General features: G+C 32.4%; 1 pseudogene; it reads right to left on the bottom strand.

Moving 5' to 3' along the window:
* Positions 1-39,347: 39,347 nt before the first annotated feature.
* On the bottom strand, positions 39,348-63,106 carry LOC123228768 (annotated as a pseudogene).
* Positions 63,107-72,089: the final 8,983 nt, after the last annotated feature.

The raw sequence follows: 72,089 nt of genomic DNA, 5'->3' as shown, positions 1-72,089 counted from the left end.
TTATTTCTTATTATCAATTAGGTTTGCATATCAATTAGGATTACCTTTGACACTTAACATTCACCTGTTCTTCCATGTAAGTTGTTACAAGTCTTATTATCGAGACATAGAAAAGCCTGCTAGAAACAAGCCATAAAAGTTCTATATCGTGTCACTATTGCATACAATAAAGATGTAGAGGCCATTCTCGTGTAACATCCATAGGTATGTCTCAAGGGCATAATAGTCTTTTTGCACGGCTATGATTGATGTATGCTCAATTGAATGTGAAATAAATGTCAAAGTATGGATTTTAAGTGACACATAATCGTGCATGGAGAGATCACACCCATGTGTTGATGCCACATTAGTAGGATAAGATGAACGTCTCGTAATGGTTGAATTAAATGGCACACAGTCAAGTGTGGTGAAACACAAGCCCTTGTATGGCGTTACATGAAAATAGTTTATATTTGGCATGTTAGCTGCATTTTAGGGATCATGATCTCAAAATTAAACATAAACGTTTTGCCAGAAAAAGAGAGAGCCCTTGAGGTTAAGTTTCAAGCTTTATGTTGGCAATTTTAGTGTGATTTTCCAACAAGGAAGACGAGGGTGATTGTAAAGAGAATAAGAGGTTCTAATCAACTTGATTCTTCAGTAAGCAAGCAGAGGTATGTCATGGAAATATGTATTTTGATCATCTTCATGCTTTTTGCACAAATTTTTACTTTTAATAATCAAATTAAAATGGTGTTGGCAATTCTAAATACAATATAATTCTCTAAAATTGTGTGAGACAAATCAACTACTATATTATTAACAGACTCTTTAACAAATCATACAATATTTCTTTTTCTACAATATTTCAAATAAACAAATAACAAGATGGTGATATAAATCAAAACTCTTATAATAAAATGGATGGATGATTCCACATTTCAATGTCTCTCTTCAATATTTTTAATTGGCTAAAAGACTTGTTCCCACCCAATGTATAGTGAAATTCCAAAGTGACTCCCTCCAACTATTGAAAACCCAAACATTTACTCATAAGCAGAATTCCGTTTAAAAAACTCAGTCAAAGTTGAGGGTAAAACCATCATTTAACAAAAACAATTTTAAAAACAAAAAATTCATTACATTTCCCCTAACTAACAACTTCACCCTTACTTAAAGTTTTCAAACTTTGAAAAGTAGCATTCCCCACTCCCCAATCTTAGGGTTTTCTTCCACCCTACTCTAGCCACTAGCGATGGCACTTTCAACCCTAATCCATAGAGAAAAGTCCAACCATCTCTCCCTAAGCCATAACATCATCTGGATTCATTTGGACGATGACACTTTCGTTGACTAGATGAAGTGTCGATGAGTGACTCTTTGTCTAGATGACTTTCATCTAGATTCTTAGAAAGAAATTGTCTAGATTTCCAGGTGATTGTCATTGATCTGTGTTCAAAGAAGAGAGAGAGAGATAAGGTGAGAGAAAGGATGACCGATGGTTAGAGACAACAAATCGTCGTTGAAGAAAAGAGGAAACTACCCTAAGAAAAAATTGTCACTTTTCAAACTTTGAAGGAAATTTTAAGGAGGGGGGAATTATGAGATTTTCAATTTGAGGGAGAGGAATGTGATAAAAATTTAGTTTTTTTTTAATTTTTTGTTAAATGATGGTTTTATCTCTAACCCTTACTGAGATTTTTAATAGAAATTACATCATGGGTAGGTATTTGGGTTTTTGAAAGTTAGAAGGTAACACTTTGAGATTTTATTATACCTTACATGGGAATAAGTCTTTTGGCCTTTTTAATTCTTTACAAAAACTTAAACAAGCAATATCACTATTAATAATTCCAAAATATATGTACTTTTGAAACTGTTTAACCAAATTATATAGCTTTTTGAAAACCTTTACCTCATTAATTTTGCAATTAAAGTTACTTTCCAGTGAAATTCAATTCGCTTCCTTCTTAAACATACCAAATGGAGATTTTTGAAATAATTGAACTCCATAGCCCTATAAAATCTAATTCGAACTATAAATATCTCAATAATCAACTACAATAGGCATTACAACCACACATTCTTCATTGTAATATTCTTATGCTATACTATAACACCAAAAAGTATGTTTAAGGGTATTCTAATGAGTCACTATCATGTATAGGGTTAATGAGATAATTCAATATAGAAATTATATTAAGTACTATAGAAAAAATGCAGGAAGGAATAACTATTCAACTTGGACAGAACAATAAATTTAATCATTGAAACATCTAATTATAACTAACTCATAAACGAAAAACATAGAAGGTGTCACCCTTTAGAAAAAAAAAAAACTATGCTTCCTTTGTTAATTGGATGTAAAAATATATCACTTTCGTCACTATTTAAATATCAAAATTAGGAGTAGTACAATCAACAACACGCTCATGATCTTTATCCATTTTGAAGACGGACGATTCTCACACCTAGATTCTCTAAACTGTAAGAGTCATTCTCAAGTAAATTAAAAACAAAGCAGAATTTATGATTTAATACTCGCTAGTGATGAAGCTGATGAACTTGGAAACGCATTCCTCAACGGTGTCCTTAGCGAACTGATTGATCACAAGTACTAGTAATCACAAGTAAATTAAAAACAGAAACAGAGTTTCTGGTTTCGAGTTGTATAAAGAAACGAAGAGAGGGAGAAGTGCTAGGAGAGATGAGTTAATTTTAAAGAAAGAATAAAAATCTAATTGATCTGATGATGCAGAAGAGAGAATCAGATGAGAAAATGACTGGGAAGGCGTTTTTTGTATTAGAGCCGTTGGTTGAGGAGGTCATCCCTCACGTTTCTTGTGACGGAGAGGGGAAAGAGGAGTTATGGTAAAACTGCTTAAGGAACTGAGTCACTCACCACTTCTTTTTATACTAACTGAGTCACTCACCACTGGCTCAGGGAATATGAAACTAAATCTCCCTAATATTGAGTACTAAATTTTATTTGACGAAATTCGAATTTTGTATCCTAAAATTATCATTCTAGAATGAAACTAAAATCGTCTCTAAATATTTTATTCTTAAAATTGAGTTGTAATCTTTGGTGAATAAAATTAAAATTTTGTTCTATAAAATTATCATTCAAGGATAAAAATAAATCCTACGTTTGAAAAGTAACGCTCTAGGATGAAATTAATTCGTCCTTAAAAATACATCTTAAGTTTATGGAAACAAAGTTAAGATTTCATTTCCAAGAATAATTATTTTAGGATAAAAATAAAATTGTCTCTAAAAATAATTATTTTGGGAGGAAATGAAAATTATCCCTAAAAATAAATCATATGTTTTTAGGGTAAAATTAAAATTTTATCCCCAAAAATAATCATTTTGGAAGTCATTTTGAGATCAAATTAAAATCATCCTTAAAAATAAATATTAAGTTTTTAACGACGAAATTAAGATTTTGTCACATAAAATAATCATTTTAGGACGAAATTTAAATTTCCCCAACATTATGGGACAAAATTAAAATCGTTCTTAAAAATAAATGTTAAGTTTTTAAGGACAAAATTAAGATTTTGTCATATAAAATAATCATTTTGAGATAAAATTAAAATTTCGTCAATAAAACTAACATTTTGGAATGAAATTAAGATTTTATCCCCTTAAAATAATTATTTTGGGACAAAATTAAAATTATCCTTAGAAGCAACAATCTAGGACAAAATTGAAATAGTCCATAAAAATAAATCTTATGTTTTTGGGACGAAATTCAGATTTTGCCCTCTAAAAATAACCATTTTGGGACAAAATCTTAATTTCATATCTAAAAGTAACATAATGGAACGAAGTTAAAATCATCCCTAAAAATAAATCCTATATTTTTAGGGATAAAATTAAATTTCATCCCCAAAATTATCATTCTGAGACAAAATAAAAAATGTCCTTAAAAATAAATCTTTAGTTTTAAAATTGTCATTCTTTGACAAAACTAAAATCATCCCTAATATTATTGTTATGGGATGATTTTGTCCCCTAAAATATTCAATTTAGGATGAAATTAAGTTTTCTTCTCTAAAAGTAACCTTTCAAAATGAAATTAAAATCACCCCTAAATATTTGTTATAGTGCTAAACATATAACTTAAGCAATCCCTTACCCTTTTCCAATCTTTGTCATTACTGAGAACTCTAATGGGTTTCTACTTGTATCAAGACATAAAAGCCTTGATAAGAGTTAAAAACATGGACCCACTTAAGGTTTGTTGTGATGAGAAAACTCTTCTAAGGTTTTGAAATAATAAAAATCACTCTGATTGTACTAACCATTTAAAATTATACTGTTAAAACTTATGCTATTAAAAGTTATAATATATTTATCATGTTGTCATGTTACTGTTTATTTTAACTTTTAAAATTATATAAAAAAGAAGTTGTGTTTTTTAAAGAAAAGCTTGGAAACTTGATAAACATACACTAATGTTAATGCGATTTCTCATTACCAACTGATATATGCATTAGAATTTGATAAGATTTAGATAAGTCTACCACGGGTATGTGAAAAGATGAGTTGAGACATTCAAATGAAATAGATATGACACATAAGTTAATACATGGTTCAATCTGATGATAAGAATGCCTACGTACATGGAGTTCACACTAGTTTGAGTATAATATAAGAATGATACAAGATGTTGTGTTTTGTGCATTGCCTTCTCCTTGTTCTCTGTCTCTATCCTTTCTTTCTTCGTTTTATATACAATTTTTCTGAAGGAAAGATACATTTGAAACTCTTTTAATTTAGGACCTTCATCCATTATTTGAATTTAAGTAAGATGGAGTTATGCCTTTTATTTATCAATGACATCTTGTTTATAGGCCAATTAACTTCTTATTGGGTGATCATTATAAAGGTGTCATGTCGTAGAATCTAGATGAGACCTTTCTTGATAACTACATGAGGACCTTCTTATTTATGATCTACAGAGTTGAAGTTTTCTTGTCATTACTCGTTTATCAAGATGTTTGGGTCTTGATCCATTGTGGGATTCAAGGTCGAAAGTTACTTAGTCGTTGTCCACTGGTCATTGTATCTAAATATATTTTAAAGGTTGACTTTAGGTGCTTAATTTGACCACATAACATTTCCTCCTAGTTCTTGGAGTGCGAGAAAACTTTAAAAACTTCAAGAATCTTCCACTATGTAAAGATCTCATGTACCTTTCTAGATTGCATAAGCCACTACTATCATGACCACGTATGTTTTGAGCGATGCATCCGTCTTATCACTTTATCTTTACTTTTAGAATACAATTAGACATGTGTTGCTTGCATCAACGAATGATCGACACATGTTTATCTTTACTTTTAGAATACAAATTTTCCATAAGGTTTTCCACTCTTCCTGAATGCTTTGGAAGTTGTCTTTAGCCATTTTCCTTTGAGTCTGATGAAGGAGGGAAATTTGATGTCTAAAGCTTCTATGGAAGAAGATGATGTAAAAAGTGGTTTTCATGATAATTTCTCTTTTTTTTGGTAGGTTTGTCATGTTTGTCTTCCCCTACATTTGTTGTTATTAGAGGTATTAGTGTATCAAACGGATTCGAGCTAACTCCAACGTGGCTCATCAGGCCTAAAGGATTACGGACCTTCGAGTCAAGCCAACCCAAAAAATCCTTCGGATCCAACCCATTAATTTAATGAAAAATAATTTTTTTATTAAATAATTTTTTTAAATTATGTTTTCTAATAAAAGAAAACAAGAAATTAAATTGTAAAAGAAAAAAAGACAAACTTATTTATAATAAGTGAGTTGAGTTCTCATGATCAACTCACTAATGTGGGATCTAAAACTTGAGTTTGATTAAATTTTTTAGTTTACTTAATCTTTATTTATAGTGGGTGAAAAGAGTAAGTGATTGTATTATTTTATATGTGAGACACTTTTGCACTTTGTAAAGAACCCCACATCTAAAGAAATAAAATCAGTTACTCCCTTGACCCACTATAAATAAATGTTCAATATCATGTTCTAACTAAACTAAAATTTTGGTTACTTCATACATGTGAGATTGATCCAAATAACTCAACTTAATTTTTTTGAAGTCTAAAATTTTCTTATCTTATAAATATTTATAATTTTTTATATTATAATTATTAATTAATCTTTTTAATTACTATGTGAATAGTATACAGGCTGACTCACAGGCTTGATGGCTAGGCCCATAGGCCTAGCCCAGATTACTACATTAGCAAGTTTTGCCTTTCTAGGGTATGGCATTGTTTGTGCTTCTAGCCAATCTAACTCAGCTTAATTGACATGTTTAGTTGTTATTATGCACCTACCTTAACATCCTTCCCTAGAAGTACTACCCACCGAAGGAGAAATGTTATAAATTAATATCCAGAGTATCTATTTTTTTCTTTTAAAATACTTTAAAATAAACACATCACTAAAAGTGTTTAAAAATTATTTTAAGAAAATTAAAAATCTGAAAGCGAACAAAAGATGTATATATCCCATATGAAAACTCATCTGACACATCTAAGATCATAGAGTAATCATATACATGCCCCTAGATACAACTATACAACTATTTGAATAGGGCCAAAAATCAATAGTATCATATGTATGTAACAAAAACTATAGGTAACCAGCCTTAGCCTAGGTCTATCTTTGCTGACCTGACCTTGCCTCGCAACTACCTCGATCACCCATACGTGCAATCATGAAAAAAAAGAAAGTGAGAGATAAAAACACTTAGTAAAGGGAAAGAATTAAGTAAACTATCTCATTTCTTGTTCTAACTCACTCTCGAGACTCAACCCTACATCATAACCTCCATAAGAAATCGAGAAAGTAATCTAGTTCATTCTTTACTATTTAAGTCATACTTTTCCCATTTGGGATCTATTTGATACTTCTTAGAAGTTGTCTATAGGGATTTGACACTTTTCTAAGCTCGAGCTCTCTTCCTTTCTCTAACTACACTATTTTTGAATTTGAATTGAGCTCTACTACTAGTATGTTTTATTGCAAGCGAACCCTACTAGGGGTCTATGTCATACTATAGATGTGTCCAACTGTGGATGTGCCTTACTGTAGGCAATGTAGTGTATAATACTCTCTCATAGTTCATAGCATGCATGCGTGCATTATATCTACTAATCTTGCTTCTATCTAAAACTATCCATAACTTACCAAACCATACTCTTGGGACAACCCTTGAATATTAAGCCCCAAATTCTTTTTCTTGTTTTTCTTCTTCTTTTCTTTTTCTCTCATTTCCTTCCTTTCCTTTCTTTCTTTCTTCTTTTCCTTTTTCTCCTTTTCTTTCTTTCCAAAAACTGTGAAATATTGTTCACAGGACTGTTCATGTGGTAGGGCATCCTTCTTTTTCATACAATTTAACAGTCCCAACTATCTCTAATTCATACAAGGTATATATTGTTGAAAATAGGATTCATAGAGCTTTCCAACAAGCTATAATAGCACTCATAATTATTAAATAAGACTGTCAAAATGTGAGATGAAATCAGTGGTAAAAAACTATCTTTACTATTTATTTGGTAAAACAATCCTTTTGGTTCATACAATATTTAATAATCCAAATGATCTCTAATTCATACAAGCTATATATCATTGGAAAGAGGATTCAAAGAGCTTTCCAACAAGCTATAATAAAACTCATGATTTATCAGATAAGACAACCAAAACATGAGATAAAATCAATGGTAAAACTGTAAATATTATCCAACTCTCTATCATGAACAAAATCACACACATAGATATCCCAAATGGCAAAACAATATGTCTTAACTTCAAAATCATCATTTATAACATAGATCCAAGGAACAAAAAACATAAAACATGAAACACATCAAAGATAATACCCCTTACCTTGTTTTAAGTCAAATCTTTACAAGTTGACTCCCTTCTATTTGTTTTACTTCCTTTATCACCAAAACCACTTTAAATCAACACCAAAACACACTAACATATTCACATAACATGCATATAAACATAGGTAAAGGGAAAAGAAGGAGATCTTGTGGTTACCAAGGCTTCCAAAGTGTTTCTTTGTTTTCTTTTCTTATTTTGTCTTTCAAAACCCCTTCAATTCCTTCCTTTGTCTTTACAAAACAAAATAAAATAGCATGAAGAAGTATGGCTGTTGGAATGGATGGGAGAAGATGATGGAAAAGGCTTGAAGTTTCTTGGTTTTGTCTTTTTTCTCTTGTATATATCCATACCTTTTTAATGTATACATATATATATATATATTTATATATTTATATATTCTTTATCTTTTTATCATTATATATATATATAGAAGCACACACATACATGTGAACATATATATTTAAAACTAGAAAATCTCGAAACAAGGTCAAAAGATATAAATACTCCTAGAACGTACTGAGGGTATTATAGGTGGCGGTGTCGTTTGTCATGATGGTTTTCCTTACATAGGCAAACCATCATTCCTCCATGAACCTTCACAATCATAAGGCGTCTTGTGATAATCTTCTTTTTTTTAATCTTATTACAATAACATCTTAACACATGATAATCCATTCTAACATCGCAATAATTCCAATCTATCAATCACAAGTATCATCATATCATAAAATCAACAGTTTCACCATCAATACAAACTTAAAATCATGTCTTGACTACAAAGATTATCATGTTCAACATCAGTTCAACAACATATTATTTGGTAAGTGATTCAACAATATTACATATGTATTTCATGCAACATCCATACTCTTATGCAAAGAGAGATCTTCTACTTACCTCCCTTTTGAGGATATCAATAATTCTTCAAGTTAGACACTTTAGATCCTCAAATCTAGAACATCTTGGTAAAATCTTGCTCTCAACTTTTTTTATGAACTAAAATGTTTAAAATGTGTAACATTCTTTTAGAAACGTGACTCTTTTATGTAGATTTTTGAAAATAACTATCAAAACATGTGTTCTCGCTTATCCAAAAGAACATTCAAGACAATTATCTCTACTAAGATCATGTGTCCCTATCTTTCAAAACCATGATTTAATCTTAAACACATCTATGATTGTTCATCCCTTTGAATGTAGATTGGTAATGATGTAAAAGAGAAAAAGAACAATATTTTAGCTTTTCCAAAACAATTATAGATTGGTTCTAATTGTAGATTGGTATAAATGTGGATTGGTAACGTACTTGTTTTCATATTTAAATAGTGACAAAATTAATATATTTTGACATCCAATTAACAAAGAAAGCACAGTTTTTTTTTAATCACTAATGGGTGACACCTTCTATATTTTTTGTTTATAAGTTAGTTCTAATTAGATGTTTTAATAATTACATTTATAGATTTACAATATTTTTCTAGTATTTAGTTATAAGTTGATTTGTAATAGTAACATATGATAAGATTAATATTTTTTAATTAGTTGAAAAGTTTGTTTTATATAAATGGTTGGATTACGTGGATTAATATAACTATTGATTTTAATTTATGATCGAAATTCTTACATCAAATTCACCACATAATAAGAACTAAAATTTTGGTCCTTAATTCCTTACATAATCAAATAACGAAAAATTTTGTCTCTGATTCACTATACAATCAATGACCAAAAATTTTATTCTAATTCATTGTACATTCAAGGATGAAAAAAAATTATCCCAAATTCAATGCATACTTAAGGATAAAAAATTTTGTCCACAATTCATTACACAATTAAGGATGTAAAAAATTTGTCCCTAAATTACTGTATAATTAAGGATGATAAATTTTGCCTCGCATTCACAACACAATCAATGACGAAAAATTTTGTCTCGCATTCATGATACAAACGAGTACGAAAAATTTTGTCCCAAATTCTTAGCCTAAACAAGGACGAAAAACTCTGTCTCTAAATGCAGTCTTTTTGGAACGAAATAAAGTTATTTAGGATAAAATCTAATTCATTTATGGATAAAAAATTCCGTTCCAAAATGTGTATCCTTTAGTGATGAAACATCATTTCGTAGACAATGACTAGTTATTAAGACGATTTATTTTTTTGTAGGCATTAGCCTTTGCTAACAATCATTTTTTTACGATTTGATTTTTCATCACAATTGACATTTTGGGACGAATTTTTGTTTTTTTGAGACAAAAAATTTCGTCACCTTTTATAAAATTTGTTGTCGTTAAGATTTGTTAAGTCTTTCATGTTGGAGGCTCTTGACAAGTCTCTTGTATAAGATTTGTTACTTTTTCATGTTAGACACTCTTAACAAGTATGTTGTAGAAAATTTGGTTAGTCTTTCGCGTTAAACACTCTTGACAAGTCTTTTGGATAAGATTTGTTAAATTTTTTTGTGTTGGACACTCTAGACATGTCTCTTGTAAAGTCTATTTCTAAGACACAACAAACCCATAACTATCTTTTAAATTTTTGTATTTATTTTTCCCAAGAGCAATCTATAATACAATCTTAAAAAATTTTGCCCATTTTTTATTGAAAGCTTTCTCTATATATATGTTATAATTTTTTTTTCAATATAAAACCTACCATTTAGTTATGATATACCTAATTATGCTTATCAAAGGAGTTAATAACATTTTCCCCTTAATGTATGAGTGAATAGCAAAAATTTTCCTGAGGTTTCTAAAATAACAAAATCTCACATAGTTAAATTTTAAGTGTTAAGATAAAGAGTTGAAGAGAAATTTGATAAATACTCAGTAACTTCTAATTGTTGTGTATGATTGAAGCACCAAACAAATATTTCCATTGAATTTAATAATAATGCAAAATGAAAGATCAATGTAGCAAATAAATAAACAGAGTAAAAATTGAAAAGTGAAGACAAACAAATCTTAAAAATTGATTCATTTAAAAAAACTAATCCTATGTGAAAAAGTCAACGTGGGATAGGAAAAATAGCCCAATTCCATTTTAACTAGGATTTTAACACTTTCTTATAGTGTTTAGTATAGCCAATCTCCTTGCACTTGGTTATGAATTCTCATGAAAAGAGAATCACTCAATCTATGAACACATTCAAATCTCCACATTAAAATAATTAAAAGTTTTAACAATTCATTAATGATTAGGTGTTAATGTTTTATTTTACCGAGTTTGAATATTAATCAGAGATTCGGATCGATTTTCAGTCAAGAATTGCACAAGAATCATATAATAAACCATACACAAATCAACACACCAAATTTACTTGGTTCGGGTTTAAAAGATTAGAACCCTACATCCAAGGCAGAGGAATCCTTCAGCAAATCCACTAACTAGTAAGAAAAATAGTACAACTTATAGATTCAGAAGCCAATCTAGCATTATAGACACAAATGAAAACGAATCTAGCCTTGCTGACTCGAATCCTTTCTAAGCCCGAGCATCATAGCGACCTTGTACACTGACTCAAGTGTTTAGACAACTAGATCTATGAAAATATAGTGGATTCATGCATTTTCTTTAAACCCTAGCAAAGAAAAATGGAGGAACCAGAGAGAAAATAATATTCACACCCAAAGGCAGCCTATTTTCTTTCTAAAGAAACAGCCAACGTAAATGCCTTTCTTTTTTCTCTTTCTGAAAACCAACTAATGGTTTATAACTATAGCCCAAACTTTACTCAAACTTTGCTTCTAATTTATAAGACTGCCATTAGTTTTATGTCACAGATTCACAAAACTCCACCTTAACAAAAAACTAACATATCTAAGGACTCATCTGTAGACCACAACACATTTACACTGAACAAATTTTGAGCAAATTCAGGGCATCTTTACACTTACTCAATGGCACAGGCTTTGTTAAGATGTCAGCTGGATTGACATCTGTTGATATTTTCTTCACATTAACTTTACCAGCAACCAACACATCTCTGATGAAATGCAACCTTACATCAATACGTTTAGTCCTCTCATGAAATGTAGAATTTTTGGATAAGTGAATAGCACTCTATGAATCATTGAAGACCTTTGGAATATCAATATTAAACCCCAACTCAAAAATAATTCCCTTAAGCCACAATGCTTCTTTAACTATTTCAGTTAATGCTATATATTCAGCCTCAGTTGTTGAAAGTGCCACAATGTGTTGCAAATTACACTTCCAACTTACAACATTTCTACCAAAGGTGAAAATATAACTAGTGAAGGATCTCCTTTTATCAAGATCAGCTACAAAATCTGAATCACAAAATCATTTCACAAAAAATAGGTTAGTAGCGTCAGCAATATAACATAAGCCATAATTAGATATACCCTTCAAATACCTCAAAACCATTTTATTGCATTCCAATGTTCTTTATCTGGATTACTCATAAATCTGCTGACAAGACTAATTACATATGTTATATTAAGTCTAGTACCCATCATTGCATACATTAGACTTCCTACCATATTAGAATATGGTATATTCTTCATGAAATAAGATTCATCAGAAGACAACAATCCAACAGCTTTTAATTTAAAATGAGTACTTATAGGAACATTTACACACTTTGTATTGATCATATGATATAGTTCAAGAACTTTTCTAATATAAGCAGATTGAGACAAAGTCAAACATTGTTTCAATCTATTCCTATTTATATCCATACCTAGTATTCTCTTCACAAGACCCAAGCCCTTCATTTCAAATTCAGAATTGAGAATACATTTCAAATCAAGTAAAACATTCATATCCTTAGAAGCTATAAGCATGTCATCCACATAAATTAACAAATATACAAAACTGTCATTTTTAATTTTCTTAAAATAAACACAATGATCATAATTGCATCTAGAAAATCCAATTGAAAGAACAAAATCATCAAATCTTTTGTACCATTGTCTAGGTGACTATTTAAGGCCATACAAAGATTTATGAAGTAAACAAACCTTATTTTCATTACCAGGTTTCACAAACCTTTTAGGTTGTTCGATGTATATTTGTTCTTCTAATTTTTCATACAAAAAGGCAGTAGTAACATCCATTTGTTCAAATTCTAAATCAAATAGAACAACAGTAGATAACATAAGTCTAATAGATGTATGCTTTACCACATGAGAGAATACCTCATTATAATCAATGCCTTCTCTTTGTGAGAAGCCTTTAGCAACAACTCTTGCTTTAAATCTTGCTTGTTCAACACCAGGTATACTAGGTTTTCTTTTGAAAACCCATTTACATCCAATTACCTTTTTACCCTTGGGTCTATCTATAAGTGACCATGTGTGATTTTTCTGTAGAGAAGCCATCTCAATCTCCATAGCTTTCATCCAATCATCCTTGTATTTACTTTTACACACTTGCTTGAAATTAATAGGTTCATCCATTTCTATCATATCACCTATTTGTAATGCATATGAAATAAGATCTGTATGTGCATACCTAGAAGGTAATCTAATTTCCCTTTTAACCTTATCTCTAGCAAGCTGATAATTGGACAAATTAGGACTACTATCAGATTAAGGACTTTCTTCTTGACTCAGTAGTGGTGGTTGCTAATTCAAGTTTGAGATTTCATACTTTAAAGCACGAATTGAATCCAAACCCAATTTAGGTCCACTTCTAGACTCTTAAGACTGCCTATGAAAACTAGACTGTGGTGTCTCCACCTCAATTTGAACCTGTCCTAACTGACTATTAACAAACAAGTCTTTTTAAAATTTTGATTCATTAAAGACTACAACCTTACTTATCATACATTTTTTATCATCAATCAACCACAATTTATAGCCTTTTGTGCCTATAAGATAACCTAAAAAAACAGCTTTTAAAGCCCTAAGATTAAATTTTCCCTGATTTACATGAACATATGCAAGACATCCAAAGGGTTTCAAATGGCTTAATGATGGTGATTTTTTATTCCAATGTTCTATAGGAGTTTTAAAATTCAATGTAGATGAAGGCGATCTATTAATCAAATAACATGTAGTGGCAATTACCTCTGCCCAAAATCTTTTGCTTAAACCTGAATCTGCCATTATACACCTAACTTTATCCATAATGGTTCTATTAATTCTTTCAGTCAACCCATTTTGTTGAGGTGTTTCAGTACATGTTTTGTGCCTAAATATTCCTGCCTTCTTACAAAAATCTAAAAAATGTTTATTACAAAATTCCAATCCATTATCTGTTCTTAAAACCTTTATTTTTTTGTTAGTTTGATTCTTAACAAGTGTTTTCCATTTTTTAAAACAATCAAAGGCTTGATCCTTATGTTTTAAAAAAAACACCTATACCCTCCTAGAGTAATCATCAATAAAGGTTATAAAGTAATGAGAATTAGCCAAAGAATTGGGGATCTGTGGAGATCCCTACAAATCAGAGTGTATATACTCTAAAACATCCTTAGTTCTTTGAGTAGCAGAGGCAAATCTAAGTTTATGTGACTTACCCAAAACACAATTTTCATAGAAATCTAAATTACCAATCTTATCAAGATTAATCAATTTTTATTTACAAAGTTCATGCAATCCAGCAACACTTATATGTCCAAGTCTTTTATGCCACAAAATAGTTTCATCAGATTTAGGATTCAAATTCATAGAATCTAACACAACAGAATCTTCCAAGATATACAACCTCTTATTCAATTTCCCTTTCATAACCACTAAGAACCCTCTCATTACCTTAAGAACACTATTTTCAGATTTAAAAGCATATCCATTTGAGTCTAAAGTATCTAAAGTGATTAAATTCCTCTTTAGTTTAGGCACCAACCTCACATTTTCAAGAATTTTAATAGAACCATCATGCATTTTAAATTTGACACTACCAACAGTAATAACATCATATGACTCATCATTTTCCATTAATACTTTACCTCCATTCAAGTATTTAATGTCAATTGGCCAATCTTTCCTAGGTATCATGTGAAAAGTGCAGCCTGAATCCATAACCCATTCCTCACTAAACATTCTCTCTGTTAATGTAAGAACCTTAGCACTCTCATACTCTTTTAGGAAATTTACTGTGTCATGTTTTCATAATTGTTATTATTATTATACAATTTCTTTTTTTTCGGACAATTCTTCTTAAAATGACCCTCTTTAAGACACTGCCAACAAGTTTTCTTACTCTTTGATTTGGATTTAGAGGTTTTCCTATTTTTCTGATTATTTCTCTTTTCAGTCCTACCTCTAACCTGAAGGCCTTCATTGATTGTCTTCCTTTCAAATTTAATTTCTAAATCTTTTGATTTTAAGGCACCCAATAGATCATCTAAAGACAAAGACTCCTTACCATATTTTATTGCAGCTTTAACATCTTTAAAACAATCAGGTAAAGAGTTCAAGATGATTATTGCTTGGTTTTCATTAGATATATTCTCTTTAATATTAGCCAAACTAATGACAATTTTATTAAAATCATCTAGATTATCATCAAGAGATTTATCAGAATCCATTTTAAAACCAAACAATTGTTCCTTCAGGTAGATTTTATTAGTTAGGGACTTAGTCATATACAGTGACTCTAATTTCAACCAAACCTTTGCAGCGGTGTTTTCATTATCAACCTGTCTTAAGACATTATCAGATAAATGCAAGATAAGAAGACTATATGCAGTTTCTAAAATTTCAGATTTCATATCAGGGTCCATATTTTTAGGGAGAGTAAATTCACCACCAAATGTCTTAGCACATTTTTGATGAACAAGAACAACATACATTTTCTTTCTCTACATATTAAAATCACCCTTCCTATCAAATCTCTCAACATCAATTTTTGTTTGAGCCATTGTTATTCAAGTGTTTACTAATTCAGTTCTTTATTACCCACAATAACAGAAAGAGAACAAAACAAGCTATTTATTTATTTTAATTTCTTTAAGCCACACTGACAAAATATCAAACACATGAACAGTATAGTCACAATCGGCAAACAGAGAACAAATAGCAAGCAAAATAATTTTAGCTCTTTCAAAATGGCAATAATAGAATATAAAGAACAACAAGATAAATAAATCTTGAACTAAGAAACACTCTAAACAATTTTTCTCAAACAAGAATAGTAATATTCAACTCAAGAGTGCTCTGATACCACTTGTTAATATTTTATTTTACCGAGTTTGAATATTAATCAGAGATTCAGATCGATTTTCAGTCAAGAATTGCACAAGAATCATATAATAAACAATACACAAATCAACACACCAAATTTACTTGGTTTGGGTTTAAAAGATTAGAACCGCACATCCAAGGCAAAGGAATCCTTTAGCAAATCCACTAATTAGTAAGAAAAATAGTATAACTTACAGATTCAAAAGCCAATCTAGCATTACAGACACAAATGGAAATGAATCCAGCCTTGCCGACTCGAATCCTTCTTAAACCCGAGCATCACAGTGACCTTGTACACTGACTCAAGTGTTTAGACAACTAGATCTATGAAAATATAGTGGATTCATGCATTTTCTTTAAACCCTAGCAGAGAAGAATGGAGGAACCAGAGAAAAAATAATATTCACACCCAAAGGCAGTCTATTTTCTTTCGAAAGAAACAGCTAACGTAAATGCTTTTCTCTCTTCACTTTCTCAAAACCAACTATTGGTTTATAACCATTAGTTAAAACACTTAATCAAGCAAAGAAAAAACTGCCCCTGGACAATAACTATAGCCTAAACTTTGCTCTTAATTTACAAGACTACCATTAGTTTTATGTCACAGATTCACATAGGGTTTTGTTATCTCGAAAACTTTAGAAGGATGTTTATTAGTACATCAAACCTTTAGGGCTTTTATGTCTTAAATCTTGTAGAGGTTCTTATGCCTTAGTAGGGATAGGAAAGACATTATAATTATAAAGTCTTGACAAGGATAAGAAAATGGTAAGATTCTTTAAATCATATTTGTTAAAGTCTTTCCTGTAGAACATGGTTGACAAACCTTGTATATAGTCAAATTTCTAAACACCTGACAAACTCATAATTGTCTTTCAATTTTTGGGGTAAATTATGTTGAGAATAATCTAACATAAGATCTCAAACATCGTATACATTAAAAAAATAAATAAACTTTTAAAATATCAAGTTTATTAGACTTATATGGCACTGTGAGAGCAAATGATCAAGTAGTTGATCAATTTATGATTAAACTTGATGAGTTACTAATTTAAAGGCTTAAGGTAAAGTCTAGTTCTTATTATGCAAGTCATTGTGTTTGATTTTAACATTATCTACATGTATGTTCAGAGTATTTTTTAATTATCAATATTCTTGGGTGTAGAAAGGGGTAAACAACTCATCAAAATTCTTGCAGTGTTGATGGGGGTTGGTAATTGACACAGATGCTGAAAGTTTTGTCTAAATTAAAGTTTTTTGTAATGTCTTTTTTCCAAAAAGCTTGACAGATTTCTAATATATATATGTCATATAAACTTCTTGTGATATATTTCTAATTAATCTTGACATATTTAAGACTATCTTAATTTCGTACTTTTTTGTTGAATTCTTTCCATACATACTCATAGCTGTCTGCATAAATTTTTGTGTTAAATTATTTCTAACAGTTTTGACAGTCTTGTAATAGTACACACATTTTAAGTAGTATTCACATCTCAAATTCTTTTGAATGAAGTAAAGCTATATACACTTCTAGGTTTATTTACTCTTTATAAGACTTTAAAGTGGTTAACAATGATGATCAAAATGGAGGTTAATGAACATGATGATCATAATATTCTTTCGAAAATGAAGTATTTTGTGGTCGATCGTTGTCCAGAATCAGAAAACCAAACAAAGAAGTCTTTATTACTCTATAAACCCTGAAAACCAAACCTAATTAACTTTTTCTAATTGGGTCTCATTATAGGCCTAAACTTTGCTTTACAAGAAACACAACCAATCATTAATGTATTTTGTGGTCAACTTCTTCTTCTTTAACACTGATACCTTCACACGCGTGTTATTTTTACAAGACAACATGACAATCCTTTAAAACAAAGTAAGGTGGAAACAAAATACCCAATTCAACCAAAATGTTCAATTTTACCATGATTGCAATAGCAATCCTACTCTACACCTTTCTCTTCATCTTCAATGGCTATGCAATTGCAAATCCCTAACTGTATGATGAAGAACATGCATTGCTTATGAAACTAAAGCAACATTGGCAAAATCTACCATCCATCGCTCACTAGAACCCATCCAACACTAATAACTACTCTTGGCCTGAAATAACCTACACTTGCAATTCCATCACAACAGTAGTATCTCTCAATCAATCCCATCCTTTATTTGCAACCTTAAAAATCTAACCCACCTAGACCTACATTACAACTATCTTTCCAGCCTATTTCCAACGATTCTTTACAATTGTTCTAAACTTTAGCACCTAGACCTCTCTGAGAACTTTATTGTTGGTCTCATTCCTTATGATATCGATAGCTTGTCTCAGCTCTGGTACCTCAGCCTAGCCTCCAATAACTTTTCATTTAACATTCCTACCACTATTGAATAAATAACGAAACTTAAAGTACTTCAGCTTTCTCAAAATCAGTTTAACAGTTCTTTCCCATCAGATATTGGCAATCTGAAAAATCTGGAGCAACTAGAGTTGTCATGTAATACAAAATTTGTGCCATCAAAGCTACTTTCAAATTTCTCACAACTGAGAAACCTGAAGAGTTTATTAATGGCTGAAGCAAATTTGATTAGTGAAATTCCTGAATCAGTTGGCAATATGACTGCGCTTGAGACACAGGACTTATCAAGTAATGGTTTGACTGGAAAAATTCCAAACGGTATTTTCATTTTGAAGAATTTAAGTAGATTATTTCTTTATATAAACTTGATGTTGGCAGAGATTCCACAGGTTGTTCAATTACTAAACCTAACTGTCATTGATCTGTCACAGAACAATTTGATTGGGACAATACCAAATGATTTTGGGAAGCTTGAAAATTTGGAAAAGTAGATTTTGATGTACAATCAATTATCAAGCGAAATCCCAAAAAAGGTTGGGGGATTCTGAGTTTGATAGATGTTAGATTGTTTAGCAACTAATTATCAGGTGCCCTTCCTCTAAACTTTGGTGGATATTCAGCACTTACTAGGTTTGAGTTGCTTCCAATAACTTTACAGGTAAGTTGCCTGAATACTTATGTGCTAGAAGTAAGTTGTTGGGACTAATAGCATTTGATAACAATCTCAGCAAAAAATTACCAGAATCACTTGGGAATTATAATAGTTTGTTAAGAATCTAGATTCACAACAATAGTTTTAGTGGGAAAATTCCTATAGGGCTGTGGACGACATCAAATTTGTCAGATGTATTGATAAATGATAATATGTTCACTGGTGAGTGTTAAGGCAAGAGTATATGTTAAAAGGAAATCAAAGGAGAAAGGAAGAAAGACAAGTGGTAGCCAACCAGGGAGAGTGCAAGAGGAGAAAATAAACTAGGAAAGAATTATGAGTTAAAAGCAGCAGGTAATAGAAGCAAGAAGCATGTACCAGATCCTAAGGAATAGAAAAGATGAGGTGACATTCTTTGGGGGTAGCAGAACATGCAAAGGATTAGGACAAAAGTATAAAAATTAGGAAGAAAGAGAAAAAAAGAAGGAACTAAGAAGAACAAGTAGGTGTAAGGAGAGACAACCTCTCGAAGAGCTAAAGGTTACCAAGAAGTGTATTTTGAGCAGAATAGTCCTGTTCTTTAGGGATATATTTTGTTATGAATTTGTAAAGTGAAATAGACTTTGTATGTCAAATGTACACAATCTATTAATGAATGCAATGAATATACAAACACTACTATTGATTTCATATAATTTGTGTTTAGTTACCATTGATGTATTACAATGAATGGAAACCTTAAAAATGCTGTTAATGGCACTGTGTGATTGAATCTATGAAGGGTTTTCCTGGGAAATCTGGTTGAGGTGGCATTCCAATCCTCCAAGTGAGTGCATCAGAGTGAAGGGCAGTCTTGCTCCATCTACAAGTTTGCATCAACTGGTATCAAAGCATAATGAGGATGGAAGCCAGGGTAGAGAGAGTGGAATTAAAGTTAACGACAATGAAAGAAGGGTTAGAGGAGTTACAAACATATATGAGGAACGGAGATGCCAGAATAGAGAAAATAGAATCTAGTATAGAAACCATCATAGAATACTTAAGGGAGTCTAGGGAAATGACATCTGCACGTGAGGGAAATGACAAGGGCAAGACACCCATGAAACCTAGTCCGTCACCATCTTACTCTCCCCCACAGGGAGAACCCCCAATACCATAGCTTGAACGAGCTGAAAAGGTTGTTAATAAGGGAAGAGGAATGAATAACATAGATAGAGGATAAGGAGAGGCGATTGAAGGGAATAGGAGAGACTTACAGTATCATAGGTTGGAACTACCCCTATTTAGAGAAACATAGGCTTTGGATTAGATATCAAAGGTGGAATGCTATTTCTGGGTGAATAGGTTGATAGAATTAGAGAAATTGACTTTTGTCGGAGTTTGTATAGAGGGAGATGTACTGCATTGGTTACAGTGGCGAGAAAAACACCAAGCTTTTTCAAGGTGGGAGGCATTTAAGAGAGAGGTATTGGAGCAGTTTCCACTGACGGATGAATGGACAATAGAAAAAGAACTCTTTGCACTCTCACAATAAGGGTTAGTATAGAAGTATCACGGTAGATTTGAACTTCTTTCGATGACCGTTAATGACCTTTCAGAAGACAAGATAAAGGTTATCTTCATGAATGGGTTAATAGATGAGATTCGATCAGGGGTAAGGATGTTCTACCCTTGGACATTGACAGAGATGATAATGCAGATGCATCAGGTGGAGAGAAAAAAATCAGGTCATTGATGAATGCTATGTGTTGAGGTCAGGAAGAAACTACCCGAAGACCCAAACTCAGACGACCAGACGCCTTTACCCAACCTATGTCAGCCTAGTCCTCGTTGCACCTAGCCTAAGTGCATCCACTTCAAGCAACTGGCCCAATCAGGTGACACCCTTTATGCTAGCCTAAACCTCTTTTTGCCCCTAGACTTAGAGCCCAATGATTAACTCACCTAGCGACCCAAACCGAGCCCAAAATGAAACCCGCCCCTCTTTCCATAACAAAACCAGCCCTTCAGCAATGCAGTCGATAACCAACATCAATCAACGACCCACCCCAAGCATCGGAGCTTCGTCCTAGCTACCTCAATGAAAAGGAAATTTTTGACATCTCTCCAATAAGGAGTTTCAAGCAAAAGTAGAGAAAAGCCTATCCTTTTGTTGTCATGAGAAATTCGTGTCGGGCCATCATTATTGATTTCGCCAATTGAGAGTTATGGTAATTAGAGATGAAGAAACTAAGGAGAAGCTAAGAGAAAAGGTTAACGGAGACACTCAAATCAAGGGTCTCGAAGGAGAGATCAATTTGAATCGTAGTTCTATGGTGGGTTTTGACTCTTCGAAGATCATGAAATTGATGAGGAACATACAAGGGAAGGAGATAATTATCTTGGTGGATAGTGTGGCTACATATAACTTCCTTTCTAATAAGCTAGTGCAGGAATTGGGTTTGTCGGTACAAGCTGCCAAGTATTTTGTGGTGTTAGGCGATGATAGGAAAATACAAGGAGTGGGACATTGTAGAGGGGTAAAGCTAACAATGAATGACATTCCCATGCAACTAGACTTCCTTCCTTTTTGGTTGGGAGGAATCGATGTTATCCTTAGGGTTGATTGGTTAAAAAATTTAAGGGAAGTCAAGGTTAATTAGAGTAGCCAGTACATGAAATTTTGGTGGAATGGAAAGAGGGTGGAACTCAGGGGGAATTTTCCACTTATGCGGCTATAATCCTCTCTTAAAACTCTGTGTAAATTAGTGACCATTGAAGAGGAAGGATATTGGGTTAGGTTGACTGTGATGACTGAAACAACTGAGAAAGAGGAGTTAGATTCTCATCCAGCCATCGTGGAAATTTTAGAAGAATTCAAAATATTGTTTACAGAACCACAAGGACTTCCACCCCAAAGGAATCAACATCATGCCATATGATTGCTTCAAGGCTTGTAACCCCAAAACTTAAGACCCTACAAGTATCCGTATTATCAGAAAAATGAAATTGAGAAATTAGTTAGGGAAATGCTGACAACAGGTGTGGTGAGGCCTAGTGTGAGTCCATTCTCCAACCTAGTGATTTTGGTTTGAAAAAAAATGGAGGCTAAAGGTTCTATGTAAATTACAAGGCCCTCAACTGTATCACAGTCCCAGATAAATTCTAGATTCCCACGATTGATGAGTTGCTAGATGAGTTAGGATGAGAAGAAGTGTTTAGCAAGCTCGATTTAAAATCAGGGTACCATCAAATAAGGGTTCGAGAAGAAGACATGGAGAAAACTGCTTTTTGGATACATGAAGGACACTACGAGTTTCTGATTATGGCATTGGATTAACCAATGCTCACTCTACATTCCAAAGCTTGATGAACGAAGTCTTTAAACCCCATCTTCGAAAATTTGTCTTAATCTTTTTTGACGATATACTAATCTACAACAGGGCATTTTGGGAGCATTTATCACATTTAAGGACAGTGTTACAACTTCTTAAGGATCATGGAATCGAAAGAAGTGTTCATTCGGATATGATAAAATTGAGTACTTAGGGCATATAGTATCCAAAAAGGGGGTGGAAGCTGACCCGAGGAAAATAAGAGACATGAACGCTTAGCCAATTCCATGTGATTTGAAGGAACTACAAGGTTTTTTAAGACTGACGGGATATTATAGAAGGTTTGTGAGGGGATATGGCAAGATTGCGAAACCTTTAATGAGTTTACTAAAGAAAAATGCTTTCCGTTGGGGACCCAAATCACAACAAGCTTTTGAAGCCCTCAAGACTGCCACGATTTCAATCCTTGTCTTGGCAACTCTTGATTTTTCAAAATAGTTTGTAATAGAGATTGACGCCTCCAATTTAGGCGTTGGAGCTATACTAATGCAAGAGGGTAGACCTTTAGCATATATGAGCAAGGCATTATCGATGAGAAATCGTAGTAAGTCCGTGTATAAAAAAGAATTGATGGCAATAGTCTTAGCCTTCTAGAAGTGGTGCCACTGCCTCCTAGGAAGACATTTTAAAGTTTGTACGGATCAAAAGAGCTTAAAATTTCTGACTAAACAAAAGATAGCAGGGCATGAGTAGCAAAAATGGTTGGTTAAAATGCTTGGATATGACTTTGAGATCATATATCGGTCAGGATGCAAAAATAAAAGGGTCGATACACTTTCTAGGAATCCAAGGTTTACTCAAGAATGCAGGGCAGTGTCAGTGGTGCATTTTGAGGAAGGTGAAGACCTACAACAAGAAGTGGACAAGGATGGAAAATTACAGAGGATTATCCAAGACTTGTTATACAACCCTGCTTCACATTAAGGTTACACGTTCAAGGGAAGGAGGCTACTGTATAAGAACCGATTAGTGGTGCCTAAACATTCCAGGTTTATTCCTTTGTTCCTTGTTGAATTTCACTACTCCCCCGTTGGGTGGTCATTCTGGGTTCTTCAGGACATGTAAGAGGCTTAATTCAGTCTTGTATTGGGAAGGCATGAAATGAGATGTCAAGGCATTCGTGGTGGAATGCGATGTGTGTCAAAGGAGACGAAGTACGAGGCCTTGTCTCTTATAGGTTTATTGCAACCGTTGCCTATTCCAGTTAGCACTTGGGAAGACTTATCCATGGACTTTATCGAAGGCCTTCTGAAGGTGAGATGGCTGAGTGTAATATTAGTTGTGGTTGATCAGTTGACGAAATATGCACATTTTATACCCATGCGACATCCTTTAATTGCCAAGGATGTGGTTGAGGTGTTTATCAACGAGGTGGTATGCCTCCACGGGTTCCCTCAAACTATAGTAACCAATTGAGACCGTATCTTCCTTAGCAACTTCTGGATAGAATTATTTAAGGCTGTTGGAACACATTTGAAGCATAGCACCGTATACCACCCACAAATCGATGGGCAAACCAAAGTCGTGAATCGAAGTTTTGAAACGTACCTACGTTGTTTTTGTTCGAAACAACCCAAAGAGTGGCCTCGGTGGCTACCATGGGCTGAATATTAGTACAACACGACGTTTCATGGCTCGGCTGGCATGACTCCATTCAAGGCGTTTTACGGGAGGGAACCACCCATACTTCTTCGCTGGGTAGAGGAAGAATCGAAGGTAGAAGAAGTTAACTTTATGATTCAAAGAAGAAACCTAATTCTAGATGAATTAAAGAACAATTTGCAATCAGCCCAAGAGAGGATGAAGAGAACTGCAAATAAGCATAGAAGAGATGTCGAATTCCAGATCAAAGAGCATGTTTTCCTCAAGTTACAACCATATCGATTTCGCTCATTGGCCTCTCGACCAAATGAAAAGCTGAGTCTTCGTTTTTATGGTCTGTATGAGGTGCTGGAGAAGATAGGACCGGTAGCTTACAAGCTGAAACTACCTGAAGGCACCAAAATTCATCCTATTTTTCACATTTCCCAGTTAAAGAAGCAATTGGGGGCTACTGCCATTAGTCAGCCACTGCCTAGCTGTCTCAATAAAGACCTGGAACTGCAGGTTCAGCCAAAGAAGGTGTTAGAGCATCAGTATTCCAGCCAAGGCAATCTAGAATTGTTGATCAAATGGCAAGGGTTGCCTGATTGTGAAAATTCATGGGAATGTTATGATCATCTGGAACACCTCTTTCCAGCACTGCACCTTGAGGACAAGGTGCCTCTTGATGGGAGGGGTAATGTTAAGGCAAGAGTATATGTTAAAAGGAAATCAAAGGAGAAAGGAAGAAAGACAGGTGGCAGCCAACCTAGGAGAGTGCAAGAGGAGAAAACAAACCAGGAAAGAATTATGAGTCAAGAGCAGTAGGTAATGGAAGCAAGAAGCATGTACCAGATCCTAGGGAATAGAAAAGATGAGGTGACATTCCCTGGGGGCAGCAGAACGTGCAAAGGATTAGGAAAGAAGTATAAAAACCGGGAAGAAAGAGAAAAAGAGGAGGGAACTAAGAAGAACAAGTGGGAGTAGGGAGAGATAGCCTCTCGAAGAGCTGAAGGTCACCAAGAAGTGTATTTTCAGCAGAATAGTCCTGTTCTTTTGGGATATATTTTGTTATGAATTTGTAAAGTGAAATTGACTTTGTATGTCAAATGTACACAATCTATTAATGAATGCAATGAATATACAGGCACTGCTGTTGATTTCATACAATCTGTGTTTAGTTACCATTGATGTATTACAACGAATGGAAACCTTAAAAATGCTGTTAATGGCACTGTGTGATTGAATCTGTGAAGGGTTTTCCTGGGAAATCTGGTTGAGGTGGCATTCCAATCCTGCAAGTGAGTGCATCGGAGTGAAGGGCAGTCCTGCTCCATCTGCAGGTTTGCATCAGTGAGCTTCCTGAAAATTTTTCTGGGAACCTATCTTCTGTTGACATCAGCAACAATTAAGTTTTCTGGTAAAATTACTGCTGGAGTGAGTTCTTGGAGGAATCTGCAGGTGTTTAAGGCCAGTAATAACCTCTTGACGGGTACAGTTCCAAGAGAACTAACACTTCTTCCTTCTTTAACTATTCTTTGGCTTGATCGAAATAACCTCTCAGGATCCATTCCCTCAAATTTGACCGCATGGAAAAAGCTTACTTTTTTAAACCTAAGCAGAAATCAGCTCTCAGGAGAAATTCCGGAGGAAGTTGGCTCTCTAACTGTCCTTAATAATTTGGACTTGGCAGAAAACAAATTTTCTGGAAAAATTCCACGTCAACTTGGTCTCTTGAAGCTTACCTGCCTTAATCTCTCTTCCAATCTTCTCATTGGAGAAATCCCTAGTGAGTTTGAAAATGGTGCATATGCCAGTAGCTTCGACAACAATCCTGGTCTCTGCGCACGGAGGTCATTTGTAAACATCAAAATCTGCAGCTTTCAACCCGAAAAATCAAGGGAAGTTTCATCCAAATATTTAGCTTTGTTAATAAGTGCAGCCTGTGTCGTCTTTTTGCTGGCCTTGATATTTTCACTCTTCATGTTCAGAGCTTACGGCAAGAGAAACATAGAACGAATACCATGGATTCGAAAATCACTAAGTTTCACTATTTAAATGTCATAGAAAATGTTATTCGGTCAAATCTGATAGAAAATAATGTGATTGGAAGTGGTGGTTCTGGAAAAGTATACTGTGTTCCTGTAAATAGTTCGGGTGATGTTGTTGCCGTGAAAATGATCGGTAATAACCAAAAGTTAGACCAAGAACAAGAGAAACAATTTTTAGCAGAAGTACAAACATTAGGTAGAATTAGACATTTGAACATAGTAAAGTTGCTTTGCTGCATTTCCAACGAGAATTTGAAGCTTCTGGTTTACGAGTATCTAGAGAATCGTAGCCTAGATCTGTGGCTGCATAAAAGGAATCATCCATCAATTCTCGCTGGCTCTGGCTTTGGCTATGGCTCAGTCGATAATTTTGCCCTAGACTGGCCTAAGAGGATGCAGATTGCAGTGGGGACTGCCAAGGGACTCTGCTACATGCATCATTGCTGCTGCCCGCGCATTGTCCATCGAGATGTGAAATCAAGCAATATTCTGTTAGATTCAGAGTTCAATCAGAAAATAGGAGATTTTGGTCTAGCTAAAACCCTGGTCAAGCGGGGGGAACTTGAAACAATGTCATCTGTGGTTGGTTCTTTCGGGTACATTGCTCCAGGTGATATATCTTCAAATATTACAATCAAATGTTTTTCACTGAGAAATTGTAAAATTTGCGCCATTATCAAACCTTTTTTTTTCTATATTGAAATGTAGAGTATGCTTATACAACCAGAGTCAATGAGAAGACAGACATCTATAGCTTTGGAGTGATCCTTTTGGAGCTAACAACAGGAAGAGAAGCTAATTATGGAGATGAACATACATAACTTGCAAATGGGCATGGCAACATCTTCAAGATGGCAATCCTATTGTTGATGTTTTGGATGAGGAGATCAAAGAAGCTTGCTATTTGGATGAAATGATTCGAGTATTCAAACTTGGGATCTGCTGTACACGCACGCCACCTGCTGCTAGGGCTAGCATGAAGTCAGTTTTGGAAATGTTAGTCAATCCTCCAGTTACTTTGCATGATAAAACTATAAACACCCAATTTTAAATATTTAATTGAATATTTAAATGATATATTATTATATGATTGCATGATATATGAATTAATTATAAAATAATATATAATCATATGATAATATATCATTTAAGTATCTAATTAAGTACTCAAAACTACATGTACATAACATTGTTTTATTTCCCAAGCGAAAATTGTTGCAAGTTTGTGTGCCCAAATCTTGTAAATTCAAGAGGCAAATTCATAAAATGATGTTTAATTTAATTTTTTTCTTGGGATTTTAGTTAAATAACCAACTTTTTAAAGGTTTTTTTTGTACATAACTAACCTTTTAATTTTATAACCATATAATTGTTAGCCTCAATTTCGACAAACATATCCAATACAAACTGAATTTTTCCTCACTTTCCTCTTTCTAAGAAAGTCAAGCTTCTTCACCATTTGCAGTTTTTTAGCTTTGACTTTGAAGTTTTAGAATGCATTTTGAAGGTTTTTGTGTTGTTATTCATCGTTCAAGTGTAGCTGCTTTAAGTTTGAATTGTTTTCTAGTCTACAAAATAAAAAAGAAAAGAAAGTTGTAACCATTTTCATACTACCTTTTCTAGTCTACTTTTCTAATGCAATGTTTCTAAAAACAATAAAACTATGTGTATCAACTTTGGGTACACAAATGTGTACACATTTATATGTGTCATCATGTGATTGGATAATTTTGAATTAAAAATAAAACAATAACCAATCATATGATGACACATATGAGTGTGTATATATTTGTGCACCCAAAGTGGGTACACATAGTTTTGCTCTTCTAAAAAAGCTAGAGATTTAAGTGTATTGGTTGATTTGATTAATTTTAGTGATAATGATTTTTTTGCCTCAAAATGGGACCACCTATACATTTATACCACATTTTTTATAACCTAAATATTTTTACCACTTTATGTGTTAAAATACCTAAACTAACCTTGTTTTCAAACTTATAAAAAATTATGTTTATAATTTTATGTGAATTGTAATTTACTATTATTTAATGTTGTGAAATATAGTTGGAATATTAATGGTTAAAACTAGAAATGAATTGATAAAGACTTAGGTCTAGATCAAAAAACACATGAAGAATGGGTTGACATTAATGCCAACGCCAATGTTTGGTGTTAATATCAACCTTCTTGTGTTTCTAGATCAAAAAACACACAAAGAATGGGTTGGTAGGAATGTCAACCCTTGTGTTAACATTAATCCGTTATTCATGTGATTTTTAATCTAGACTTGAATCTTTATCAACTAATTTCTAATTTTAACTATCAATACTCTAACTACAATACAACATTATTAAACAGTATAACAACATGAAATCATAATATTAAATAATATAATAATATAAAATTACAACATTAAACAATAGTAAATTACATTTCATATGAAATCATAAACATGAATCTTTATAAAGTTGAAGACAAAGGCATTCAATGCATAAAGTGGTAAAAATGTTTAAACTATAAAAGGTATGATATAAATGTATAAATAGACATATTTTGGAACCAAAAAATTTTAATATCCCTTGATTTTATTGGTGTTTGGTAATTGATGTTATGACTGGTTTTGAGATTAAACAAAATAAAAGTTTTTTCTTTTTCTAAATTTTGTTGGCTACCAACACATGGGATTGGCTATGAATTCGACAATTAGTGTATTTTCCTTTTGGTTGGCATAGAAAAATATGTGAATTGCGATTAGTGTATTTTCTACATATTTCCTTTGTTGAGATTCAAAATTTGCGTATACTTTTATGATGACTCAAGTTAGAGCCACAAAAAATGCTATTAGCATACAATGTTTAGCATGTCAATTTGTTTGAATTCTAGGAGGCACCAGATCGAATAGTATTTCAGTAAGTCTCTTCAACTTTTGGTGGCATGAATCATGAGGAATATATTCCATCAAATGATCTAAAACAAATTTCCTTAGTACTTGGATCGACCTTGTAACACCTCTTTCTAGATATATAACCTTAGAGGAAATATGGATCTGAAGAGACATGTTAAATTGAAACTTCACTTAACATTCATACAACGAAATTAGAAAATATATTTAAGCATGATATAGTTAACTTAATATACATGCAAAAAGATGTCTGAATATCATTAATTATATAAGACAAAATCCACAAATCATAACATAAATTGGAACACCTAAATCAAATCATCCATAGAGCGCATGAAGCCAAATATAAGGCATAAACTGAATATGAACCATAAATCAATAAAATAAGTTGAACATCAAATACTAAGCCCTCTCTTCATGCAACTCTCCACAAGTTGAGCACCTACTTACAAAACTACATAGAGGAATGTGTGAATGTTACAACACTCAATATGTAGGTGACCTGTAGAGGCACCTCAATAACAATAAAGCTCAAACTACATTCCGAGCAAAACTGTGTTTTTAATAAATGTGAGTTCTACTCTCTCAAATGTTTTTTGGTATCCTAGATACCCATTTAGACTATACTTTGGCACTCCATATGCCTTTCCTCCATAGTTACTGTCATTTTAGATAGCTAGTCTTAAGCTTATAGTATCAATCAGATACTATATCTTGATCTCAAGGATCCCAAATGCCTTGTGAAAACAAATATGAATGACATCCTAAATGTCTACTATTACTAGTGCATATAACACATTGCTAGCAAGGCTTATGAGTGGCTAAGCTTCAACACCATACTCACACAAGGAATCTAATCACAATCTCTCCCTTTGCAAGTATGCATAGCTACATGATTTCTAACTAAAACCATGCTTTGATAGCCCTTACCACAGACCTGTACATGAAGCAACTTGCAGACCCTATGAGGAATGATCTAGTATAGTTCTCTTTTTCCATGCACCCCTAGATTAAATGAATTGTTATATGTCTTGACACCAAGTGCATGAATCATCTCATAGGTATTTAACTACAACCAAAATGCTTTCACGTATCTTATGCCACATTGCACATAGTTAGTGGTTATTTCAATGTTCATTGTCATTTCTCACTTTTCATAACTCTTCGTAAATTAAACCAAAATCCATTTCATTCAAGGTCTATATTGTCTTTTACACAATTGAACACCTTTCATTTATTAATCATCTTCGGTTACCTCTATTAAGGTTATTCAAATCCACTCCCTCACTATAGCTTACAATATAGGGGTAAAATTATATTTTGTCACACATGTACAATTGTGACTGACCTTGCACACTCATTCACCTTAATGACTATGCACTGATGTACACACTCTTGAGTTATGACTGTGCACTAATACTTTGACTAACGATCTTTTAACTTCTTCCTAATGTCCTTTAACTAATTCTAGCTCATTACGACTATGCAACCTTTGCACACATGATTGTACGTCCAAATACTCTATGTATAGGTGTGCACCCTATAATGCACATTCGTTCACTTCCTTTTTACACAAGTTCATAGCCATGCACTCATGCACGATCATGTCGTCTTCTTCCTTAACCATGTACAATTGTCCAACTTTGTGTGCATGGTCAAGCACTGTTGTCTGTCTGAAAATTCTTGCATTTTTCTACAATTAGGCTTTATTTCTTAATGCACAAAAAGTATATCTCTACCCTATATGTCATTTTTGTCACCCTAGAATACTTGTTTACATGTTTAACATACAAGTAAATCATCATATACCACTGACAACATATTCTTACTCCATTTTATCATAATTAACATTTATATACAAATACAATGTGCTTAACATACCATTTCTTTCATAAAACATCAAGAACCAATTCTAACACATATTATATGCATCACGAATTTAAAAACCTAAAGTAAGGATGAAAAAATCCTACTTACCTCACTTCCAATGATTAGCCATATCAAGACATGTACAAAGACTATGGTGGATCGACAAAGGATTCGTCAATCCTAGTTTGAAAGTTGATATCTTTGATAAGCCTACTAATGAACATTGATGACTACATAAATCTGTGGTCACAATAAGATTGAGTTAATGCTCAATCTAATATCATTTGGTCACCAATACAATTATCAATTTAAGCATATCAAAGGCTCATTGAGGTAGACACTAAATGTATGCCTTAACCTCGAAAAGATTGCATATGATGAAAGGATTGAATTGTATAAGTAACTATATTGCTTATTGTTTAAGAGAAAATCATTGACACTTTCATTATTCAAGTGACCCTGATACATTACCAAAAGCCAATCTTGATTTGTATACGGTGACTATTGGGTTATAGGTTTTACAAAAATCTATCTACTATCAACTTAATAAAAGGCCTATAAGTTACAAACAATAAGAGTTGGTCAAACTTTGAAGGTATAGAATTATATGAGATAAATTTTGGTCCAATACCTAGATAAACAATTTTGAGTCTCAAGAAGTCTTTGGAATTAAAGTGCAAGTTATTACATTTAGGGACCAAAGTGTAACAATAGTGAGGTGTTTAAATGTGATAGAAATTATGGATATTAGATTTTTTCCATTTGGATAAAAATAAATTCAACATGGATAATTTTGGCCTATGCACAACCATGCATAGATCATGCACGTGTGTGCATTATCCTTGGATAAGGATTATGCATGAATCTTATCAGCCCTAAAATTTAGATTATCAAGGATTATATAGACAAGATAAATATTGGGTGCACAATCGCACATCTCATAAGTGGATGTGCATGGTCACTATATAAAGAGACATAATTTCACAATTTCATTACTTATTTCCTTGTATACAATAAACACATCTTTTTGTCACAAACATTTGCTTATTCACAGACTTCTTAATAGATCCTCTGTAACTATTCAAGCCTCTAATTGTTCATGCTTCATGTGGATACCAAGCTGCAATCTTACACTTGGATTGAAAGCATAGATTTATGTATCCTAACAACCAGAAAAACGAAGAAGCCACCAACGTTGGTATTACTTCTTCGAAACACCTTATGATTGCATAAAATATGTTTATAATACAGTTTCTATAAACGGATCATATGGTATTATGATGTTTTTATGCTTTGAAAATTTCTAAATTGAATATTCAGTTGTGCTCATTTATTTAATGCCATAAAATCCCAACAATCTCAATCGTACAATAGAGCATTAAACAACATATTCAAAACTACATATTTTTGACATATCACCAACAATAACATCTCAACCTAGCAAGAAAGCAAAAAATCACAACACTTAACAAATAACACACCGTCAATGAAGATGAGTAAATTTTCAATTTGCATATCAATGATACAACATCTCAACCTAACACCAAAACAAAAAATCATAACACTGTCTTTTGCTTCTTTGCAAATATCATAAGGTAACATTCATTAGCCAATAACATTAAACACGTTATCAAAGAAAATTATTACAACTATCATATAGTAGAAAATAAAAAAACTGTAACTAATGAGGTAACCGAATTAGGATCAACAAACTCTTGAAGAAAATCTTATGAAGACAAAACTTTAAAAGTAGTCTTTAGTATAGCAAATCCATTTCTAGCTAAGGTTTTGGTTAAACTATCCACTTTTTAAAAGTTTGTTGGCACATATTGAATCATTAAATTTTTTGCTACTATCTAATCTCTAGCATAATGAGCGTCCATCTCAATATGTTTAGTCTTTGCATGCAAAACAGAATGGATGTCAAAGCACTAGACTTTGATTATCATACCACAACATAAAAGGAGCTACAAAATTTAATCCAAGCTCAAAGAAAAGACATTTCAGCCAAGCAATTTCAGTAGTTTTATCTGTTAAGGCTTTATATTTTGCCTTAGTGGATGATAATGTCATATTCTTTTACATGTTTTCCATTGTATTACTAAAGATTTTGACTTAACTTATTGACTAAGGAAGCTAGATCAGGCCTTATTAATTTTAGATATTGCAAAGAATCAATTATGCTCTTATAAAGGGTTGGATAGTTAAAACCTTCAATGTCACCAAGATATAACTTAATACTAGTAGCAAAAGGAATAGAAACAAGTTTTGCATCAGTTACTTTGGCTCTATGACATAGGTCCTTATCATAGTAAGTCTAGGACAGATGAATTCTAGTTGTTGTCCATTTTATTTCAAAACCAACAAAATAATTAAGAGTAGTTTCATATTATTGAACTAAGTATTCTAAGCCTCTTTGAAACCATAAAAGGCTTTGTTTGAACCAATGACTTAATGAAAACCAAAGGACACCTCAAAATTAGAAATTTAGAAAAGCATTATTAACATCAATTTGCTTAAGGTCTCACCCATAAAAACTGATAAATTGATGATAACTCCTATTATGGATGTTAGGTTTTTAGGATGCTAGAAACTAGCAAGGGTAGTGAAAGCTAAAACAAAAGATTTCAGAAACTCGAAAAGCCTTAGGCAAATCCTATTTTAGGAAGAAAGATTAATAAAAGATGCGTAGAACATTCAAAGAAAGTTCAAGAGCCACATACATGTGTTGGATGACTCCTTCAGTTTCTATGTAGTAAGAATATCATTTTCCAACCTATGGGAGGAAGAACCAGATATCCACATGAAGCATGAATGAAATAAGGGTTTGTATACCAAATAATTGTTAGGAATAATGATATAAAGGGTGGGTATTTGAGAGCATTAAATTGGGTAAGAATAAAACTAAAAGTCAATGGCTTTTATATAGAAAAGACCTTGGGAACTAGAGATTCAATCAAACCCATATATGAAATCAAAATTATACAATTAGGATAAATCCTAATCCAATGTATATATGATTTCAATATTATCCAATTAGGATAAATCTTAATCCAATAGATATAAGATCAATATTATCTATTAGGATAAATAATAATCCAATGGATATTACAATCATTTTAAACTTCCAGTTTTATTCAATATCCCTATATTATTAGGTTGACTTTAAAACATAATTCAAATATTTAATTTAAACAACAGTTTGATTTGAAACATGATTCTCATGTGTTTGAGTTCAAACTAAACTTAAAGTCCTCCAAACCTTCAATCTAGAATCCAAATCGGGTCTGACTTGAAAATCCAATATCTTTGGAGTTCGATTATGTAACACCCTCTTCCAAAAGTACTTTTCTGCAAAGAAAGATGTTATTAAATTGACTATTTGAGCATTTCATTAATTAAAAACATAAAATAAGACTCGTAAAATGATTAAGTAAAAGCCTCATTTATTAAAACTTGAAAATAACTTAAATACCCTTAAGAAAATATACGCCAAAAGCGTACAAAAGATATCTTAAACTCAAAAGATAAACTGAAAAAATCATAATGTGTGCTCAAATACATGACGTAAATGCCCTTTTAGCTCTATGTTCTTTAACCATTGCTCATTTTGCAGCTATTATAATCACCTACAACTGCACACATAAAAGTAGGGGAGTGAGTGATAGAACACCCAATAAGTAGAAGACTTTAATGTTAACTTTTACTTAAATCTCTAAAATGCCCTTGATCTCGACCTATAGTCACTTTGTCATTTGGAGTTGGCATTAAACTTCATAAGGATGATGGCGAGTCCTATTTAGCACCTTTGTGCTCATACTATACTCTAGGCAATGTTTAGGCTACATGTTTTAACTCTTGGATCGTACTATGTCTCACTTGGTCACTAAGGAATCACTTTCTAGATACCTATCTAACATGATCTTACTTTACTTGGTGGAAGCATTTGTATCTAAAAGCTAAACTGATATATTTACTAGGCTAATCGGTTCGAGTCAAATACAAGGATTTGACAGTTTAATTATGTGAGTTGTCTCTTTGTTCCACTATAAGAGTATTGTATCTCATCTACGTTTTACTACCAACAAGTACCCTACTGCCAGTATGGTATCCTTTTGCAAACATACCTTACTACAGGTAGTGTAGGAAATGTGTATTCACGATGCCTTCTTGTAAAGATCCTATGATGTCTAGTATGCATGTATCTCGAGCCTTGACTTAACTCGACTCGTTCTTGCTTCCACCAATGTATACATCTTGTGTCTACTTAAACTTATTTCTTAAGCATATATCCGAGATCTCTATACTATCTCTCAAGACAACCCTTATATCTTTAGCCTAATGCCCTTCCTTTTTTCTTTATTCTATCTTAAACACACCAATGTGTGCTCCTTGGCACACATGGGTGTGTCCATCTTTTCACTCACACATGACCATTTCTTCATGTCATTTCCTCATAAGGCATTTAGTCTATACATAAGGGGGTGTACACCTTGGCATATAGGCATGTACCTTTTCAGATTTTTATTGCACTTCCTTTTTTAGAACTCATCTCAACTGTTTCACTTTGTAAGGGTAATTCAATCATTTCATCCCTACACATAGTCGTTTTAAAACTATCCACGAGTAGAAAACTCATTGATTAATCCAATTCCATAACACATTGAAGCCAAGACTCTTACTTACCTCAATTTTGTAGCAAGCGAAACACACTTTATGGTTATCCTTTTTATGGCGGCATGTTAAGTGGCATTAAAATACAAGACGATACGTGACTTTAAGTCAAAGGATCATATATACCCGTAAGTTAGAGGATGTATTCTATAGACACTAAAACAACCATTCATATGAAAATCCTCATATTAGGTCTATCTAGTGAACACATATATAACGTGCACCTTTGTGTAACACCAACCTGTCAATAAACAACTTCAACATGTGGAAACTATTGTCATCTTTTGGTGGAATCGCTTAATACTATGATAATCTCATCATCATTATTTGAACTCTTGGTAAAGTAATGTCAAAATTACGAACGTTTCTATGATGGCCATATAATGTATACATAGGGTTTTCATAATCAGTTGTCTGATCTTTTTGTTATTGTTCTACCATTCTAAGGGCATATTGATTGTTCAAATATAAAGTAAACATATACAATATGAATAATCAATAAATTGACTATTTAATTAATAATGAATAAAATAATTACAAATTACAATAGATTTAATTGGCTCTAAGACACTATTCTAATAGTTGCAACCTTACTAACAACACTAAATGTCTTAAGATAGTCCACACCCAGAGTGTATTAAAACTCTTTTGCAGCTAGTCTAGCCTTATATCTATAGACAAAACCATTATAGTTGTATTTTGACTTTGAAAACACCTACCACATTCATCACAGATTTCATGGTACTTGAGTCCAAGTATTGTTGGCCAAAAGAGCATCATATTTAACTTGCATTATAGCTTTCCATTCAAGATCACACAAAGCTTAAGCTATAGCTGTGGGTTTAGATATAATACCTGATTTATCACTATATAATAGTACAAAACTAGTGATTGCTTTTGATCTTGTAACAACACGATGTGTGTTTAGGAAAAAGGATTTTTTTTTAAGAATGACAGACAAGTTAGAATAGATCTACAACTATATTTGTGTTGTGGTTTGGGAAAGAGTGTGTCTAGATTTATAACAAGATCAATTGTAGAAGGTGATGAAGAGAAGGGAATTGATGTTAGAGGAACAAAGGCAGTGTTTGAGGATAAAGGTTGACTAGCATGGCCTGGCAAGTTATCTAAGGAAGAGGAATTGAAAGGATTTAAAGTATGGGAAGGATTAACCCATGTTTTATGTAGTTGAGGTAATTTGCTGATTTGCTATGTTATTGATTAATGTAGGAAATGATGATAAAGATAAAAGCACATTAAGAATAGAGACAGGACAATAAGTTCGCCATGAAGAAAACTATTGCTAATTGGAAGAAGAAACCATAAACTCAGTAGTACGAGAACTTAGACCCTTAAAAGAAGAATCTGTTAAGAAAGGAAAATCATACTCATCAAATTTTAACATTTTGAGCTTTTTAAATCTTACATGGCTCACTTTTAGTTGCCCCACTTCTAGCTATGATAAGCATCAAAAATTAGGATTGTTGCTGCAACAATTAGCTACACACACTGATATGTATAGCTACAATGACTATCATGGTTGGATATGCATTACATTGCAGAGTGTATCTGGACCGAGGCATGGTATTAGTTTCGGCAGTGTTTGATAGTGAGAAATTGCACTTTTTTAGGCACTGATAATGGTATAAGAATCAAGACATAGTTCGATTCTTATAAGATATGTATAGCTACAATGAATATCATGGTTGGATATACATAGTTTGATTCTTATATATACAGCTATAAAGGTATATGAACATAATAATAGTTAGTTCACTGTTGATTCTTTAAGTTGTATAGGTTACTTCACAAGAGCAATGTGAAATACAAAATTGGTGACACTTCCTCCTCCTAGGTTGCAATTGATATTCTATGTATCAGATTGAATCCATGCCAAAGATGTGGAGACGGGTGATATCGACTTGGTTTACAAAGGCATTGATGCAAGTCCAGTAACATCTTAAATTTGGGACTTAATACAGATTCATAAATTAGCTAAGTTCGAGGAAACTATTTCACAAGAGAACATATACATGCAGATTCATAAATTAGCTAAGTTCGAGGAAACTATTTCACAAGAGAACATATACATACAGATTCATAAATCTGGAACTTAATTTGATATTTTGACCAATTTTCAGTTAAAAACCATAAAAATCTAAGAAAATTTTTTCAGTTTTAGACCAGTTTTTAAAATCATATCATATGGCATTGTTCATGAAGTCAATCTATTTGCATGTGGCATAGTAAACAACTCTGACAACATTGTAAAATATGACAAAACATAACAAATGGAAGTCGTTTAAGAAGCCAACAAGATGAGAATCTACATTTTTGGATACCAAAGGCAAAAGCAACAGCAATCAAGTTCAACACTACTGTAACGACATAGTCAACCACAATAAATTCTCAAGAGCCTAAAAGACTAGTCATTAGTTACCTCTGCTGAAACTCCTCCACTTACGTGACATAAACATAGTAAAACTGAGAAAGAACTGCTAAGTTAAACTATTAAGCAAACTAAATCAAAGTTTTCTAAGCAAGTACCGACACATAAAAATAATATACATGGAACACTTTTTCAATGAACATTATATTATAACCCCATGCATATCATCCAAGTAATAGTGAAGCCTCTAAGCAAAAACTTTATATTAAATAAGTAAAACAGTGAATACCTACAGTTTTGCAATCGGGTTTCCACAGAGAATCAAAACCAGTACACAGAACAAAATGCTTGTCCTTTTCATTATCAAAGAAACTGACCAATCATAGGCCCATTGGAGCCTCTGCAAGAATCAAATACAATTGCATGTTTCTTCACTCTAGTAATTTAAAAGCACAAGCAAGCAATAAATATAACTTATACCAAAAAAAAAAAAGAAAGCGAAAGAATAAAGAATGTCATATCATTAACTTTTACATACCACTTAGCAAGAAAAATATAATCAGTGCAAGTGTTCTTGATGCCTACACAATGACATGAACATACAAGCATATAAATTAGGAGTATTGAAGTATATACTTGACTGTTACAAGCAATTCTAGCCTACGGACAGGCCTGTTTAAGGATCAGGCAAAAAGCATTCAATAATGTCATCAAAGATAGTATGCACACAGCTTTTTAAGTTCCTGAATCAAAAAACAAAGGCAAGTAATTAGACAATGAGGCCCAAGACATTAAATAAGTTGAAATTAAATTTTATAATACTAAGACAAAAGAGATACCTTATAAGATACTTATGAAGTAGACATAAAGAATTAAAATGAATAAGATAATTATACAAAATAAAAAACACCTGAAAATCTAAACAATAAAAATATTTTTTAATAAATCACCAAAACACCACGCAACTTTGAAGTATGGCTGCAGGCAGGGCAGTACAACATCAAACCCAAGAACATAAAGCTGAAAGTATTCTTAAACTAACATAAACATGAAAGTGATGATAGGTAAATTACCAAAAGTCGATAGAGAGCCCATAAGTAGCTTTGATAGTCAAACAAAGACCCAAAAGTCCAATTGTAGAAGAGTAGCAATCAACAATCATTGATTTCAAATTTTGCAAACTCTCTTATATGGTTCTAATAGGTACCTGGAGTGTTCAGGTAACGGGTTCTGCTGGAATGATGATTCTGCTGCTACTGGGAAGTTGCTGTTCAAGGATTTCTGGAATTTGTGACTGCTAAAAATGTGATACTGTGATAAGATACTGCTTTTTGGTGACTATGCTACTGCAAGTAGCTGCTGAACCAAGATTTCTGGGTTGTATTGTTGCTGAAACAGAGCTGCTGTGAATGTTTGTATTAAATGGCCGAATTGAAATGTAATGAATATTGTTGTGTAGCAAACTCGATTGCAATGTATGGAATACTGTTTGTATTGATAATCTTTCCAGAAATACATATAAAGTTCACTGGTGAAAGTGTTTCTTAAAAACTTAGCATACTAATTCTCCAAACTCACAATGAAAGGAAAACAGAAATGCAAACTAAAAGAAAACAAAAAATCTTCCTCCAGCATTTTAGAGGAGGAAGCTCTCCCTACACTCCCTTTTCTCAATTTTCTTCTCTGCCCTCCTCCACCTCCAGGTCTCCTATTTCCTTCCCATAACTGCCTCCCCACAACTGCCTCTCCAATTGTGTGGTGACACCTTAGCTAAGGCTATCTCTGTGGTCCCATGCTCATGCTGCATACTTGTTGATGGCCCATGTTGGGACTATTGTTTGTCTGCTGCCATTCCTCCTGCTGATTGAGTGACATCTCTAGCTGCTAAGTTTCTGCCACCTGTATTCTCAGTTTCCTTCACAGCACCTCTTTTTCTCTTCTTCCTTGTGTACACCTTGGCTCTAACAGGTTCCAACTCATCATCAGTTCCACCACTTCTAATTTCAGTTGAATTGGTCTGATCAGGGTTGTAATCAGCATGGCGTTTCCTAGTTTTAATGTGATCTACTGTTGTTATCATAGGAGTCAAATTCTTGACAGAAAGGTAAGATTGGATCACATTGGGCTGTGTATATAGTAGAGATACCCCACAATATTTCACCTTGCAACTGTTTACAGGGCCTTTGTAACCAAAGATAGACAGGCGAAACTTAAAAGAGGCAGTTGTATATTCTCCCCTAAGAATCCGAACAGGACTATACCCCAGTACAATGTGTTCAGAATCAATAGATGTGAAAGGCCACCTACCAGTAACAGAAAGGTTCAATCCAAATATAGAGGGATCCCACTGATTATCGCTGGTTTGAAACTGGTAAGAAGAACCAACATAAAGACCACGGCCACAATAACTCCCCTCAAATGCAATAACAGCACACAGAGCAAATCCAATGAACTTTTTATTGCACCAGTGCTGAGGTAACACAATAGTTATTGAAGATCCTGAACGTTGATAGGTAAACCAATCAGGAATTTTACTCCCTGGTAGACACAAACTAGTTGAAGGTATCTTTTCATATACCTGAAATAAAAATGAACATTCATCATTTCTGAGAACATAGAGATTGTGAAAGAGAAAAAAGGTACCTTTTCATGGCAAAGTCTTAACGATTTAGATGATATATGTTGAAGTTGTAGTTGTGAATCTACCAAAATGTTGTTGCATGCTTTTTCATTCAGTTGCAGGCAGTTTGTAAAGATGAACTCGATTCTGGTATATGCGAATTGGCAACAGCGCTCAAATATTAGTTCTAGTACATCTGCATTTGATTCTTCTACATGTGATGGAAGATGTGGTAATGATTGGAGCTTCTTGCAATTCCTTGCATCTAAAAATAGTACACGGACAGGAAGCTCTGGCAATGATTGAATCATTCTGCAATTGCTTATCAAAAGACGCTTTAGCTGAGAAAGTTGTTTAATACTTCTAGGTAAACTCCTAAAATTGTTTCCCTGTAGATTTAATATTTCCAGAGAGGGCATACAACAAAGATCTTCAGGAATTTCAGTTAGAGAGCAATAAGACAAATTTAAGTGTGTTAATGAACCTAAAACTGAAAATGAAGGCAAAACCAAATTTCTACACATAGAACAATCCAGAACTTGAAGATCTTTACAACCAGCAATAGAGGATGGTAATCCCCTAATAGCAGTTCTTCTTGCATTGAAGGTCCTCAAAGATTTTAAATTCCCCAGGTTATCTGGCAATCTATCGAGTTTTGAGCAACCAGAAAGATACATTGAGCATAAAGATGTCAAGCTGCAAATACTACTTGGAATGGTCTCAAGGTTTTTGAGATTTACAATGTCAACTCACGAAGCCCAATTACATATTCAATAGAAGGTGGCAGCTCCTTAACTTTTGTTGCTCTAGCAAGAGAAAGATACCGTAAATTTTTTATTTCTTGTAAGATTTCTGGGAAACTCTTTAGCTTTGAGCAATTCCAAAGTTTAAGCCTACAAAGAGATTTCAATTCACAAATGGTAGTAGGAATTTCTTCTATTCTGGTTGCAGATAAATCTAATTGTTTTATATTCCCTGAAATCTTTGGAAAGATTTTAAGACTTTTGCAATATCTGAGGTTCATAACCTCAAGCATCGAGGCATTTGAGAGGCCTGGGATCCTGGTCAAGTATCTGGAATCATGAAGATCAATCAATTTCAACTTGGAAGCATGCTGTAACAAAAATTTAAAGGCTAAAATAAATCAGTATCAGTGAACCACATAGTTTACATATGAAAGAACATCTATATCATCATAAATTACACCTTAGTTCCTTTCCAAAGTTGCTCCACCCTACTATAAGGCAATCTAAGTTCAACAAGGTTCTCTATATTAAATTTTGATGGCAATTTTTTCAAAGGGTATCCCTCCCAATGGAGGTACCTCAACTCATTTGAAAGATATTTCAGACCACAAGGAAGATGCACTTTAGAAAAATCCTCAAACTGAAGATGTACTTTAGAGAATTTTCCAAACACTTTGTTAAGCTTGTGAGTATAGAACTTCAGCAACCTAAGATTGGACATATTTGCAAAGGCTCCAGAACTTAACTGAAGGTCTCTTATTTTCGACATATCTAAGAATATGCCTTCAATTGAATCAGTGCCCTAATAAACAAACACAACAAAGTATAAGTGAATATAAAAAGCACAAAACGTCCACAAATCTATAGTACAAAACAATAAAATTTGTATGGGTTTATTGTTTGTTTATTGGACTTTTAATATAAGAAATCAAAACAAGTTCATTAGGCCCTTTACCTTATTATTTTTCAATATGTTGTAGACATCCTCGTGATACCACAACCTACTACGTTTTGCAGGCTATTTGGCAGATTCTTGGAAAACAATTTCTCGACCCATTTCTTGCAATAAATCATGCATTTGCAGCTTGTTATTTGATATTGTTATGAGAGATTTATCACAGAGGTTACGCAATTCAAAATAAAGCGAGTAATGACTGTCTAGCATGAGGGAAATTTTATAAAATGGCCAAAATGCCCTCTCATTAAGTAAAAATGCCCAAAATCACTATTTCCAAGCCAAAATATCCAAAATCACTGTTTTAAAAAAAATGCCTATGACTTTTTTTTAGAATACCAAAATTACTCTTCTTCTCATATTTATATAACTCTCCCACTTACTATGGGGGTTAAAATAATTTTAGATAAATATGAGAGGTTTTTGGATATTTTACATTTTAAAGGCATTTTGATATTTATTTATTTATTTCAAACTTTTTCTAAAATATCGAAATTACCCTTCCCTTCATTTATATAACTCTCCTCACTAACTATGGGGTTAAAATAATTTTAGATAAATATGGAGGGATTTTGGATATTTTACATTGTAAAGGCATTTTCATATTTATTTATTTATTTCAAACTTTTTCTAAAATGTCAAAATTACCCTTCCCCTCATCTATATAAACCCTCCTCACTCATTTTATTTACACACATTTCTCATATCACTCAAACACTCACTCTCACTTTCATTTTTTTTCAACATCAAGTAGTAGGGATTCGTTCGGACGAAAGAAGTTCGTATTTTTAAATTCGTCTCGAAAAAATACTATTCATCAAGAAAAGATATTTATATCAATCTTAGCCTAAAACTTAATTTTATTTGTTAAGTCTAGTTTTTATGTCATAATATGAGGGTTAAATAAATCTTTGACAAGTATGGGGGTTCAATGTAATTTAGGATAAATATGGGGGGTTTTTGGATATTTTACATTGTAAAGGCATTTTCATATTTATTTATTTATTTCAAACTTTTTCTAAAATATCAAAATTACCCTTCCCCTCATCTATACAAACCCTCCTCACTAATTTTATTTATACACACTTCTCATATCACTCAAACACTCACTCTCACTTTCATTTTTTTCCAACATCAATTAGTAGGGATTCGTTCAGACGAAAGAAGTTCGTATTTCTGAAATCGACTTGAAAAAATACTATTCATCAAAAGAAGGTATTTATGCCAATCTTAGCCTAAAACTTAATTTTATTTGTTAAGTCTAGTTTTTATGTCATAATATGGGGGTTAAATGTAATGTTTGACAAGTATGGGGGTTAAATGTAATTTAGGATAAATATGGGGGGGTTTTGGATATTTTACATTGTAAAGGCATTTTCATATTTATTTATTTATTCCATTACTTTTTCTAAAATGTCAAAATTACCCTTCCCCTCATCTATATAAACTCTCCTCACTCATTTTATTTACACACACTTCTCATATCACTCAAACACTCACTCTCACTTTCATTTTTTTTTCAACATCAATTAGTAGGAATTCGTTCGGATGAAAGAAGTTCGTATTTTTGAATTCGACTCGAAAAAATACTATTCATCAAAAAAAGGTATTTATGCTAATCTTAGCGTAAAACTTCATTTTATTTGTTAAGTCTAGTTTTTATGTCATAATATGGAGGTTAAATGCAATGTTTGACAAGTATGGGGGGTTAAATGTAATTTAGGATAAATATGGGGGGTTTTGAACATTTTACATTGTTATGGGGGTTTTAGATATTTTATAATATATACAGGATTTATATAACATGTTAAAAATAGATAGGTATTGCTTTGATACAAGACAACATACAAGGGTGTTACATAAAGAAAGAGATAATTGAGGAGTCAAATGAAATGTTATTAAAATTAGGGCGCATTTTCATATTAAACATTGTAGGCGTATTATAATTGAAATTATAGGTTTTTTCGAGTTTCACCGCTTTAGGATATATCAATGCACATTTTCTAGATTTCTGAAGAATTTTTCGATTGTTGTCATACTAGGGTATTTCAACTTTTAGATTCCGAATTTCAGTTTCGTTATTTCGAATTTCATCGCTTTAGGATATATCGATTCATATTTTTCAGATTTCTGAAGAATTTTTCGATTGTTGTCATACTAGGGTATTTCAACTTTTAGATTCCGAATTTCAGTTTCGTTATTTCGAATTTCATCGCTTTAGGATATATCGATTCATATTTTTCAGATTTCTGAAGAATTTTTCAATTGTTGTCATTCTATGGTATTTCAACTTTTAGGATTCAAATTTTAGTTCTGTTTTTTTGAATTTCACCGTTTTAGCATATATCAACTCGTATTTTTCAGATTTTCTTAGAATTGTTCGATTATTACCATTCTAGGGTATTTCAAATTTTAGAATTCGAATTTCAGCTCAGTTTTTTTGAATTTTATCGTTTTAGGATATATCCACTAGTATTTTTCAGAGTTCTGAAGAAATTTTTTATTATTGACATTTTAAAGTATTTCAAAGTATAAAATTTAAATATCTATTTCAAAGTATAGATATTATAAAAACGTTTTAAATAAAATGTTACAAACAGATAGATGCATTTTGATATAAGATAACATACGAAAGTGTTATATAAATTGTTATATAAATTGTTAAATAATTATAGGGGGATAAATAAAATATTAGAAAAATATGAGGAGTTTTTCTTAATTATTAATAATTGTACGACTGATTTACATAGTTATTATTGATTTTTTTTATTATAAATGAATAATTATCTTCAAAAACTTGTCATTGCAGGATTGATAATTAAAATAGATGGTTATGCATCGGTTCGTTACCAGGGAGAATGGATTCAAGGTCGCAACAACACAATGAAATATGTTGGAGGAGCCAAACAATTGATTAAAATCCCTTATGAAACAACATTCGAGGGATTTATTGAGCTTTTCACAGAGTCTTGCAGTATTGATCCAATGAAAAACTACATTCAAGTATCAATGAAGCCAAGAAAAATTGAGCTTGACTGCCCCATCCAGATCCAAAATGATGAAGATGTCCAGGGTCTTCTTGATATGTCCCAGTACTTTCAAGAATATATTCCTATTTTTGTTACATGTACCCCAATTGAAGGGCAGAAGGAAGAAGATGAAGATGAAAAAGAAAGTAGTTGGGTCAAAAAAGAATACGATTTGGAAAAGTTGATTGATTTCAGTAATGACCCACGTCGGACTGTCGATCTCTTCGGCAGCCATTTTCGGCCACATTTTGGTCGTTTCGGCCTCCGATTTTTACGAAAATCAAATCTACATGTTGTATAACACAAAAGCCCTCAATCAATTCAACAAAAACAACCAAGAATCAAAACATTTTAAGCATTATTCAAACCGTAAACCCTAAAATTTCAAACCCAAAAATCTCAATCAAATCTCAATAATATGAGCAATAACTTGATCCAACACAAGATCACGGGAGATATACTAACCTTCTTTGCCATTTTCGGTTACCGAAAAGCAAGAAAATCTGCCGAAATGACTTTCACCGTGGGATTGCCGTGGGAGGTGGGGTTTTCTTTGAATTGCACAGTGAAAATTTGCTGTGTTTACATATGGGGGCAGTTTCGTCATTTCATAAAACCTGGGCATTTTTGCTTAAACCTGAAATTTTTGGGCAATTTCGCTTAGACCCCTTTAATTTTGCCTATTTTTAATAATCTCCCCTAGCATTATTTGAGCCACATCATCGATATCCTCTCCTTTAAAGAAACAGGCGATATCAAGAAAAATCTCTTTCTGCTCTCTGTTTAGTATATCATAACTAATTTTTAACAAATCATGAATTTGGGGATCACAAACCAATTTCAAATTATACATTGCACTTTCCCATTCTCGTTTGCTCTTTCGAAAGAGGGTAGAACCCAACGCTTTAAGAGCTAATGGATTGCCTTTTGCATAATTTATTACACTACTTGAGAGCTCCATAAAATCTTCAAGAGGATGGCATTGCTTAAAGGCATATTTACAAAACAACAAGAGAGCTTCGTTATGGTTAAGTTCCTCGACCTCATATATGCTCTGCACTCCATAACTACGAAGTACTTGTTTCTCTCGAGTAGTTATAATAATTCTACTTCCAGGACTGAAATGGTCAAGCCCTCCAGCTAAAAATTTTAATTGTTCAAAATTATTCACATCATCAAGAACAATGAAAACTTTTTTACATCGAAGTCTTTCCTGGATATACAGAGGAATTTTGGGAGTGCCTATTTTGAGATTTTCTTCTTCTAATATTTGAGAAAGAACTTGGTCTCTCAAATGACTTAATCCCCATTTTTCTGATTCTTCTCTAACATTAATACAGAAGTAACAACCTTCAAAATCACAAGAAATTTGGTTAAAAATCGCTCCTGCAATGGTTGTTTTACCTATACCACCCATTCCCCAAATTCCTATTATTCAAAAATCTGACAATCCAATGCATAACAATGATTTGATATGCTTAATGCGTGAGTTTAGTCCAACATAGAATCAGAATCACTTGAGATAGATGTATTTTTCAATTTCTTCAAAATATCTTTAACAATCTCATCTACAAGTGTTGCCTCAGGCCTACAAACATGCAGATAAATAGTAGTGAGTTGGAATGTACCATGACATAAGCAAAATAATACGAAACAGTTTATTTTATTCTTTTCTTGTGGGGGACTAGGAATTGTAAAGCTAACTTTCTAATGTTATTTTTCATTGAAAATACCCATAATTTGTCCACAGATATGAAAAAAAAATTGGCTAAATTATATCCTGTAGTGCAGAAGAACTTAATTTCGTCAAAAGGCCATTCCAGGGATGTTCTTGATGAGTCAAATTAACAAGGAAAGATTAAATAATCATTAAATCAAAAATACCAAACTTTTCAAAAAACTCGTTCTGTCATCATTATGAAACCCAAACAAGTTAGAAAGGTCACCAGTATTGAACCAAAACGTGATGCAATAAGTTCACAGCAAATAAATAATGAAATAAAAACAATTTTGCGATCACAGTTCTCACGGCATCAACCAACTAGAAGATTTCAGAAGAAATTAATTAATTAATTAATTAATGACATCTAAAGTCTTATTTTCATATATATTTACTCAGTTAAGATTTTATACCGTTCCTAAATAACTGGATTTTAGCAAGGAATATTATAGCTTATATAGCATTAGTAATTGAAAACTTATAAAGACTTTAGTAAAGAATTAGTAGTTACTTGGTTACAGAGGAAACCCATCCAGATAAATTGGCAGCTTCAGTCAAAGCATTCGTCCAATTCCGAACTTTGTTTCTCATCTCCTTAAAACGTTCTTCATGCTTCACAAAAGCCTCCGGGAAAGTTCCCGTTTGCTTCCGAATATCAGATGGATTCACATTGAAGAAAACTGGTATAACAATTTGGTTATTGAATTTTTTACATTCAAGAATTTTTACAAGTTCATCCAAGCACCATCTAGAGGAAGCATAGTCTTCTGAGAAAATGATTACTGAAATCTTCGATGATTCAATTGCTTTCAAAAGCACAGGAGAAATTTCATCTCCTCTCTTAAGTCCCCTGTCATCAATAAAGGCTTGAATCTGTTTTCGACGCAAAGCCGCATAGAGATGACTAGTAAAGTTATCACGAGTATCCTCGCCTCTAAAACTAAGAAAAACATCGAATTTGGCTTGATGACAATGATAATGAAGAAGCCATAAACGAAATTTTGCCCATAAGATAACGACCTGTTATTAAAAATGATTTTCCTAGGAATGAACGCGCGGCACGGCCCCTCCAGTCAAGAAGATAGTTATTTTCTAAATTTAATTTCCAAACCACTACGTAGTCGGAGACACTCAGGGTTTGTGGGACCTTTTCATTTTTCCTAATGTAAACTTCCTTTTTTTCTCTTTTTGACTCACTGTTATTTTGCACTAAAATTAATAATTTTTAATACGTTTTGTTAATTCGATACGATATAATATAAAAAAACAAGTTAAGAGTGAGATTTTTTGACATAAAAATTATTTTGAATCAATCCAATATAATTCAAAACAAAATCAAATAGGGTAAAAATTGACACACAATAACCCAATTCAACTCGAACTGATATGAATCTTTAGAGAAATATTTACTATAATAGAATTTGGTAGAAACAAATTAAAAAATTGTTGAAAAACAATTATCAACAACAATTATATTCTTACATATTGTATATAATTTTATTTCATATAGTTACAATTACTTCAATTATTATTAAGTTTTAAATAGAAACAGAGTGAATTGCATTACATTTTCCTACCCAAAAGATTGACGTTAACCCACTTTTTTTACACTTAATTGACATAAATAATATTTTCTCACCCAGAATATGTTAATGAAATAACAATATTAGGACATAAAATTACAATTTTATCTCTACTATTTTATTTTTAAAAAATATAATATAACTTTAAATTAACAAAAATTAAAAGCAATATTTTAAACATCAAAATTATATAAAAATCCCGATATATATAAGTAATAAAATATAAGTTGATTAGTCAAATTATTGATGCGTTTTAAAGGTTTTAGTATGTACTTTTTATTTCATTTGTAAACAAGGCAAAATGTTAGATTGTGTGTTCTATTAATAATATGTTAGGGTAATTTCGTGAAAAAATTCAAACGGTAAAAATACATTTTGGAGAGTGAAAACAGTAAATAATTTTATGTCAATTTTGGTCAAATCGGGTTATCCTAAATATTAAAGAGTTGGGTTACGGTTAAAAAATTTTGATACGATTTTAATTCAGATCGGGTTAGAGTTAAAGGTCTCTGACACAAAACCTAAACTAATACTATGCAAGTACGATCCGATAACATAAATTGTCAGTTTATTTTGCACCCAATATATACATATACACATTTTGGAAAACAATTATTTTCTATTTCAATTATGGTTGAAAAACGATAAATTACAATCTTCTATCTAATTTTTCTCTCCATGATAACCGCTAAATGAAATTAGAGCAATTTAATTTATTATAATTTTAAATATTAATTATAATTTATAATCATAAAAATAAAAAAAATTTAAATTATAATTAACTGCATAATCTGTTGCTTTTTATGCGTTTCAGGAATATGTTATTAGATGGAAATGTCTTATAAGCCATATTTAATACCTAATTGCGTTTTATTGATTGGGATGATTTCTTAATTGAAGCGCTTTTTAGGCATTATGCTTGAAATCTAGAAGCAGGTAATCCCACAAGCTTGTTCGGTCTCATCTCGAAGGGCGGGGACCAAAAATGGTGAATGGAGGAAGCTGAAAACCTTCATTTTCTTGCTTTCACACTCATTTTCTCCTTTCTCATCCCACAATCTTTCACAAAGACCAAAAATCACAAGTCAATTAGTTCCGCTCTTTCTTCTTTATTTTTGGTCTTTGTCTTGGCATTGCGAAGAACCACGTCACCACTAGGCGGCATAAATTTGATTACTTATGATTTTCCTAGGAATGAACTCGAGGGATTGATATTTCAGTAAAGTCTGCCCTTAATTGAATGATTGGTGGAATAAGTTTTTTTTTCCCCAGATGACATCGAATGGATCGATAAGACTGGAAGTCTCCAGAGGTAGATTTGTTGGCAAAATCATTATTAGAGACTTAAACAAATTTGTTTGCGTTATTTTGTCGCAGAAATAATTGACTGACGATCCTTGAGCAACCCTTCCTTCCAAGGTTCAGAATGTGATATACAAAAAGGGTGCCAAAAATATATGGTGTTTTTTTGGGAGGAGACCTAGCTCTTTCTTTTATATTTCAATTGAAAAGTTAATTGGACTCCTATAACTTATTAGCCCACACTTATAATTCAAATTAATAACCCCAACATAAAGTATATCAACCTGTTTCCAAATGATCACATTAAGCTTATAAAATAAATTCTTTTTATATTATACATTCACCTGGTTTTAGGTTGAATAATGAAAAAAATTTAATCAATGTAGGTGTGCATTAAAATAAGAATATATATATAGAGGGAGTAACCCTTTTTAAAAGAATTTTCAGATAGATGACATTTTACTATTCTAAAGTGGTAACTAATCAATAAGAAAACAACATAGTTCAGAAAACAGTTCAATCAAAACAACCCTATCAATAATGAATTAAGACAATTTTTGTGTCTTCAAAACAACACAAGATATCGTCATTTACAATTATTTGCAATTATACAATGTGGATCTTTAATTTAAAAATGTGGCAAGAATAACATCTAAAAGTGATCATAATAAGTATATGTTATTACCTATTGGGTCTCTTTATGATTTCTCTTTAATTAATATCTTAAATATAAATATTAGAGAAATTCATGGCTTCCAATAGTTTTAAGATAATTAAAAAAACATACTCATTCAATTGTTATAATCAGTATGAATCATATTTTTTTAGACATATATTCTATAGATATAACTATTATATTGAAGATGAACCGTATCCTTGGTATGCACATTGAACACATAAATTTTAATATAATCAATCATACAGCTGCATACTCAAAATAAATCACATTCTTGCTTGTACAAGATCCACATATATGTGCATATATATTTATATATATATATATATATATATATATATATATATATATATATATATTTACATAAAAAAAAATCATGAACAAAATAAAATTACCAACTCAATCATAAAAATATGTCATTCAATTAACTAATTGCAATATCTCTAACTAATCCCAAATATCAAAAAGACCCTAAATATCTTCATGTCTTCTACATGACTGGGTTACAAGTCTTGACCATTTGGTTAGAAATTTAACCTTATCAACTCTTTGTTTATGTACTCTTTTATAATCATACTCCTTTGTATGAAGTTCCTAACTACATGACATTTTACTTTTCTGTCTTGATTTACTTGTGCTATTGTTGTTCTTAGTAAAGACCATAGATGTACTGATATCATAGTAAATCAAAAGTTTTTAGAAATTGAACAAGTAGTTAAGAATGTGATTCTTCAACCACATAACCTGAGATGTATAATAGGGGATTTCATGTACATGGTTGAAAATACTACTGACAATTACTTGATATTTTATCCATAATATGACTTTTTCAATAGGTATAACAACATCTGTAGAGCTAGATTTCATTATATATTGACAATGACCATTATTCTTAATCTTTTGCTAATATTCCTTTCCTCCATAGGTATAACTCAGTGATCAAGATATAGATTTATGAGGTATCAATTGAGAGCATCCATTGCGAAAAAAAAATCAAGTCTCATGCATATTTATCCTTGCATCTAGCTTCCAATAGTTTCATCACAAAGGATAATTTAGATGTATTTCCTTTCAGCCTCAATCTTTAAATAGTCATTGATACTAGGCTTATCTCTTTTCACAACAAACAAATCATTTGGCTTGCTATTCTGCATGTCATGCCTCTTAAACATACGTTTCATGTATGTCATTTTGAGATAAGTCAGAAATGGTCCACGATCCTTATCATAATGGATCCTAAAACGAAAAATAAATTATGTATCTTCAAGGTCTTTCATATCAAAGTTAGGCAAAAGAACTATTTTTAGTCTCAATAACATGTTGCAAATGCAACCAACATAGAGAACCATACAATGAAGACATATGTAGTCCAATTTGTTTCGCATGATCTCATAACTTATTCAGGAGCAAATAAATTTTGAAGAGAGTCATTTTATATACTAAAAGATATCATATTTATTCTGGAACAAACTTATTTCAACAAAACATATATCCAACTTTTGCATAGGGTTCTCTGAGTCCATATTGAGAAAAGCCAAAAACTTTTGAATAAAACTGCTGTGTATCCTATCTCCAAAATATATAACAATTATGGATGTCTTATTACTTCTAAAGAGATCTGCTAATGAACACATATTTCAAAGATAGAAACATAATAGTACACCATTCTTAGAAATTCAAGTAACAAGAAACATTTTCACAACTCAAATCTTATTCCATATTTCTATAAGGACACTTCAAGCATAGTAGATTGGGATATCTTCCTTAACAATAATGTAGCAATCATTATCGGTCCTAATTGTCACTTTACATCCATGTAAGTCTTTTCTTAAACCTTCATATAAATGGTGAAAGAATCTCAACTAATTATATAACCTAACCTAATCGATTGCTCAAAACTCTGCCAATGGTCATTAACCTTTCTCGAGGGAAAGATAATACAATCAAGAGAACAAGATACTATCTATTATCTTTAAACATTTTGGATCTGTATGAAATTCACTCATATTAGATACTCTCATTAATTAGATGCATGTCTTATTAGGTGTCCAATACCAAACATAATAGAACTATGCATCCTAGGTGACTTCTCTAGTACAATTCCAAATCTTTTCAGATTAGTTTCATGCCACGAAAAAATAATGTTCAAAATTATTATGGTCACCAAAAGATCTCATTCACATATTGGGTCCATAAATTCCAGCATAAATGACAATCCCAAATAATGATCATCTACCATCTAATGATTATGACCAAACATATCCACTTAAAAAATAATGTCTTAATGGAAGATCACATAAAATCATTTATAATCTTGGCCTTTGATTCTAGAATAAGAAACAATTATATTATAAGGTCCCAAAATCCTTAAAACTTTGGCCAAAAAAAAAAATTCATTATGCATCACTTTAATATTCACATTGTTCTCAACTCTTAATTTGGACTCCTACTTACATAATTTTCATTTGTTAACCAACATCATATTCTTAAAAAGAACTTTAGAGAAGTCATTGTTAGCATTGTTAATTGTTGTTATATTGATTTCTAATTCTCTTATGTTGCGTGAGAATTTAATTCAATATAATTTGGGTATAGACGACACCATTGGCAAATTTTGGCACTGTTTTCAGGAAGTTTTTAGTTTGTTTGTTCTTTATGTGATCTTTGAAGCAAGTTGATTTATAATTTGATCCAGAGATTGAAAAGACTGTAAAAAGGTTAAGAAAAGAAGCAAAAAGGAGACTACAAGCACATAAATCTGCTCATGAAGCAGAAGAACACATGGCTAAGAATCAGACCTTAAAAGAGCTTGCTGCTCTAGATTTGAACTAACAATCTCATTGCATTACTTTTCCTAATTTAGATGCTAATACTATATTTGAATTAAGATCTGGATAAATCCATCTTTTACCCACTTTTTGTGGCTCCGAGGTGAAGATCATCATAAACATTTAAAGGAATTTCATGTGGTGTGCATGGATATGAAGCTAAATGGAGTCATAAAGTAATAAATTAAGAGGAGAGCATTTCCATTTTCTTTGAAAGATGATGCACAAGATTGGCTTTACTACTTGTGTGCTGGAAGCATCACCACTTAGCATGAGATAACGAGGTTGTTTTTGAAGAAGTTTTTTCCAACCTAAAGAGCCGTTAGCATTAGGCAGTATAATGGAGAGTCTTTATACGAGTACTGGGAGCATTTTAAGAAACTTTGTGCAAGCTATCCACACTAGCAAATTAATGATCAATTCCTTATTCAATACTTCTACGAGGGACTCTTATTAACTAATAGGAATATAACTAACAAAGCTAGTGGTGGAGCGTTGGTTGACAAAACACCTGAGGTAACCTGAAATTTAATTACAAACATGGTATCAAATTCACAACAATTCGAGATTAGATTAGACCATTCATCTTAGCGTGTCAATGAGGTAAATGTCTTTTCTCTTGAAAGATGACTTGATGATCTAACTTCTCTTGTACGATAAATAGCTATAGGAAAAATAGAGGTATCAAAGGTTTGTGGAATTTGTTCAGTTGTGGGGCATCCAACTAATATATACCCAACACTTCAAGAGGAATTCTTTGAACAAGCCAATGTAGTAGATGGAGTTCTAAGACAATCATAGTGAAATTATAATCCTTTTTCGAATACCTATAACCCAGGTTAGAAGGACCATTCTAATCTCCATTATGGGAATGTACATACAAATCAACCTTCGAGCAACTTTTAGCCATACTAGTAGTCTTACATTCCTAGGCAAAAACAACCAACCCAAAATTCTGATTTAGGTACTCTCTCAAAGACATTGTTAAAACTTTGGCTACTAACATTGTGAAATTTTAGTAAGAGACAAGAACTAGCATTCAAAGTCTGGAAATCAAATGAGTCAAATGGCTATTGTAATTAGCTAGTTGGAGGCACAAACTTCAAGTAAATTGCCATCCCAAACTATGGTGAACCCAAAGGAAAATGCTAGTGCAATAGTGTTGAGGAGTGGAAAAAAGTTAAAGATGCCAATTAAGGCACCACCTATACCAATGCAACAAGAAGAAAAAAAAGATGAAGTGGCGGCAAAAACTAATTCTCCCAACAAGAATGCATTGATAAGTAAATCTCCTTCTTAAAGTGAATATAGACCAGTTCCTCATTTTCCTGAAGCTTTAGCAGATAATTGAAAGTATGAAAGTGATGCAAATTTATATGAAAACCTTTCGAAAGTACAAAGTCAATATCCCACTTTTTGATGCAATCAAACAAGTTGCTCGCTTTGTTAAATTTTTGAAGGAGTTGTGTACAGTGAAAAGAAAGCAAAGGTTCAAAACATATGAAAAAATAAGGGTAGGAAAGAATGTTTTAGCTATAATTTGAAAAAGTCTTCCAGAAAAATATAGAGACCCAAGTATATTTTACATCCCTTGCACAATAGGTGGCACTAGAATTGAAAAAGTCATGTTAGATTTAGGAGCATCTATTAATGTGATGTCATATTCCATTTAGTCTGTTCTTAATCTTAAACCTTTAGAAAAAATTGGTATAGTGATTTAACTAGCTGACAGATCGAATGTCTATTCTAAGGGGTTGATTGAAGATGTTCTTGTCCAGGTTAAGGATAAACTAATTTTTTTAGTTGATTTCTATGTCCTAGACATGAAAAATAATGACCAATTGACACCTATTTTGTTAGGAAAATCGTTTTTGAAAATAACCAAAACAAAAATTGATGTTCATAAAGGCACACTAACCATGGAATTTAATGGTGATGTCGTTCAATTCAATATTTATGATATGATAAAATATCCGAATGTTGATTTTTCTGTTTATTCAATTGATTTAATTAACTCTCTAGCATAGGATGTTTTTAAACTTGGTGACAAAGGTAAGTTGGAAGTGACCAACCGTGAGCATTGTTTGAAAGAAAGTGATAAACTTAAATTAAATTCTGATTTTTAGGATATAATAACAGAAATGAATGAGTTCATGGAGTTGAAAAATTCAAGTAATATGTCTTATATTGAGCTACCAACGTCTAACGAAAGACTTGTACATTCTATATTGTAGGCACCAGTGCTAAAACTGAAACCTCTTCTGGATCACCTCAAATATGTATACCTTGGAGATGAGGAGACCTTACTAAAGATCATATCAATTAATTTAAATGAAGAGCAAGAAGAAAAATTAGTGCAAACTCTAAAGAGGCACAAAATAGCTATAGGATGGACCATTGCTGATATTAAAGGAATCAATCTCTTTGCTTATGTGCATCGGGTTTTGCTTAAAGGGGGAGCTAGACCAATTCGGTAACCATAAAGGAGGCTAAACCCACCTATGATGGAAGTGGTAAAGAAGGAGATTCTAAAGTTGTTACAAGCCAAAGTAATTTCTCCAATTTTGGATAGTGAATGGGTTAGTCTCATTCAAGTTGTGCCAAAGAAGACCGGTATCACAGTGGTAAAAAATCAAAAAAATGAGTTGGTACCCACCGGAGTTCAAAATGGGTGGAAGGTTCGTATGGATTGTAGGAAATTAAACGTTGTAACTCTTAAAGATCATTTTCCTTTATTGTTTATTGATCAGATGTTGGAAAGGGTAGCTGGTTGAGCTTACTATTGTTTTCTACATGGCTTTTTAGGTTATTTTCAAATTGCAATTGCTCTAAAAGATTAGGAAAAGATGACTTTCACATACCCATGTTTTATATAGTCAGTATATTTTCTGCTTATGTTAAACAGATTATAAAAATTTTCATGGATGATTTTACTATTCATAGGATTTTTTCGATAAGTGTTTGTATAATCTTGCACTTGTTTTGCAAGGATGCATTGAAACTAACCTTGTTTTAAATTTTGAAAAATGTCATGTTATGGTTGAACAACGTATAGTTTTGGGGCATGTAGTTTCAACTAGGGGTATAAAGGTAGATAAACCTAAAATTGATATTATTCAATCTCTGCCTTACTCTGCTAGTGTACGAGAAGTTTGTTCTTTCCTTGGCCATGCAGGTTTTTACTGATGCTTTGTTAAGGATTTTTCCCATATTGCATTGTTATTGTGCAAGTTGCTATAAAAAGATGTGGCTTTTGAGTTAGATGAAAGGTGTAAGAATGCATAAGTAGTTACTAACCTTAGCTCCAATTATCCAGCCACTTGGTTGGAATCTTTCGTTTGAGATAATGTGCAATGCAAGTGATCATATTGTAGGAGTTATTTTAGGCCAACAAGTTGGAAGGACGCCACATGTTATATATTATGCCTTAACGACCTTGAATGATGCATAAAAAAATTATTCAACCACTAAAAAAGAACTCCTGGCTATTGTTTTTGCATTGGAAAAATTTTGTTCCTATATATTGGGCACTAAGGTTGTTATTTACTCTAATCATGTAGCCCTTAGGTATTTGATAACAAAGAAAAAGGCAAAACCAAGGCTTATAAAGTAGATTCTTCTGCTAAGTAAATTTGACCTGAAGATCAAAGATAAATATGAAGCAGCGAATCGTGTTGTTGATCATTTGAGTCGTCTGGTTCATGTGAGTAACAAAAAGAATTTCCTGATGAATAGTTGTTTTTCATTAGCTTAAGTTTGCCTTGGTATGCGAACATTGTAAATTATTTAGCCACAAGTATGTTGCCAATTGGGTTATCAAAGGCTTAAAGAGACAACCTAAAAAATGGTGCGAAGTATTCCATATGGGATGATTTATATTTGTGAAAACATTGTGCTGATCAAGTTATATAAGAAAGTGCATACCTGAAACTGAAATTGCTTCTATTATTACCTTCTGTTATTCATATGCTTGTAGAGGCCATTTTGGAGCCAAGAGGACAACATGAAAAATTATAGATTGTAGGTTCTTTTGGCCATCTTTATTTCAAGATTCATATTATTTTTGCGAATCATGTGAATATTGCTAGAAAATAGGTAATATTTCACAAAAAAATGAGATCCCATAAACTCCAATTTTAGTTTATAAAATTTTTGATGTCTGGGGTATCTATTTTATAAGACCGTTTCCTATTTCTTTTGATTACATTTATATTTTATTAGCTATTGATTATGTCTCAAAATGGGTAAAAGCAAAAGCTACCTAAACTGATGACCCTAAAGTTGTTTCAGGTTTCCTTAAATCTAACATATTCAGTAGGTTTGGCATTCCAAAGACTCTAATTAGTGATCAAGGAAAGCATTTTTGTAATTGAACAGTGGAGGCGTTATTGGAAAAATATGGTCACAAGGTTGTACGTCTTACCATCTGTAAACTAATAAACAAGCTAAGGTTTCGAATTGGAGAGATTAAATCATTATTGAGAAAATATTGGTCTAACTAGAAAAGATTAGAGTTTGAGCTTAGATGATGCGTTATGGGCAGATAAAACAACATACAAACACCAATTGGTATGTCACGTACAAGTTGGTCTTTGGTAAGCCCTATCACTTTCTAGTTAAATTAGAGCATAAGACATATTGGGTTGTTAAGCAGTGTAATATGAACTTAGATGAGAGAGGTGAATATAGGAGATTACAACTACAAAAATTAGAAGAAATTCGCAATGATGCATATGAGAGTTCTAGAATTTATAAAAAGAAAACAAAGGCATTTCATGACAAAATGATTTCCAGAAAAGAATTTTCAATCGGCCAAAAAGTTCTCCTTTATCATTCAAAATTCTAATTGTTTCTAGGCAAATTGTGATCTCGTTGGATTAGACCTTTTGTTGTTACTAACGTTTTTCCTCATGATGCTATAGAAATTTAGAGCTCAGCAACCTCGAAGGTGTTTAAAGTCAATGGCCACAGACTCAAACCTTTTTATAAAGGATTGCAAGTTGAAAATGTAGAAGAATTGAAGTGATCTTGTCCATATTGATCAATAGAAAGAGGCATTACGTCGAGCCAACAACAATAAACAAAAGCTTTCAATCTTATTTTATTTAATCTCTCAATTTTAATTTTCATGGGAAATTGTTTTTAAATTTCAGTTTTACGTGCTTCAATTTTGGTTTTAAATTTCAGTTTTAAGATTTTTTATGTTTATTTTGCAATTGTTTTTGTTATTTTAGATCAGGTTCATTTTAATTTCTTATATATCAGCTTTATTTTACTGTTGAGTCATCTTTCTCCTTCTGCCTAAGTATTAGTTGGTCTTATTTTCACAGGGGAGCAGTATGTCATTTTAGTGTTTTAGGGCTAGGTTATGTGTTTCTATAAATATTCAACTCTTGCTATGTTTGTTTTTTTTAAATATAAGGGGTCTATACGCTTAAGTGTAAGTATATTGTTGTTATGTTTCCAAAAACCATTTTTACCAAAAACCCACGTGTCACCTTCTCTCCTACTCAAGCCCTAGCTGCCCCTATCCTCCTCTTAAATCGCCATGGAAAAACCTAAATCATAGCCTAAAAGACCAACAAGATCCACCTGGTTGAAACCTTTTACATGCGAGCCATCTCCCAATCTGACAGCATTTTTTGTTAATTGAAATTTGTAGTCTTCATCATATCCTTCCCACTCGACGCCTCAATCATCATTTTCCTCGCCACAACAATGCACCACTCCTTTAGCTAATCTAGTCCATGTTTTTGTACACAAAATGGGAAGCAAGTCAAGCTCTCCAGTTGCCTAAAGCATAAATTGGGCAGATTCAACACCTTTATTGACAACAAGACCAACAGAGGTATGGGTCCATGTGTGAACACAAAATCTACCCCTATAAGTATGTTAATACTCAGACTCTTGATCAATTGTGCATTCGTAATGAATCTAATGTGTTAGTTGATAGGATAAGTTGGAAAAATTATGTGAATGTGAATTGCCCTGCCTTTATTGAGCTAACACGTGAGTTTTACACAATATTTTAATTTAATGATAATGAGGAGTTTGACTTGCTTACTGAGGGGATAGTTGAGTTTAAGATAATGGGGAGAGAATGTTCATTTTCAATTTCTAAGTTTAACATAGCATTAGGGTTTCTGAAAAAAGATGATGCCATGAGGGAGCAATATGTACGTTCCCAATATGATTACAGTCCTTAGTTTAAACCTGTTGAGTTGTGGTATGAATGGTCTGTCGATTCTGCTCCATATAACCTTAGTGCCTCAAAGAGTTCTTACTTAAAAAATCTTGTGTTTAAATACTTACAACATTTTTTAGCTTTTAAATTTTTCAGGGAGGCCAAATAGTGCAAGTACTTTTGGTAAGGTTGAGTTTTATTTTGTGTGGTGTATGAAGCATAATATTCAAGTTAATTTAGGTTTTTGGTTACTTACTCAATTCCAATCGATGGTCTAAAAGAAAACTAAACCTTTGATCCTTGGTTTATATATCATTCAATTAGCAATTAATTTAGGTTTATTAGATATTTCTAACCATAACATGCATATTGCTTGTGAGATGAAATCGTTGGATATGACTTGTTTAGACAAGATGAAACTTATGACAAAACAATTAGATGGTAGTTTCAGCTTCGTGCAACCTAGACCAATAGTTATGCCTTCTTCTCAGCCTAGTAGACGTCATAAAACAACAACAGACATAGTTATAACTAGTACCCATCTACCAGCAGATATTTCATCATTATCCTATGCTCTTTCATTCAATAACCTTGATACACTGTTGCATAGATTTGAACAGAAATTAGACCGCCTAAAGCATAATCTGATGGCACTTTTTGATTCTCAAGGGTTCACACCACCTTATCCTTACTCTCTATAATACTGATTGTTGTTCCTTTTTCCCACAATTTTTGAGAAGTCTTCTTTCCTTTTTCTTTTATATTTCAGTTTTATTTATTGTATGTTGTGTTTAAACATTGCGGACAATGTTTGGTTTCAATGTGGGGAGGGTTTACCTGTTCTTCTTTTGGTTATGTCTTATTTTTCATCTTATTTTGTTTGTGTTGTTGTTCTTTGCTAGTTAATTTTTAATTTGTGTTTATGTTCTTCATTGATATGGTAGTTGGTGTACTTTCCCTTGGTTTAGTCAAACCAAATACTTCCATTAATTTCATTTTAAATGAATTAAATTGTGTGCATGCCAAGGGATTTAGCTAATTAAGTATGAGAGCAATGCACACTGATTTGTTAGATTATGTAGGGGTATGCACTTAAACAAATTTGATAATTAAGTGATAAAGCTTTGTTTGAAGTTGAGGTGAATTGATTTAACCTGTGAGTTTTGAGCCAAAGAAAAAAGATTGAAACATACATATCAATATGTGTTTTCTTTGATGAGTGATATTCTCTTATGTGAATATATCTCTAGAACTTGTTTTGAACCATTTCAAGACCGCATTGATATATACACGCATGAAAATGATAAAGGCTTTCTTATTTAAACCCTTTAGCTTAAAAAGCTAACCTGTTTCAATTTCCCTAGTTAGCCCCTTGAGCCTGACAAAACCTTTGAGTTGTTGAGCTAAAATCATATTACAAACCCAAAGCTTCAAGCAAATATCCTCACGTAACCATGAATGTTGGCAGGGCATTTAAACTAAATTGTATTGCTTGGTGAATCTGCTATCTTGAAATTTTTAGTGTGGGAGAACAAGTAACTTAAATGTATTAGGATGAGATTACAAAAAGAAGTCGATATGAAGATTTGTTATTACTACTGTCTTATATTGTTATCTTTACTCTCAAAATCTTCGTAGTTATTCAAAAAAAAAAATGACAATAATGGTTTCAGTTTTAGATTTTTGTCCCCTCTATGTGTTTAAATGCTTTGTTAATGCTCATGGTTCTAACCTTTTGTATCTATTAATTCTCACCTTCACCCCAAACCCCATTACAACCTAAAATAAAGTCTTTTTGATTTATGCATACATATAATCTAAGTGGTGGAGATTTGGTGCATAAGCAAGCCTATGGTAGAATGTTTGCAATTGGAAGAACTTGAGTGAAACACCAAACCATTAAAAAAATAAGTGGTATGAGTGATAACCGTGAAAAGATTCACCAAAAACTTCATACGTGCTTTAGAATGCGATTGTCTTGATTTTTCTTTATGCGCATCTCCTTGTGAAGTTTGATTATGATGTATGTTGTTGCTTAAGTCTTGGTTAGTTTAAATCTTAATGTATGCACATTTTTTTTCGGTGTCATGAGAAATGAATTGATAGAGCCTTTTTGTTTTATTTTAAATGATAATTGCAATTTGCTCGAGAATGAGCAAAAGATAAGTGTGGGGGAATTTGATAATGTTGTAAATTGTCATTATGTTGATTTCTAATTCCCTTATGTTGTGTGAGAATTTAATTTAATCTAATAAAATTATGTGTCTTTTGTAGTTTCGTTTTTTCAATTTATACTCTTTTAGGATATATCGACTCGTATTTTTCAGATTTTTAAATAATTTTTTGATTATTGACCTTCTAAGGAATTTCAACATATAGAATTCGAATTTTAGTTTCATTTTTTTTATTTTCAGATTTCTGAATGATTTTTTGATTGTTGACATTCTAGGGTATTTCAACGTATAGAATTCGAATTTCAGTTTTGTTTTTTCATTTTCCCCATTTTAAGATACTAAAATCTTATTTTTTAAATTTTGTCATTTTCTTTTTTATTGTTTTCTATTTTTCATCTTTTTATGTTTTTTTTATTACTACATTTGTTTACATATTTGCTTTTTATGAATGTTTTACGAATTTTTAAAATTTTTGCAAGATATTTCTTGCAAAAGAAAACGTGTTGAAGGCGAGCTGTGAATCCCCGATAAGTCCAGACACTTCCGAGCAGATGTGATATGCCGTGTACAATGCACCGCATTATCCATGATTACTTCTACACTAACCCCGAATTAGCTACGACTATTTGAGAAGACATGTTTCGGACATCTCCTTGTATATGCGTATGTGTACGGTCTACTTTATCTATGATTGTATGTGGATATGTATTGTATTTGATTTCACTTTTTACATAATGTTGTCACTACAAAAATAATTATATGTGATTTGAGTGATGTTACTATCAAACGTTAGATGAAATAAAGAAATACTCAAACAACTCATTCTAACAAATATAAAATGAAGAAATTATTTATACTAAAGTTATTACATTGCATGTCAATACAATTACACATTTGAAACAATAATAAAAATACATTGGTTACATTTAACTGAAATACAACAATGATAAATCATATAACTAAAAAAATTGATTATAAACATGTCAAGATCTCGTCCCTTTGCCTTTTTTAGATGAATGCTACGAGGTGGAGCTCAGAACGGGTGTTGGGCTTTTACATTGGGTTCGTACATGTCCTGGTTCATGGCAACGACTGTAAATCCTAGGTATAACATTTTCTCCTTGTGAAAGATGTTGATTTCTGTTGGAAGGGCGACCCGAACTGCTACTATTGAGGACGGGGGGTAGAATAACTATTTCTTCAGGTGAGTGCAACCAATCAGATTGGTTTCCAAGAGGATTGATAGGTTCCTGATATATTGCACAGTAGATATCGGTGTGAAAGAATGGATGAACCCATGCATTAACATTTGTGAGCCTCATATATCGTGCAACAACAATGACATGTTTGCACGGAATACGTGAAAGTTGAAACTTTCTACACGTGCAAGACATTTCAACAAAGTCTACAATATCCATGTATCCACCAAAATCGACAATCTGATACCAAGTAGGTGTAATTGGTTGAATGTCTAAGCGTGTAGACTTAGACAGACAACTACTGATCTTCTCCTCCGCCTAAGGGGTGACAAAGTTAGGACATTCATCTATAATTTGAAAAAATATTAACACATTTCGTAATAACCAAAACTAAGGGAAAAAGTACATGAGAAAAAACTTTTAATTATTAACGATTTGATACTTACTTGCATGGTTTCTCCTCTCATAAAACCATCGTTGCATGGTACCACGAATGAACTCGATAAGCAGTGTGATAGGTAGGTCCTGTGCATGTCTGACAACAGCATTAAATGGCTCTGCAATATTAGTTGTCATGATATTGTATCGATGTCCTGGAAAGTATGCTCTACTCTAATGCTCAAATCTGACCTCACATAGATAAGCTCCAACTTAAGGGTTCATTGAATCAAGAGATTACATCATTGCCCCAAATTCTGCTTCTGTGTATGATTTTGCAGCTTTCCAATATGCACCCGTAACCTATAAGATAGTAAAAAATATAAGAACTGATTATAATCAAAATGTATGAAAAAGATAAACTTTTACAAATTTTAATACTTGTTTAAACATTATACCTTTGAGTCTCGTTTATACTTTGCCTGCATGTTACACAAAAGATGATGACAACAACATCCATGGTAGACATCTGGAAAGACTTCAACCATTATCGAGTATATAACATGATGTCAATCTGAGATTATTGCCAACTCAAAGAGGTCATGGATGCATTCTTTAATCTTCAAGAGAAACCAACACCACGTATTGTGATATTCTTTTTTGTCGACACTGAAACCAATAGGATATATTTGGTTATTACTGTTAAGAGCCACCGCAATGAATAAATGCCCTAGATATCGACCTTTAAGGAAAGCGGCGTCAATGCAAATAACAGGTAGGAGATATTCTCTGAATGCACGAACGAAACACCCTAATGCCATGAAAAAATTCTTAAATTGATGTTCATCATCCATTTCAATAGCAGTAACGGTGCCCAGATTAGTGTGTTGTAGATTGTAGCAATAATCTGGTAAAAGCATAAATGATTCCTCCAGTGAGCCCCTCAATGAATTTATAGCCCAATTTCTTGCCTGTCACGCCTGTGAATATGAAATATCAATTTTATATTGGTCGGCGATATCCACAATTATTTCCTTAGGCCGATAAATTTCATCAATCATCACAAACTTTGACCTCATTAATTGACCTAAAGCTCGAGCCCCAGCTTGTCTATGATGTAGCATGATTTGATCAACTGAACATGTGTGGGTAGGATTTATATAGCTGATTTGAAACACTTCATCGACTTTGGACTTGGTTGCATGTATATGCCACTCATAATTTTAAGCCTTGCACTTAATTTCCCATCGTTTCTTGTCAGACTTTTTGACCATGAATTGAAATCTTTTAAATAAGGCGAATTGTTTCACAAAGTCTTTCAATTGTACTTTATTATGGAAAATATCACCAACCTTTACACTATTATCTTCTCGGATCGATATGGTACCACCTGATAATGTTGATGGCTATGGAGGAAAATCAGGAAGCCACCTAAATGGATCAGTGGGGACATTGTCAAAAAATGACTCTAAATAATTTCCACCATCTAAAATAAGATCTTCAAGCTGCAAATTATCCATACTCTCGGTAACTAGTGCCATATACTCAGGCTCTACATCTTTAGAAGGAATATTGGACATATCATTTCCATCAAAGTCACCCCATTCAAGAACTCTATCTTTTTCTCCATGAGCCTATGAGTTTGCAATGTACAATGGGTTATTACTGAAATCAATCAAGTTTTCCAAATCGTATTTTTTTTTCACCCCACTAATTTCTTCTTCATCTTCTTCCTCCTGCCCTTTAATCGGGGTATATGTAACAAAAACAAGAATACATTCCTGTAAGTACTGAGACATATCAATAAGACCTTGGACATCTTCATCATTTTGGATCTATACGGGGCAGTCGAGCTCAATTTTTCTTGGCTTCATTGATAGTTGAAGGTAGTTCTTCATTGGATCAATACTACAAGACTCCTTCAAAAGCTCAATAAATCCCTCAAATGTTGTTCTATAAGGAATTTTAATCAATTGTTTGGATCCTCCAACATATTTCATTGTGTTGTTACCACCTTGAATCCATTCTCCTTGGTAACGAACCGATGCATAACTATCCATTTTAATTATCAATCTTGCAATGATAAGTTTTTGAAAATAATTATTCATTTATAACAAAAAATCTGTAATAACTATGTAAAACAGTCTTACAATTATTAATATAAAAAACCCCTCATATTTTTTTAACATTTCATTTAACCCCTATAATTATTTAACAATTTATATAACACCCTCGTATGTTATCTTGTATCAAAATGCATCTATCTGTTCTTAACGTTCCATTTAAAACGTTTTTACAATGTTTAATATCAAAATACCCCCTATATTTTTTTAAATTTTCATATAGCCCTTATAATTATCTAATATTTTATTAAACATCTTTATATAATATCTTGTATCAAAACGTATCTATCTATTTTTAATATTTCATTAAAAATGTTTTTATAATGTTTAATATCAAAATACCCTCTATATTTTTTTAATATTTCATTTAACCCCCTATATTTATCTAACAATTTTTTAACAACCTTTTATGTTACCTTGTATCAAAATGTATTTATCTATTCTTAACATTTCATTTAAAGCATTCTTACAATGTTTAATATCAAAATACCCCCTATATTTTTTAACATTTCTTTAGCCCCCCATACTTATCTAATATTTCATTTAATACCTTCGTATGTTTCCTATTATCAAAATACATCTATTCATTCTTAACATGTTTTTAAATCCTTCATGATATTATGAAATATCAAAATATCCCCATATTTTTCTTAACATTTCATTTAACCCCCTATAATTATCTAAACTTTCATTTAACACCATTTTTTGTTCTCTTGTATCAAAAACATCTATCTACTCTTAACCTATTATTTAAATCCTTTATGTATTATGTAATTTCAAAATACCCCTTATATTTTTTAAATATTTTTTTACCCCCAACATTTACCTAAAATTGCATTTACCACTCTTGTATGTTGTCTCATATCAAAATACATCTATCTATTCCTAAAATTTCATTTATAATGCTCTTACAATGTTTAATATCAAAATGCCCCCATATTTTTATAACATTTCATTTAAGCCCTCATAATTATCTCTTTCTTTATTTAACACCCTTGTATGTTGTCTTATATCAAAGTATACCTATCGATTCTTAACATATTATTTAAATCATTTATATATTGTATAATATCAAAATACCCCCCATATTTATCTAAAATTGCATTTAACCTCTATATTATTATCTAATATTCAAATACCCCCTTTATATGACATATAAACTAAACTTAACAAATAAAGTTAAGTTTTTAGGTTAAAATTCGTATAAATACCTTTTTTTCATGAATAGCCTTTTTTTGAGTCAAATTCATAAATACAAACTTCTTTCCGAATGAATTGATATTGAGTAAAAATGAGAGTGAGAGTGAGTGATATGAGAAGTGTGCGTAATAAGAGTGAGAGAAGGGGTTTATATAGATGTGGTGAAGGGTAATTTTGGTATTTTAAAAAAAGTTTAGGGCATTTTTGCTTAAGAATAGGAAATTTGGGCAGTTTTGCTTAAGAATAGTGAAATTAGGCTTTTTTGCTTAATAGAGGGGTATTTTGGCCATTTATTAAAATTTCCCGAATATAAATGTATAACATTACAGTTTCCACTCTGGAAGAAGAATATTATTATTATCAAACCAAAGCTAAGTTAAAAGCTTTAATTAATGTTATTCAAAACTTTCTCTACCAACCAAATAAGCAAAACCCTGATTATCCTTTCCCCTCTATCTGAATTACTCACAAATTCTTAGCCTCAGACTTACCTAGAAGAGATGCAATATTTGGATTTGACATTATATCCAAACTCTTTGAGAAAACTCTAACAGTAGCTACGTTGGTGAAGAAAACTTGTTTGTTTGGAATGGGAAACTTGTCATCCTTCAAAAAAATCATTGAGAGTCTTATAATTTATGACAAGTCTCATTTTCCACGTGCTTGCTCTGCATGCTTATTGACATAGAAGGCTTCACATGCCCATAAAGATTGAATGGGCTCTATACGACCTTCTTTTTGTAATTGGCTCAGTTCGACTTGGGCTTGGATTAAATGGTTGGGATTCATTCCTTTATGACTAGCCCTAATAGGATTGATATCTTTGTTTTGTTCAAATGAGAGAGTTATGAAGAACTCAGTGTTCTACCATAGAGGATGAGAACATTTTGCGTGAACTCAGAATGATTGGTTGCTCAAAAAAGGTTGATTATTTCTTAGGTGAGAGTTGCAAAAGGGGTTATGGTACAAAAGTATGGAATTATGCTTTTAGAGAAAAAAATGCTCATTAGTCAAGATTCCATTGAATTTTTGGGCATGAAGATAGCTAATGGAACTTGTGTACCTCAACCTCACATCATTGTCCATTTGCAATATTTTCCTAACGAAGACCTTCCAATTTATTGGCATTGTCAACTATATCTTTGAGTTCCTCTCTCGCTTTAGATTACTAAGCCTCTTTATGTAATGCTTAAGAAAAATCCTCCTCAATGGACTAGAGCCCAAACCAAAGCAATCCAAACTCTTAAAAGCCTTATCTAAGATTTACCCCTTTTGTCAATCCCTTTAATAGGTACCAAAATACTTCAAACCGATGTTTGTGACAAGTTTTAGTTAGCAATTCTCATAAAAGAAAAAGCAGGAAAGAGAAAACCATATGGATACAAAAGTAGACAATTCTCTCAGTTAGAATCAAATTATCATTCCACTTTCAAAGAGATTCTTGTAGTCAAAAAAAGAATAGAAAAGTTTGCCTTCCACCTACTAGACATGAGTGCATTCCCATCCATGATCACTTCCAAGGCAAAAGGACTTCCGAATCCTCAGTTTATCTAATAGCAACAATAGTTTTCCCAATATTCCTTTGAAGTAAGATATATTAAGGGAATAGAGAACTTAGTCTCTAACTTTTTTACCATACAACCTAGAAAAACCCCTTATATAATAACCACCACTTCCCTATTAGTTATTCACACTTCAGCAATATTCATCATAAGTCAAATTCTTAATCCTATCCCTACTACCATGCAACCTCTACCTCTTAGAATCCTAGACCATCCTCTAGAATTCCTAGATATTTATAGGTATCTTCCTCTTGATCAAACATAAACTTTTCACAAATGCATGATCCAGTACCAGTTGCAAGCTTTACAAGATACAGGTCCTCATACCTTTAGGAGATTAGGAATACAACCCTGATTTCCCTTAAATAACCTTGTTCTCTATCTCCAAAATACCTAAAGATTTTACATGGTCTACCTTATGGTTCTTATGGTATTTACTTGCAAACTATACTATTGGCATGGAGTTCCCAATCTCTTCTATGTGTTCTTAGTTAAAAGAGTTAGGAGAAGGTCTTTATAATCCATAATGTACTCCTTTATAGATCTTTCTACAATGGTTCTATCATCTCCCATGGTGGAAGTGTACATTCCTACAATGTCAGCTTAATCACCAAAGTTTCAAGCGTAATTCACAGGCCCAGTATTCCATCTTGATTCTCACTCAAAAAGTCTAAGTTCTCAAGTGCCATAAAAAGGTGTTGTTTGATACGTCCATACATAAATATGCATACCTCCCTTACAGCCTTTAACAAAACACATCCATATACTCTCAAGAATAGAGAAATTTCTGGCTTACCCTATCAGATAATGCTCTATAGGAATAATATTCTCTTGAATATTCCTAACAGATCAAACAAGCCTTACACGTGTCCTATGAAAAAATCAATTTAATAAATAAACCCTTATCCACTCCTCATGTGAAAGATGCAATGGATATTTCATCCATCTTATCTCTTAATAAGTAGCAGTACGAACCAACATATGGACCCCATATCTTTCTTATTCCTTTCACCTAGGTCACCCATTTGATTTTTCATCCAATCCTCTTGTGGATCAATCTATTTATGAATAATTTCAAGAAGATTCCTTTCTAGCTTATTACATACAGAATTTGTAAAATTCAACCACTTTTGATTTTTTTCTCTTAGAATCCTAACTTTTCTTAGCCTCCACTTGATGAAGGCATTACACTTGGCTTTTTTGAACAACTAAAAAGGAATGATCTATAATTAGCCACCTCAATAGCAAAGGCATCACTCTCTACTCCATGATGTAGCATGAATCACATGGGTTCATACGTGTCCTTTATCATTAGCATTCAGATTCTAGTTATCTGTAATATTATAATGTGTCTTATGAACATATCATACAATCTGAAATATTTGTCTTTGTAAAAGTGTCTCTAGGACACCATGTCCCCTTTTGTAACATTATTTAAGTTGTTTTCCCTTCTCTAAGAAGGCAAAAATAACTTAATCCAATCTCTTTGTTCTAAAATATGAGTCTTGAGTAATTATACAGATCTAGTTTCTCTTTTATTTCTCTTTCTTTAACCTTAAGCCCTTAGACATAAGTATGTTCGTACTTGCCTCTGTCAGAGGATCCTATACACTAGAAAGTAATCCTGCTAATTTAATTCACTTTTCCCTAAGGTTACTTTTCCATTTTTACAGCCAAATCCAACTCCATAAGAGGTTAGATTGAATAAAGTATGAGCAAAAACAAGAATTTGATTTCATAAAAGAACTTCCTTATGCTTAAATAGATTTAAATAGGCTCTCTTGGTCATAACTTGGAAAAGTCTAAGTTCTCAAATACCATAAAAAGGTGTTGTTTGCTACGTCCATACATAAATAGGCAAACCTCCCTTACAGCCTTCAATAAAATAAGTTTATATACTTTCAAGATTTGAGAAATTTCTAGCGTATGATTTTAGAAGCCAATACCATAATCCCATATCAAATATGGCTTACCCTATTAGATGACTCTCCATGGGAACAATATTCTCCCAAATATTCCCAATAGATCAAGCAAGCCTTACACATGTTCTATGAAAAAATCAATATAAGAAATAAGCCATTATCCACTCCTTATATGACAAATGCAATGGATATTTCACCCATATTTTCTCGTAACAACTGGCAATACGAACCAACTATGGACTCTATATCCTTCTTATCCTTGCTTGATTTATCATCCAATCCTCCTATGGATCGATCTATCTATGAATACTTTCAAGAATAATCTTTTTTAGCTTATATCACATGGGATCTACAAAATTCGACCATTTTTTATTTTTTCTTTCAAAATCCTGACTCCTCAAAGCCTTCACTTGATGAAGACACTATATTTGGCCTCCTTAAACAACTAAAAAGGAATTATCTATGATTAACCACCTCAATAGCAAGGACATCACTCTCCACTCCATGATGTAGCATGAATGACATGGGTTCATACGTATCCTCTATTATTGTACTATGTGTCCTCTATGATTGTCCTTTTGATTCTAGTTATCTGTAATATTATAACATGTCTTGTGAACATGTCATACAGTTTGAAATATTTGTCTTTGTAAAAGTGTCTTATAAGACACCATGTCCCTTGTTGTAACATTATATATGTTGTCTTCCCTTCTCTAAAAAGGCAAGAAAGACTAATTCAATCTATTTGTTATAAAATATGAGTCTTAAGTAATTTCTTGAATTTTTAGTAACTATACAGATCTAGTTTCTCTTTTATTTCTTTTTTTTTTAACTTTAAGCCCCTGGACATAAATATGCTTTGTACTTGCCTCTATCAGAGGATCTTGTACACCATAAAGTGATCTTGCTAATTCAATCCACTATTCCTTAGGGTTACCCTATAATTTTTACAACTAAATCCAACTCCATAAGAGGTCAAATTGAGTAAAGTGTGAACGAAAATAGGAATTTGGTTTCATAAGAGGACCTTCTTTTGTTTAAATAGAATCAAATAGGCTCTCTTAGTTATAACTTGGAACTTTTTTCTTCCCTGATTCACCATTACTCTCAGACATACCTTAGGGTTGTTATCTCAACTTTTTAATTAGTAAGCGTATTTGTGCACTTTCTGTTTGAGTTAACCCAGGTTCACAATGTGTCTTTATCATGTCAAGGTCAAGATGATCATAAGTTTTCCTCGAGGTTTAACCAAGTTGTTCAACATTGGACAAAAATTTTGACTTGTTATAGAACAATTGTAGTTGTCTCAAAATGGTTTGATATAAATCTCTGAGGGAGGTCTACACCAAAGTGCATCCTTGAAACTCTAAATATTTTATAGTTTTATTTCTAATAGGTTTTGAGAGCTAGTTGAAATAGGCCTACTTCAGATTTAGATCGTTGATGCTTTTGAGACTATAAAATCTTACTTGGACTTTCTTAAAATGTTTTTCCAAATATGTTGGATTGAAAGAATAACATTTAAGCTTGAAAAATTCTTTTCAAGCTTGGTCTTCAAGATGAGCAAGACTCCCTAAATATTAGTGAGTGTAACTTTGAAAATCTATTTTTGAGTAAAGTGAGCAGGATAATCTAAACTTACATATTGTTCTACAGTTGTGGTTAGAAGTTGACAGCTGTTAAACGAAGTACTTTGCATATACTCCTTGATTTTGAGTGTAAAAAGATATATAATAGTGTTGATGGTTCCTTTGAGATAAGTGAGGGGTTTAAGGTAGTTATGTTAAGGGTTCAGGAAAGTGAAATTGGTGGATGGTAAGCAAGAATCATTATCAAAGTATTTCATTTCATACAAGCTATTTATCTTATATGATGCATGACAGGTAAAAGTAGAAGGACTAGCAACAATATAAGTTTCTAATTATAGAGCAAGGGTTTGACAAGCCATATTAATAAAACTTTTGAGTAACTGAGCAGATTTAAATTTTCAAATATTTCTCTTTCATAAGCTAAAGAA

The sequence above is a fragment of the Mangifera indica genome, chromosome 11 (assembly GCF_011075055.1).
Source record: "Mangifera indica cultivar Alphonso chromosome 11, CATAS_Mindica_2.1, whole genome shotgun sequence".
Classification (NCBI taxonomy): domain Eukaryota; kingdom Viridiplantae; phylum Streptophyta; class Magnoliopsida; order Sapindales; family Anacardiaceae; genus Mangifera; species Mangifera indica.
Note: the sequence above shows the minus strand (reverse complement) of the source record. Positions and strands in the feature narration are given on the sequence as shown.